The following is a 72,089-nucleotide window of genomic DNA, read 5'->3' on the forward strand; positions in this document are numbered from 1 at the left end:
CTTTGTTTTATAGTCTGATTTAGCCTCATGTTTGTTTGTTTTATAGCTGATTTGTCCTCGTTTGTTTTATAGCTGATTTAACCTCATGATTGTTGGTTTATAATTTGATTCATCCTCATGTTTTGTTTTATAGTCTGATTTATCCTCGTTTGTTTTATAAGTGATTTAACCTCATGTTTGTTGGTTTATAGTATGATTTATCCTCGTTTGTTTGTTTTATAGCTGATTTGTCCTCATGTTTGTTTGTCTTATAGTCTGACTATCTTCATGTTTGTTTGTTTTACATCTGATTTATCCTCATGTTGGTTTTATAGTCTGACTTATCATCATGTTTCTTTGTTTTATAGCTGATTAATCCTCATGTTGTTTTGTTTTATAATCTGATTAATCCTCATTTGTTTTTTATAGATGATTTAATCTCATGTTTGTTTGTTTTATAGCTGATTTATCCTCATGTTTGTTGGTTTTATAGTCTGATTTATCCTCAGGTTTTTTGTTTTATAGTCTGATTTATCCTCGTTTGTTTTATAGGTGATTTAACCTCATGTTTGTTGGTTTATAGTATGATTTATCCTCATGTTTGTTTGTTTTATAGCTGATTTGTCCTCATGTTTGTTTGTCTTATAGCTGATTTATCCTCATGTTTGTTTGTCTTATAGTCTGATTATCTTCATGTATTTTTGGTTTATAGTTGATTTATCCTCATGTTTGTTTTATCGCTGATTTATTGTCATGTTTTTTTGTTTTATAGTCTGATTTACCCTCATGTTTGTTTGTTTAATAGCATGATTTATCCTCATGCTTGTTTGTTTTACATCTGATTTAACCTCATGTTGGTTTTATAGTCTGACTTGTCCTCATGTTTGTTTGTTTTATAGCTGATTTATCCTCATGTTTGTTTGTCTTATAGTCTTATTTATCCTCATGTCTGTTTGTTCTCTAATCTGATTTATCCCCATGTTTGTTTTATAGCTGTTTTATCGTCATGTTTTTTTGTTTTATAGTCTGATTTATCCTCATGTTTGTTTGTTCAATAGCATGATTTATCCTCATGCTTGTTTGTTTTACATCTGATTTATCCTCATGTTGGTTTTATAGTCTGACTTGTCCTCATGTTTGTTTGTTTTATAGCTGATTTATACTCAGGTTTTTTTTTTATAGTCTGATTTATCCTCAGGTTTGTTTTTATAGCTGATTTAATCTCATGTTTGCTTGTTTTATAGCTAATTTATCCTCATGTTTGTTGGTTTTATAGTCTGATTTATCCTCATGTTTGTTTGTTTTATAGTCTGATTTATCCATGTTTGTTGGTTTATAGTTTAATTTATCCTCATTTTTGTTAGTTTTACAGCTGATTTAATCTCATGTTTGTTTGTTTTATAGCCTGATTTAACCTCATGCTTGTTTGTTTTACAGCTGATTTATCCTCGTTTGTTTTATAGCTTATTTCACCTCATGTTTGTTGGTTTATAGTCTGATTCATCCTCATGTTTGTTTGCTTTATAGTCTGGTTTATCATGTTTGTTTTATAGTCTGATTTAATCTTGTTTGTTTTATAGGTGATTTAACCTCATGTTTGTTGGTTTATAGTGTGATTCATCCTCATGTTTGTTTGTTTTATAGTCTGATTTAGCCTCATGTTTGTTTGTCTTATAGTCTTATTTATCCTCATGTCTGTTTGTTTTATAATCTGATTTATACCTAATGTTTGTTTTATCGCTGATTTATCGTCATGTTTTTTTGTTTTATAGTCTGATTTACCCTCATGTTTGTTTGTTTAATAGCATGATTTATCCTCATGCTTGTTTGTTTTACATCGAATTTATCCTCATGTTGTTTTTATAGTCTGACTTGTCCTCATGTTTGTTTGTTTTATAGCTGATTTATCGTCATGTTTTTTTGTCTTATAGTCTTATTTATCCTCATGTTTGTTTGTTTTATAATCTGATTTATCCCCATGTTTGTTTTATAGCTGATTTGTCCTCGTTTGTTTTATAGCTGATTTAACCTCATGATTGTTGGTTTATAGTTTGATTCATCCTCATGTTTTTTGTTTTATAGTCTGATTTATCCTCGTTTGTTTTATAGGTGATTTAACCTCATGTTTGTTGGTTTATAGTATGATTTGTCCTCGTTTGTTTTATAGCTGATTTAACGTCATGTTTGTTTGTCTTATAGTCTGACTATCTTCATGTTTATTTGTTTTATAGTTGATTTGTCCTCATGTTTGTTTGTCTTATAGTCTGATTCATCCTCATGTTTGTTTGTTTTACAGTCTGATTCATCCTCATGTGTGTTTGTTTTATAGCTGATTTATCCTCGTTTGTTTGTTTTATAGCTGATTTATCATCATGTTTATTCGTTTTATAATCTGATTTATCCTCATGATTGTTTTTTTACAGCTGATTTGATGTCATGTTTGTTTGTTTATAGACTAATTTATCCTCATGTTTGTTTGTTTTATAGTCTGATTTATCATTTTGGTTTTAAAGTCTGATTTGTCCTCGTTTGTTTTATAGCTGATTTAACCTCATGTTTGTTGGTTTATAGTTTAATTTATCCTCATTTTTGTTAGTTTTACAGCTGATTAATCCTCATGTTTGTTTGTTTTATAATCTGATTTATCCTCATGTTTTTTTGTTTTACAGCTGATTTAATCTCATGTTTGTTTGTTTTATAGCCTGATTTACCCTCATGTTTGTTTGTTTAATAGCATGATTTATACTCATGCTTGTTTGTTTTACATCTGATTTAACCTCATGTTGGTTTTATAGTCTGACTTGTCCTCATGTTTGTTTGTTTTATAGCTGATTTATCCTCATGTTTGTTTGTCTTATAGTCTTATTTATCCTCATGTCTGTTTGTTTTCTAATCTGATTTATCCCCATGTTTGTTTTATAGCTGTTTTATCGTCATGTTTTTTTGTTTTATAGTCTGATTTATCCTCATGTTTGTTTGTTCAATAGCATGATTTATCCTCATGCTTGTTTGTTTTACATCTGATTTATCCTCATGTTGGTTTTATAGTCTGACTTGTCCTCAGGTTTGTTTGTTTTATAGCTGATTTATACTCAGGTTTTTTTTTATAGTCTGATTTATCCTCAGGTTTGTTTTTTATAGCTGATTTAATCTCATGTTTGCTTGTTTTATAGCTAATTTATCCTCATGTTTGTTGGTTTTATAGTCTGATTTATCCTCATGTTTGTTTGTTTTATAGTCTGATTTATCCATGTTTGTTGGTTTATAGTTTAATTTATCCTCATTTTTGTTAGTTTTACAGCTGATTAATCCTCATGTTTGTTTGTTTTATAATCTGATTTATCCTCATGTTTGTTTGTTTTACAGCTGATTTAATCTCATGTTTGTTTGTTTTATAGCCTGATTTAACCTCATGCTTGTTTGTTTTACAGCTGATTTATCCTCGTTTGTTTTATAGCTTATTTCACCTCATGTTTGTTGGTTTATAGTCTGATTCATCCTCATGTTTGTTTGTTTTATAGTCTGGTTTATCATGTTTGTTTTATAGTCTGATTTAATCTTGTTTGTTTTATAGGTGATTTAACCTCATGTTTGTTGGTTTATAGTGTGATTTATCCTCATGTTTGTTTGTTTTATAGTCTGATTTAGCCTCATGTTTGTTTGTTTTATAGACTTATTTATCCTCATGTTTGTTTGTTTTATAGCTGATTTATCGCCATGTTTGTTGGTTTTATAGTCTGATTTATCTTGTTTGTTTTAAAGTCTCATTTATCCTCGTTTGTTTTATAGCTGATTTAACCTGTTTGTTGGTTTATAGTATGATTTATCCTCATGTTTGTTTATTTATAGCTGATTTATCCTCATGTTTGTTTGTCTTATAGTCTTATTTATCCTCATGTCTGTTTGTTTTATAATCTGATTTATACCTAATGTTTGTTTTATCGCTGATTTATCGTCATATTTTTTTGTTTTATAGTCTGATTTACCCTCATGTTTGTTTGTTTAATAGCATGATTTATCCTCATGCTTGTTTGTTTTACATCTGATTTATCCTCATGTTGGTTTTATAGTCTGACTTGTCCTCATGTTTGTTTGTTTTATAGCTGATTTATCGTCATGTTTTTTTGTCTTATAGTCTTATTTATCCTCATGTTTGTTTGTCCTATAATCTGATTTATCCCCATGTTTGTTTTATAGCTGATTTATCGTCATGTCTTTTTGTTTTATAGTCTGATTTATCCACATGTTTGTTGGTTTATAGTTTGATTTATCCTCATTTTTGTTAGTTTTACAGCTGATTAATCCTCATGTTTGTTTGTTTTATAGCTGATTTGTCCTCATGTTTGTTTGTCTTATAGTCTGACTATCTTCATGTTTGTTTGTTTTATAGTTGATTTATCCTCATGTTTCTTTGTTTTATAGTCTGATTTAGCCTCATGTTTGTTTGTTTTATAGCTGATTTGTCCTCGTTTGTTTTATAGCTGATTTAACCTCATGATTGTTGGTTTATAGTTTGATTCATCCTCATGTTTTTTGTTTTATAGTCTGATTTATCCTCGTTTGTTTTATAGGTGATTTAACCTCATGTTTGTTGGTTTATAGTATGATTTATCCTCGTTTGTTTGTTTTATAGCTGATTTGTCCTCATGTTTGTTTGTCTTATAGTCTGATTCATGCTCATGTGTGTTTGTTTTATAGCTGATTTATCCTCGTTTGTTTGTTTTATAGCTGATTTATCATCATGTTTATTCGTTTTATAATCTGATTTATCCTCATGATTGTTTTTTTACAGCTGATTTGATGTCATGTTTGTTTGTTTATAGACTAATTTATCCTCATGTTTGTTTGTTTTATAGTCTGATTTATCATGTTGGTTTTAAAGTCTGATTTGTCCTCGTTTGTTTTATAGCTGATTTAACCTCATGTTTGTTGGTTTATAGTATGATTTATCCTCATGTTTGTTTATTTATAGCTGATTTATCCCCATGTTTGTTTGTCTTATAGTCTGATTATCTTCATGTTTGTTTGGTTTATAGTTGATTTATCCTCATGTTTGTTTTATCGCTGATTTATCGTCATGTTTTTTGTTTTACAGTCTGATTCATCCTCATGTTTGTTTTTTTAATAGCATGATTTATCCTCATGCTTGTTTGTTTTACATCTGATTTATCCTCATGTTGGTTTTATAGTCTGACTTATCATCATGTTTCTTTGTTTTATAGCTGATTTATCGTCATGTTTTTTTGTCTTATAGTCTTATTTATCCTCATGTTTGTTTGTTTTATAGCTGATTTATCCTCATGTTTGTTGGTTTTATAGTCTGATTTATCCTCAGGTTTTTTTGTTTTATAGGTGATTTATCGTCATGTTTGTTTGTTTTATAGCTGATTTATCCTCATGTTTGTTGGTTTGTAGTCTGATTCATCCTCATGTTTTTTGTTTTATAGTCTGATTTATCCTCGTTTGTTTTATAGGTGATTTAACCTCATGTTTGTTGGTTTATAGTATGATTTATCCTCATGTTTGTTTGTTTTATAGCTGATTTGTCCTCATGTTTGTTTGTCTTATAGTCTGACTATCTTCATGTTTGTTTGTTTTATAGTTGATTTATCCTCATGTTTCTTTGTTTTATAGTCTGATTTAGCCTCATGTGTGTTTGTTTTATAGCTGATTTATCTGCATGTTGGTTTGTTTTATAGTCTGCTTTATCCTCATGTTTGTTTGTCTTATAGTCTGATTGTCCTGATGTTTGTTTTTTTTGTTGTGTGATTATCCCTATGTTTGTTTCTTTTATAGCTGATTTATCCTCATGTTTGTTTGTTTTACAATCTGATTCATCCTCATGTGTGTTTGTTTTATAGCTGATTTATCCTCGTTTGTTTGTTTTATAACTGATTTATCATCGTGTTTGTTCGTTTTATAATCTGATTTATCCTCATGTTTGTTTTTTTTACAGCTGATTTGATGTCATGTTTGTTTGTTTTTAGACTTATTTATCCTCATGTTTGTTTGTTTTATAGTCTGATTTATCATGTTGGTTTTAAAGTCTGATTTATCCTCGTTTGTTTTATAGCTGATTTAACCTCATGTTTGTTGGTTTATAGTATGATTTATCCTCATGTTTGTTTGTTTTATAGCTGATTTGTCCTCATGTTTGTTTGTCTTATAGTCTGATTTATCCACCTTTGTTGGTTTATAGTATGATTTATCCTCATGTTTGTTTATTTATAGCTGATTTATCCCCATGTTTGTTTGTCTTATAGTCTGATTATCTTCATGTTTGTTTGGTTTATAGTTGATTTATCCTCATGTTTGTTTTATCGCTGATTTATCGTCATGTTTTTTGTTTTATAGTCTGATTTACCCTCATGTTTGTTTTTTTAATAGCATGATTTATCCTCATGCTTGTTTGTTTTACATCTGATTTATCCTCATGTTGGTTTTATAGTCTGACTTATCATCATGTTTCTTTGTTTTATAGCTGATTAATCCTCATGTTGTTTTGTTTTATAATCTGATTAATCCTCATTTGTTTTTTATAGATGATTTAATCTCATGTTTGTTTGTTTTATAGCTGATTTATCCTCATGTTTGTTGGTTTTATAGTCTGATTTATCCTCAGGTTTTTTTGTTTTATAGGTGATTTATCGTCATGTTTGTTCGTTTTATAATCTGATTTATCCTCATGTTTGTTTTTTTTACAGCTGATTTGATGTCATGTTTGTTTGTTTTTAGACTTATTTATCCTCATGTTTGTTTGTTTTATAGTCTGATTTATCCTCGTTTGTTTTATAGCTGATTTAACCTCATGTTTGTTGGTTTATAGTATGATTTATCCTCATGTTTGTTTGTTTTATAGCTGATTTGTCCTCATGTTTGTTTGTCTTATAGTCTGATTTATCCACCTTTGTTGGTTTATAGTTTGATTTATCCTCATTTTTGTTAGTTTTACAGCTGATTTATCCTCATGTTTGTTTGTTTTACATCTGATTTAATCTCGTTTGTTTGTTTTATAGACTTATTTATCCTCATGTTTGTTTGTTTTATAGCTGATTTGTCCTCGTTTGTTTTATAGCTGATTTAACGTCATGTTTGTTGGTTTATAGTATGATTTATCCTCATGTTTGTTTGTTTTATAGCTGATTTGTCCTCATGTTTGTTTGTCTTATAGTCTGATTCATCCTCATGTTTGTTTGTTTTACAGTCTGATTCATCCTCATGTGTGTTTGTTTTATAGCTGATTTATCCTCGTTTGTTTGTTTTATAGCTGATTTATCATCATGTTTATTCGTTTTATAATCTGATTTATCCTCATGATTGTTTTTTTACAGCTGATTTGATGTCATGTTTGTTTGTTTATAGACTAATTTATCCTCATGTTTGTTTGTTTTATAGTCTGATTTATCATGTTGGTTTTAAAGTCTGATTTGTCCTCGTTTGTTTTATAGCTGATTTAACCTCATGTTTGTTGGTTTATAGTATGATTTATCCTCATGTTTGTTTATTTATAGCTGATTTATCCCCATGTTTGTTTGTCTTATAGTCTGATTATCTTCATGTTTGTTTGGTTTATAGTTGATTTATCCTCATGTTTGTTTTATCGCTGATTTATCGTCATGTTTTTTGTTTTATAGTCTGATTTACCCTCATGTTTGTTTTTTTAATAGCATGATTTATCCTCATGCTTGTTTGTTTTACATCTGATTTATCCTCATGTTGGTTTTATAGTCTGACTTATCATCATGTTTCTTTGTTTTATAGCTGATTAATCCTCATGTTGTTTTGTTTTATAATCTGATTAATCCTCATTTGTTTTTTATAGATGATTTAATCTCATGTTTGTTTGTTTTATAGCTGATTTATCCTCATATTTGTTGGTTTTATAGTCTGATTTATCCTCAGGTTTTTTTGTTTTATAGGTGATTTATCGTCATGTTTGTTTGTTTTATAGCTGATTTATCCTCATGTTTGTTGGTTTGTAGTCTGATTCATCCTCATGTTTTTTGTTTTATAGTCTGATTTATCCTCGTTTGTTTTATAGGTGATTTAACCTCATGTTTGTTGGTTTATAGTATGATTTATCCTCATGTTTTTTTGTTTTATAGCTGATTTGTCCTCATGTTTGTTTGTCTTATAGTCTGACTATCTTCATGTTTGTTTGTTTTATAGTTGTTTTATCCTCATGTTTCTTTGTTTTATAGTCTGATTTAGCCTCATGTGTGTTTGTTTTATAGCTGATTTATCTGCATGTTGGTTTGTTTTATAGTCTGCTTTATCCTCATGTTTGTTTGACTTATAGTCTGATTGTCCTGATGTTTGTTTTTTTTCTTGTGTGATTATCCTTATGTTTGTTTCTTTTATAGCTGATTTATCCTCATGTTTGTTTGTTTTACAATCTGATTCATCCTCATGTGTGTTTGTTTTATAGCTGATTTATCCTCGTTTGTTTGTTTTATAGCTGATTTATCATCATGTTTGTTCGTTTTACAATCTGATTTATCCTCATGTTTGTTTTTTTTACAGCTGATTTGATGTCATGTTTGTTTGTTTTTAGACTTATTTATCCTCATGTTTGTTTGTTTTATAGTCTGATTTATCATGTTGGTTTTAAAGTCTGATTTATCCTCGTTTGTTTTATAGCTGATTTAACCTCATGTTTGTTGGTTTATAGTATGATTTATCCTCATGTTTGTTTGTTTTATAGCTGATTTGTCCTCATGTTTGTTTGTCTTATAGTCTGATTTATCCACCTTTGTTGGTTTATAGTTTGATTTATCCTCATTTTTGTTAGTTTTACAGCTGATTTATCCTCATGTTTGTTTGTTTTACATCTGATTTAATCTCGTTTGTTTGTTTTATAGACTTATTTATCCTCATGTTTGTTTGTTTTATAGCTGATTTGTCCTCGTTTGTTTTATAGCTGATTTAACGTCATGTTTGTTGGTTTATAGTATGATTTATCCTCATGTTTGTTTGTTTTATAGCTGATTTATCCTCATGTTTGTTTGTCTTATAGTCTGATTATCTTCATGTATGTTTGGTTTATAGTTGATTTATCCTCATGTTTGTTTTATCGCTGATTTATTGTCATGTTTTTTTGTTTTATAGTCTGATTTACCCTCATGTTTGTTTGTTTAATAGCATGATTTATCCTCATGCTTGTTTGTTTTACATCTGATTTAACCTCATGTTGGTTTTATAGTCTGACTTGTCCTCATGTTTGTTTGTTTTATAGCTGATTTATCCTCATGTTTGTTTGTCTTATAGTCTTATTTATCCTCATGTCTGTTTGTTTTCTAATCTGATTTATCCCAATGTTTGTTTTATAGCTGTTTTATCGTCATGTTTTTTTGTTTTATAGTCTGATTTATCCTCATGTTTGTTTGTTCAATAGCATGATTTATCCTCATGCTTGTTTGTTTTACATCTGATTTATCCTCATGTTGGTTTTATAGTCTGACTTGTCCTCATGTTTGTTTGTTTTATAGCTGATTTATACTCAGGTTTTTTTTTTATAGTCTGATTTATCCTCAGGTTTTTTTTTTATAGCTGATTTAATCTCATGTTTGCTTGTTTTATAGCTAATTTATCCTCATGTTTGTTGGTTTTATAGTCTGATTTATCCTCATGTTTGTTTGTTTTATAGCCTGATTTAATCTCATGTTTGTTTGTTTTATAGCCTGATTTAATCTCATGCTTGTTTGTTTTACAGCTGATTTATCCTCGTTTGTTTTATAGCTTATTTCACCTCATGTTTGTTGGTTTATAGTATGATTTATGCTCATGTTTGTTTGTTTTATAGACTTATTTATCCTCATGTTTGTTTTTTTATAGCTGATTTATCGTCATATTTGTTGGTTTTATAGTCTGATTTATCATGTTTGTTTTAAAGTCTCATTTATCCTCGTTTGTTTTATAGCTGATTTAACCTGTTTGTTGGTTTATAGTATGATTTATCCTCATGTTTGTTGGTTTTATAGTCTGATTTATCCTCATGTTTATGTATTTTATAGTTTGATTTATCCATGTTTGTTGGTTTGTAGTTTAATTTATCCTCATTTTTGTTAGTTTTACAGCTGATTAATCCTCATGTTTGTTTGTTTTATAATCTGATTTATCCTCATGTTTGTTTGTTTTGCAGCTGATTTAATCTCATGTTTTTTGTTTTATAGCCTGATTTAACCTCATGCTTGTTTGTTTTACAGCTGATTTATCCTCGTTTGTTTTATAGCTTATTTCACCTCATGTTTGTTGGTTTATAGTCTGATTCATCCTCATGTGTGTTTGTTTTATAGTCTGGTTTATCATGTTTGTTTTATAGTCTGATTTAATCTTGTTTGTTTTATAGGTGATTTAACCTCATGTTTGTTGGTTTATAGTGTGAATTATCCTCATGTTTGTTGGTTTTATAGTCTGATTTAGCCTTGTGTTTGTTTGTTTTATAGACTTATTTATCCTCATGTTTGTTGGTTTTATAGCTGATTTATCGCCATGTTTGTTGGTTTTATAGTCTGATTTATCTTGTTTGTTTTAAAGTCTCATTTATCCTCGTTTGTTTTATAGCTGATTTAACCTGTTTGTTGGTTTATAGTATGATTTATCCTCATGTTTGTTTGTCTTATAGTCTGATTATCTTCATGTTTGTTTGTTTTATATCTGATTTATTCTCATGTTTGTTTATTTATAGCTGATTTATCCTCATGTTTGTTTGTCTTATAGTCTTATTTATCCTCATGTCTGTTTGTTTTATAATCTGATTTATACCTAATGTTTGTTTTATCGCTGATTTATCGTCATGTTTTTTTGTTTTATAGTCTGATTTACCCTCATGTTTGTTTGTTTAATAGCATGATTTATCCTCATGCTTGTTTGTTTTACATCTGATTTATCCTCATGTTGGTTTTATAGTCTGACTTGTCCTCATGTTTGTTTGTTTTATAGCTGATTTATCGTCATGTTTGTTTGTCTTATAGTCTTATTTATCCTCATGTTTGTTTGTTTTATAATCTGATTTATCCCCATGTTTGTTTTATAGCTGATTTATCGTCATGTCTTTTTGTTTTATAGTCTGATTTATCCACATGTTTGTTGGTTTATAGTTTGATTTATCCTCATTTTTGTTAGTTTTACAGCTGATTAATCCTCATGTTTGTTTGTTTTATAGCTGATTTGTCCTCATGTTTGTTTGTCTTATAGTCTGACTATCTTCATGTTTGTTTGTTTTATAGTTGATTTATCCTCATGTTTCTTTGTTTTATAGTCTGATTTAGCCTCATGTTTCTGTGTTTTATAGCTGATTTGTCCTCGTTTGTTTTATAGCTGATTTAACCTCATGATTGTTGGTTTATAGTCTGATTCATCCTCATGTTTTTTGTTTTATAGTCTGATTTATCCTCGTTTGTTTTATAGGTGATTTAACCTCATGTTTGTTGGTTTATAGTATGATTTATCCTCGTTTGTTTGTTTTATAGCTGATTTGTCCTCATGTTTGTATGTCTTATAGTCTGACTATCTTCATGTTTGTTTGTTTTATAGTTGATTTGTCCTCATGTTTGTTTGTCTTATAGTCTGATTGTCCTGATGTTTGTTTTTCTTCTTGTGTGATTATCCTTATGTTTGTTTCTTTTATAGCTGATTTATCCTCATGTTTGTTTGTTTTACAGTCTGAGTCATCCTCATGTGTGTTTGTTTTATAGCTGATTTATCCTCGTTTGTTTGTTTTATAGCTGATTTATCATCATGTTTATTCGTTTTATAATCTGATTTATCCTCATGATTGTTTTTTTACAGCTGATTTGATGTCATGTTTGTTTGTTTATAGACTAATTTATCCTCATGTTTGTTTGTTTTATAGTCTGATTTATCATGTTGTTTTAAAGTCTGATTTGTCCTCGTTTGTTTTATAGCTGATTTAACCTCATGTTTGTTGGTTTATAGTATGATTTATCCTCATGTTTGTTTATTTATAGCTGATTTATCCCCATGTTTGTTTGTCTTATAGTCTGATTATCTTCATGTTTGTTTGGTTTATAGTTGATTTATCCTCATGCTTGTTTTATCGCTGATTTATCGTCATGTTTTTTGTTTTATAGTCTGATTTACCCTCATGTTTGTTTTTTTAATAGCATGATTTATCCTCATGCTTGTTTGTTTTACATCTGATTTATCCTCATGTTGGTTTTATAGTCTGACTTGTCCTCATGTTTGTTTGTTTTATAGCTGATTTATACTCAGGTTTTTTTGTTTTATAGTCTGATTTATCCTCATGTTTGTTTTTTATAGCTGATTTAATCTCATGTTTGCTTGTTTTATAGCTGATTTATCCTCATGTTTGTTGGTTTTATAGTCTGATTTATCCTCATGTTTGTTTGTTTTATAGTCTGATTTATCCATGTTTGTTGGTTTATAGTTTAATTTATCCTCATTTTTGTTAGTTTTACAGCTGATTAATCCTCATGTTTGTTTGTTTTATAATCTGATTTATCCTCATGTTTGTTTGTTTTACAGCTGATTTAATCTCAAGTTTGTTTGTTTTATAGCCTGATTTAACCTCATGCTTGTTTGTTTTACATCTGATTTATCCTCATGTTGGTTTTATAGTCTGACTTGTCCTCATGTTTGTTTGTTTTATAGCTGATTTATACTCAGGTTTTTTTGTTTTATAGTCTGATTTATCCTCATGTTTGTTTTTTATAGCTGATTTAATCTCATGTTTGCTTGTTTTATAGCTGATTTATCCTCATGTTTGTTGGTTTTATAGTCTGATTTATCCTCATGTTTGTTTGTTTTATAGTCTGATTTATCCATGTTTGTTGGTTTATAGTTTAATTTATCCTCATTTTTGTTAGTTTTACAGCTGATTAATCCTCATGTTTGTTTGTTTTATAATCTGATTTATCCTCATGTTTGTTTGTTTTACAGCTGATTTAATCTCAAGTTTGTTTGTTTTATAGCCTGATTTAACCTCATGCTTGTTTGTTTTACAGCTGATTTATCCTCGTTTGTTTTATGCTTATTTCACCTCATGTTTGTTGGTTTATAGTCTGATTCATCCTCATGTTTGTTTGTTTTATAGTCTGATTTATCATGTTTGTTTTATAGTCTGATTTAATCTTGTTTTGTTTTATAGGAGATTTAACCTCATGTTTGTTGGTTTATAGTGTGATTTATCCTCATGTTTGTTTGTTTTATAGTCTGATTTAGCCTCATGTTTTTTTGTTTTATAGACTAATTTATCCTCATGTTTGTTTGTTTTATTGTCTGATTTATCATGCTGGTTTTAAAGTCTGATTTATCCTCATTTGTTTTATAGCTGATTTAACCTCATGTTTGTTGGTTTATAGTATGACTTATCCTCATGTTTGTTTATTTATAGCTGATTTATCCTCATGTTTGTTTATTTATAGCTGATTTATCCTCATGTTTGTTTGTTTTACAGTCTGATTCATCCTCATGTGTGTTTGTTTTATAGGTGATTTATACTCGTTTGTTTGTTTTATAGCTGATTTATCATCATGTTTATTCGTTTTATAATCTGATTTATCCTCATGTTTGTTTTTTTACAGCTGATTTGATCTCATGTTTGTTTGTTTATAGACTAATTTATCCTCATGTTTGTTTGTTTTATAGTCTGATTTATCCTCGTTTGTTTTAAAGTCTGATTTATCCTCGTTTGTTTTATAGCTGATTTAACCTCATGTTTGTTGGTTTATAGTATGATTTATCCTCATGTTTGTGTATTTATAGCTGATTTATCCTCATGTTTGTTTGTCTTATAGTCTGATTATCTTCATGTTTGTTTGGTTTATAGTTGATTTATCCTCATGTTTGTTTTATCGCTGATTTATCGTCATGTTTTTTGTTTTATAGTCTGATTTACCCTCATGTTTGTTTTTTTAATAGCATGATTTATCCTCATGCTTGTTTGTTTTACATCTGATTTATCCTCATGTTGGTTTTATAGTCTGACTTGTCCTCATGTTTGTTTGTTTTATAGCTGATTTATACTCAGGTTTTTTTGTTTTATAGACTTATTTATCCTCATGTTTGTTTGTTTTATAGTCTGATTATCTTCATGTTTGTTTGTTTTATAGTTGATTTATCCTCATGTTTGCTGGTTTTATAGCCTGATTTATCCTCATGCTTGTTTGTTTTATATCTGACTTATCCTCATGTTTGTTTGTTTTATAGCTGATTTATCCTCATGTTTTTTTTCTTATAGTCGGATTTATCCTCATGTTTGTTTGTTTTACAGCTGATTTAATCTCATGTTTGTTTGTTTTATAGCTGATTTATCCTCATGTTTGTTTGTCTTATGGTCTTATTTATCCTCATGATTGTTTGTTTTATAATCTGATTTATCCTCATGTTTGTTTGTTTTACATCTGATTTACTCTCGTTTGTTTGTTTTATAGAATTATTTATCCTCATGTTTGTTTGTTTTATAGCTGATTTATCCTCGTTTGTTTTATAGGTGATTTAACCTCATGTTTGTTGCTTTATAGTATGATTTATCCTCATGTTTGTTTGTTTTATAGCTGATTTGTCCTCATGTTTGTTTGTCTTATAGTCTGATTTAGCCTCATGTTTTTTTTGTTTTATAGTTGATTTATCCTCATGTTTCTTTGTTTTATAGCTGATTTATCTGCATGTTGGTTTGTTTTATAGTCTGCTTTATCCTCATGTTTGTTTGTCTTATAGTCTGATTGTCCTGATGTTTGTTTTTCTTCTTGTGTGATTATACTTATGTTTGTTTCTTTTATAGCTGATTTATCCTCATGTTTGTTTGTTTTACAGTCTGATTCATCCTCATGTGTGTTTGTCTTATAGTTTTATTTATACTCATGTCTGTTTGTTTTATAATCTGATTTATCCCCATGTTTGTTTTATAGCTGATTTATCCTCATGCTTGTTTGTTTTACGTCTGATTTATCCTCATGTTGGTTTTATAGTCTGACTTGTCCTCATGTTTATTTGTTTTATAGCTGATTTATACTCATGTTTGCTTGTTTTATAGCCGATTTATCCTCATGTTTGTTGGTTTTATAGTCTGATTTATCCTCATAATTGTTTGTTTTATAGTCTTATTTATCCATGTTTGTTGGTTTATAGTTTAATTTATCCTCATTTTTGTTAGTTTTACAGCTGATTAATCCTCATGTTTGTTTGTTTTACAGCTGATTTAATCTCTTGTTTGTTTGTTTTATAGCCTGATTTAACCTCAAGCTTGTTTGTTTGACAGCTGATTTATCCTCGTTTGTTTTATAGCTTATTTCACCTCATGTTTGTTAATTTATAGTCTGATTTATCGCCATGTTTGTTGGTTTTATAGTCTGATTTATCATGTTTGTTTTATAGTCTGATTTAGCCTCATGTTTGTTTGTTTTATAGACTTATTTATCCTCATGTTTGTTTGTTTTATAGCTGATTTATCGCCATGTTTGTTGGTTTTATAGTCTGATTTATCATGTTTGTTTTATAGTCTGATTTAATCTTGTTTGTTTTATAGGAGATTTAACCTCATGTTTGTTGGTTTATAGTGTGATTTATCCTCATGTTTGTTTGTTGTATAGTCTGATTTAGCCTCATGTTTTTTTGTTTTATAGACTAATTTATACTCATGTTTGTTTGTTTATAGTATGACTTATCCTCATGTTTGTTTATTTATAGCTGATTTATCCTCATGTTTGTTTGTTTTACAGTCTGATTCATCCTCATGTGTGTTTGTTTTATAGCTGATTTATACTCGTTTGTTTGTTTTATAGCTGATTTATCATCATGTTTATTCATTTTATAATCTGATTTATCCTCATGTTTGTTTTTTTACAGCTGATTTGATCTCATGTTTGTTTGTTTATAGACAAATTTATCCTCATGTTTGTTTGTTTTATAGTCTGATTTATCATGTTGGTTTTAAAGTCTGATTTATCCTCGTTTGTTTTATAGCTGATTTAACCTCATGTTTGTTGGTTTATAGTATGATTTATCCTCATGTTTGTTTATTTATAGCTGATTTATCCTCATGTTTGTTTGTCTTATAGTCTGATTATCTTCATGTTTGTTTGGTTTATAGTTGATTTATCCTCATGTTTGTTTTATCGCTGATTTATCGTCATGTTTTTTGTTTTATAGTCTGATTTACCCTCATGTTTGTTTTTTTAATAGCATGATTTATCCTCATGCTTGTTTGTTTTACATCTGATTTATCCTCATGTTGGTTTTATAGTCTGACTTGTCCTCATGTTTGTTTGTTTTATAGCTGATTTATACTCAGGTTTTTTTGTTTTATAGACTTATTTATCCACATGTTTGTTTGTTTTATAGTCTGATTATCTTCATGTTTGTTTGTTTTATAGTTGATTTATCCTCATGTTTGCTGGTTTTATAGCCTGATTTATCCTCATGCTTGTTTGTTTTATATCTGACTTATCCTCATGTTTGTTTGTTTTATAGCTGATTTATCCTCATGTTTTTTGTCTTATAGTCGGATTTATCCTCATGTTATTTGTTTTACAGCTGATTTAATCTCATGTTTGTTTGTTTTATAGCTGATTTATCCTCATGTTTGTTTGTCGTATGGTCTTATTTATCCTCATGATTGTTTGTTGTATAATCTGATTTATCTCATGTTTGTTTGTTTACATCTGATTTACTCTCGTTTGTTTGTTTTATAGAATTATTTATCCTCATGTTTGTTTGTTTTATAGCTGTTTTATCGTCGTTTGTTTTATAGGTGATTTAACCTCATGTTTGTTGCTTTATAGTATGATTTATCCTCATGTTTGTTTGTTTTATAGCTGATTTGTCCTCATGTATGTTTGTCTTATAGTCTGATTTAGCCTCATGTTTGTTTGTTTTATAGTTGATTTATCCTCATGTTTCTTTGTTTTATAGCTGATTTATCTGCATGTTGGTTTGTTTTATAGTCTGCTTTATCCTCATGTTTGTTTGTCTTATAGTCTGATTGTCCTGATGTTTGTTTTTCTTCTTGTGTGATTATACTTATGTTTGTTTCTTTTATAGCTGATTTATCCTCATGTTTGTTTGTTTTACAGTCTGATTCATCCTCATGTGTGTTTGTCTTATAGTTTTATTTATACTCATGTCTGTTTGTTTTATAATCTGATTTATCCCCATGTTTGTTTTATAGCTGATTTATCGTCATGTTTTTTTGTTTCATAGTCTGATTTACCCTCATGTTTGTTTGTTTAATAGCATGATTTATCCTCATGCTTGTTTGTTTTACATCTGATTTATCCTCATGTTGGTTTTATAGTCTGACTTGTCCTCATGTTTGTTTGTTTTATAGCTGATTTATACTCATGTTTGCTTGTTTTATAGCCGATTTATCCTCATGTTTGTTTGTTTTATAGTCTGATTTATCCATGTTTGTTTGTTTTACAGCTGATTTAATCTCATGTTTGTTTGTTTTATAGCCTGATTTAACCTCAAGCTTGTTTGTTTGACAGCTGATTTATCCCCTTTTGTTTTATAGCTTATTTCACCTCATGTTTGTTAATTTATAGTCTGATTCATCCTCATGTTTGTTTGTTTTATAGTCTGATTTAATCTTGTTTGTTTTATAGGTGATTTAACCTCATGTTTGTTGGTTTATAGTGTGATTTATCCTCATGTTTGTTTGTTTTATAGTCTGATTTAGCCTCATGTTTGTTTGTTTTATAGACTTATTTATCCTCATGTTTGTTTGTTTTATAGCTGATTTATCGCCATGTTTGTTGGTTTTATAGTCTGATTTATCATGTTTGTTTTAAAGTGTCATTTATCCTCGTTTTTTTTATAGCTGATTTAACCTGTTTGTTGGTTTATGGTATGATTTATCCTCATGTTTGTTTATTTATAGCTGATTTATCCTCATGTTTGTTTGTCTTATAGTCTGATTATCTTCATGTTTGCTTGTTTTATAGTTGATTTATCCTCATGTTTGCTGGTTTTATAGTCTGATTTAATCTTGTTTGTTTTATAGGTGATTTAACCTCATGTTTGTTGGTTTATAGTGTGATTTATCCTCATGTTTGTTTGTTTTATAGTCTGATTTAGCCTCATGTTTGTTTGTTTTATAGACTTATTTATCCTCATGTTTGTTTGTTTTATAGCTGATTTATCGCCATGTTTGTTGGTTTTATAGTCTGATTTATCATGTTTGTTTTAAAGTCTCATTTATCCTCGTTTGTTTTATAGCTGATTTAACCTGTTTGTTGGTTTATAGTATGATTTATCCTAATGTATGTTTATTTATAGCTGATTTATCCTCATGTTTGTTTGTCTTATAGTTGATTTATCGCCATGTTTGTTGGTTTTATAGTCTGATTTATCATGTTTGTTTTAAAGTCTCATTTATCCTCGTTTGTTTTATAGCTGATTTAACCTGTTTGTTTGTTTATAGTATGATTTATCCTCATGTTTGTTTATTTATAGCTGATTTATCTTCATTTTTGCTTGTTTTATAGTTGATTTATCCTCATGTTTGCTGGTTTTATAGCCTGATTTATCCTCATGCTTGTTTGTTTTATATCTGACTTATCCTCATGTTTGTTTGTTTTATAGCTTATTTATCCTCATGTTTTTTGTCTTATAGTCGGATTTATCCTCATGTTTGTTTGTTTTACATTCTGATTCATCCTCATGTGTGTATGTCTTATAGTCTTATTTATACTCATGTCTGTTTGTTTTATAATCTGATTTATCCCCATGTTTGTTTTATAGCTGATTTATCGTCATGTTTTTTTGTTTTACATCTGATTTATCCTCATGTTGGTTTTATAGTCTGACTTGTCCTCATGTTTGTTTGTTTTATAGCTGATTTATACTCAGGTTTTTTTGTTTTATAGTCTGATTTATCCTCATGCTTGTTTTTTATAGCTGATTTAATCTCATGTTTGCTTGTTTTATAGCTGATTTATCCTCATGTTTGTTGGTTTTATAGTCTGATTCATCCTCATAATTGTTTGTTTTATAGTCTGATTTATCCATGTTTGTTGGTTTATAGTTTAATTTATCGTCATTTTTGTTAGTTTTACAGCTGATTAATCCTCATGTTTGTTTGTTTTATAATCTGATTTATCCTCATGTTTGTTTGTTTTACAGCTGATTTAATCTCATGTTTGTTTGTTTTATAGCCTGATTTAACCTCATGCTTGTTTGTTTTACAGCTGATTTATCCTCGTTTGTTTTATAGCTTATTTCACCTCATGTGTGTTTGTTTTATAGTCTGGTTAATCTTGTTTGTTTTATAGGTGATTTAACCTCATGTTTGTTGCTTTATAGTATGATTTATCCTCATGTTTGTTTGTTTTATAGCTGATTTGTCCTCATGTTTGTTTGTCTTATAGTCTGATTTAGCCTCATGTTTGTTTGTTTTATAGTTGATTTATCCTCATGTTTCTTTGTTTTATAGCTGATTTATCTGCATGTTGGTTTGTTTTATAGTCTGCTTTATCCTCATGTTTGTTTGTCTTATAGTCTGATTGTCCTGATGTTTGTTTTTCTTCTTGTGTGATTATACTTATGTTTGTTTCTTTTATAGCTGATTTATCCTCATGTTTGTTTGTTTTACAGTCTGATTCATCCTCATGTGTGTTTGTCTTATAGTTTTATTTATACTCATGTCTGTTTGTTTTATAATCTGATTTATCCCCATGTTTGTTTTATAGCTGATTTATCCTCATGCTTGTTTGTTTTACGTCTGATTTATCCTCATGTTGGTTTTATAGTCTGACTTGTCCTCATGTTTATTTGTTTTATAGCTGATTTATACTCATGTTTGCTTGTTTTATAGCCGATTTATCCTCATGTTTGTTGGTTTTATAGTCTGATTTATCCTCATAATTGTTTGTTTTATAGTCTTATTTATCCATGTTTGTTGGTTTATAGTTTAATTTATCCTCATTTTTGTTAGTTTTACAGCTGATTAATCCTCATGTTTGTTTGTTTTACAGCTGATTTAATCTCTTGTTTGTTTGTTTTATAGCCTGATTTAACCTCAAGCTTGTTTGTTTGACAGCTGATTTATCCTCGTTTGTTTTATAGCTTATTTCACCTCATGTTTGTTAATTTATAGTCTGATTCATCCTCATGTTTGTTTGTTTTATAGTCTGATTTAGCCTCATGTTTGTTTGTTTTATAGACTTATTTATCCTCATGTTTGTTTGTTTTATAGCTGATTTATCGCCATGTTTGTTGGTTTTATAGTCTGATTTATCATGTTTGTTTTATAGTCTGATTTAATCTTGTTTGTTTTATAGGAGATTTAACCTCATGTTTGTTGGTTTATAGTGTGATTTATCCTCATGTTTGTTTGTTGTATAGTCTGATTTAGCCTCATGTTTTTTTGTTTTATAGACTAATTTATCCTCATGTTTGTTTGTTTATAGTATGACTTATCCTCATGTTTGTTTATTTATAGCTGATTTATCCTCATGTTTGTTTGTTTTACAGTCTGATTCATCCTCATGTGTGTTTGTTTTATAGCTGATTTATACTCGTTTGTTTGTTTTATAGCTGATTTATCATCATGTTTATTCATTTTATAATCTGATTTATCCTCATGTTTGTTTTTTTACAGCTGATTTGATCTCATGTTTGTTTGTTTATAGACAAATTTATCCTCATGTTTGTTTGTTTTATAGTCTGATTTATCATGTTGGTTTTAAAGTCTGATTTATCCTCGTTTGTTTTATAGCTGATTTAACCTCATGTTTGTTGGTTTATAGTATGATTTATCCTCATGTTTGTTTATTTATAGCTGATTTATCCTCATGTTTGTTTGTCTTATAGTCTGATTATCTTCATGTTTGTTTGGTTTATAGTTGATTTATCCTCATGTTTGTTTTATCGCTGATTTATCGTCATGTTTTTTGTTTTATAGTCTGATTTACCCTCAAGTTTGTTTTTTTAATAGCATGATTTATCCTCATGCTTGTTTGTTTTACATCTGATTTATCCTCATGTTGGTTTTATAGTCTGACTTGTCCTCATGTTTGTTTGTTTTATAGCTGATTTATACTCAGGTTTTTTTGTTTTATAGACTTATTTATCCACATGTTTGTTTGTTTTATAGTCTGATTATCTTCATGTTTGTTTGTTTTATAGTTGATTTATCCTCATGTTTGCTGGTTTTATAGCCTGATTTATCCTCATGCTTGTTTGTTTTATATCTGACTTATCCTCATGTTTGTTTGTTTTATAGCTGATTTATCCTCATGTTTTTTGTCTTATAGTCGGATTTATCCTCATGTTATTTGTTTTACAGCTGATTTAATCTCATGTTTGTTTGTTTTATAGCTGATTTATCCTCATGTTTGTTTGTCGTATGGTCTTATTTATCCTCATGATTGTTTGTTGTATAATCTGATTTATCTCATGTTTGTTTGTTTACATCTGATTTACTCTCGTTTGTTTGTTTTATAGAATTATTTATCCTCATGTTTGTTTGTTTTATAGCTGTTTTATCGTCGTTTGTTTTATAGGTGATTTAACCTCATGTTTGTTGCTTTATAGTATGATTTATCCTCATGTTTGTTTGTTTTATAGCTGATTTGTCCTCATGTTTGTTTGTCTTATAGTCTGATTTAGCCTCATGTTTGTTTGTTTTATAGTTGATTTATCCTCATGTTTCTTTGTTTTATAGCTGATTTATCTGCATGTTGGTTTGTTTTATAGTCTGCTTTATCCTCATGTTTGTTTGTCTTATAGTCTGATTGTCCTGATGTTTGTTTTTCTTCTTGTGTGATTATACTTATGTTTGTTTCTTTTATAGCTGATTTATCCTCATGTTTGTTTGTTTTACAGTCTGATTCATCCTCATGTGTGTTTGTCTTATAGTTTTATTTATACTCATGTCTGTTTGTTTTATAATCTGATTTATCCCCATGTTTGTTTTATAGCTGATTTATCGTCATGTTTTTTTGTTTCATAGTCTGATTTACCCTCATGTTTGTTTGTTTAATAGCATGATTTATCCTCATGCTTGTTTGTTTTACATCTGATTTATCCTCATGTTGGTTTTATAGTCTGACTTGTCCTCATGTTTGTTTGTTTTATAGCTGATTTATACTCATGTTTGCTTGTTTTATAGCCGATTTATCCTCATGTTTGTTTGTTTTATAGTCTGATTTATCCATGTTTGTTTGTTTTACAGCTGATTTAATCTCATGTTTGTTTGTTTTATAGCCTGATTTAACCTCAAGCTTGTTTGTTTGACAGCTGATTTATCCCCGTTTGTTTTATAGCTTATTTCACCTCATGTTTGTTAATTTATAGTCTGATTCATCCTCATGTTTGTTTGTTTTATAGTCTGATTTAATCTTGTTTGTTTTATAGGTGATTTAACCTCATGTTTGTTGGTTTATAGTGTGATTTATCCTCATGTTTGTTTGTTTTATAGTCTGATTTAGCCTCATGTTTGTTTGTTTTATAGACTTATTTATCCTCATGTTTGTTTGTTTTATAGCTGATTTATCGCCATGTTTGTTGGTTTTATAGTCTGATTTATCATGTTTGTTTTAAAGTGTCATTTATCCTCGTTTTTTTTATAGCTGATTTAACCTGTTTGTTGGTTTATAGTATGATTTATCCTCATGTTTGTTTATTTATAGCTGATTTATCCTCATGTTTGTTTGTCTTATAGTCTGATTATCTTCATGTTTGCTTGTTTTATAGTTGATTTATCCTCATGTTTGCTGGTTTTATAGTCTGATTTAATCTTGTTTGTTTTATAGGTGATTTAACCTCATGTTTGTTGGTTTATAGTGTGATTTATCCTCATGTTTGTTTGTTTTATAGTCTGATTTAGCCTCATGTTTGTTTGTTTTATAGACTTATTTATCCTCATGTTTGTTTGTTTTATAGCTGATTTATTGCCATGTTTGTTGGTTTTATAGTCTGATTTATCATGTTTGTTTTAAAGTCTCATTTATCCTCGTTTGTTTTATAGCTGATTTAACCTGTTTGTTGGTTTATAGTATGATTTATCCTAATGTATGTTTATTTATAGCTGATTTATCCTCATGTTTGTTTGTCTTATAGTTGATTTATCGCCATGTTTGTTGGTTTTATAGTCTGATTTATCATGTTTGTTTTAAAGTCTCATTTATCCTCGTTTGTTTTATAGCTGATTTAACCTGTTTGTTTGTTTATAGTATGATTTATCCTCATGTTTGTTTATTTATAGCTGATTTATCTTCATTTTTGCTTGTTTTATAGTTGATTTATCCTCATGTTTGCTGGTTTTATAGCCTGATTTATCCTCATGCTTGTTTGTTTTATATCTGACTTATCCTCATGTTTGTTTGTTTTATAGCTTATTTATCCTCATGTTTTTTGTCTTATAGTCGGATTTATCCTCATGTTTGTTTGTTTTACATTCTGATTCATCCTCATGTGTGTATGTCTTATAGTCTTATTTATACTCATGTCTGTTTGTTTTATAATCTGATTTATCCCCATGTTTGTTTTATAGCTGATTTATCGTCATGTTTTTTTGTTTTATAGTCTGATTAACCCTCATGTTTGTTTGTTTAATAGCATGATTTATCCTCATGCTTGTTTGTTTTACATCTGATTTATCCTCATGTTGGTTTTATAGTCTGACTTGTCCTCATGTTTGTTTGTTTTATAGCTGATTTATACTCAGGTTTTTTTGTTTTATAGTCTGATTTATCCTCATGCTTGTTTTTTATAGCTGATTTAATCTCATGTTTGCTTGTTTTATAGCTGATTTATCCTCATGTTTGTTGGTTTTATAGTCTGATTCATCCTCATAATTGTTTGTTTTATAGTCTGATTTATCCATGTTTGTTGGTTTATAGTTTAATTTATCGTCATTTTTGTTAGTTTTACAGCTGATTAATCCTCATGTTTGTTTGTTTTATAATCTGATTTATCCTCATGTTTGTTTGTTTTACAGCTGATTTAATCTCATGTTTGTTTGTTTTATAGCCTGATTTAACCTCATGCTTGTTTGTTTTACAGCTGATTTATCCTCGTTTGTTTTATAGCTTATTTCACCTCATGTGTGTTTGTTTTATAGTCTGGTTAATCTTGTTTGTTTTATAGGTGATTTAAACTCATGTTTGTTGGTTTATAGTGTGATTTATCCTCATGTTTGTTGGTTTATAGTATGATTTATCCTCATGTTTGTTTATTTATAGCTGATTTATCCTCATGTTTGTTTGTCTTATAGTCTGATTATCTTCATGTTTGTTTGGTTTATAGTTGATTTATCCTCATGTTTGTTTTATCGCTGATTTATCGTCATGTTTTTTGTTTTATAGTCTGATTTACCCTCATGTTTGTTTTTTTAATAGCATGATTTATCCTCATGTTTGTTTGTTTTACAGCTGATTTAATCTCAAGTTTGTTTGTTTTATAGCCTGATTTAACCTCATGCTTGTTTGTTTTACAGCTGATTTATCCTCGTTTGTTTTATGCTTATTTCACCTCATGTTTGTTGGTTTATAGTCTGATTCATCCTCATGTTTGTTTGTTTTATAGTCTGATTTATCATGTTTGTTTTATAGTCTGATTTAATCTTGTTTTGTTTTATAGGAGATTTAACCTCATGTTTGTTGGTTTATAGTGTGATTTATCCTCATGTTTGTTTGTTTTATAGTCTGATTTAGCCTCATGTTTTTTTGTTTTATAGACTAATTTATCCTCATGTTTGTTTGTTTTATTGTCTGATTTATCATGCTGGTTTTAAAGTCTGATTTATCCTCATTTGTTTTATAGATGATTTAACCTCATGTTTGTTGGTTTATAGTATGACTTATCCTCATGTTTGTTTATTTATAGCTGATTTATCCTCATGTTTGTTTATTTATAGCTGATTTATCCTCATGTTTGTTTGTTTTACAGTCTGATTCATCCTCATGTGTGTTTGTTTTATAGGTGATTTATACTCGTTTGTTTGTTTTATAGCTGATTTATCATCATGTTTATTCGTTTTATAATCTGATTTATCCTCATGTTTGTTTTTTTACAGCTGATTTGATCTCATGTTTGTTTGTTTATAGACTAATTTATCCTCATGTTTGTTTGTTTTATAGTCTGATTTATCCTCGTTTGTTTTAAAGTCTGATTTATCCTCGTTTGTTTTATAGCTGATTTAACCTCATGTTTGTTGGTTTATAGTATGATTTATCCTCATGTTTGTGTATTTATAGCTGATTTATCCTCATGTTTGTTTGTCTTATAGTCTGATTATCTTCATGTTTGTTTGGTTTATAGTTGATTTATCCTCATGTTTGTTTTATCGCTGATTTATCGTCATGTTTTTTGTTTTATAGTCTGATTTACCCTCATGTTTGTTTTTTTAATAGCATGATTTATCCTCATGCTTGTTTGTTTTACATCTGATTTATCCTCATGTTGGTTTTATAGTCTGACTTGTCCTCATGTTTGTTTGTTTTATAGCTGATTTATACTCAGGTTTTTTTGTTTTATAGACTTATTTATCCTCATGTTTGTTTGTTTTATAGTCTGATTATCTTCATGTTTGTTTGTTTTATAGTTGATTTATCCTCATGTTTGCTGGTTTTATAGCCTGATTTATCCTCATGCTTGTTTGTTTTATATCTGACTTATCCTCATGTTTGTTTGTTTTATAGCTGATTTATCCTCATGTTTTTTTTCTTATAGTCGGATTTATCCTCATGTTTGTTTGTTTTACAGCTGATTTAATCTCATGTTTGTTTGTTTTATAGCTGATTTATCCTCATGTTTGTTTGTCTTATGGTCTTATTTATCCTCATGATTGTTTGTTTTATAATCTGATTTATCCTCATGTTTGTTTGTTTTACATCTGATTTACTCTCGTTTGTTTGTTTTATAGAATTATTTATCCTCATGTTTGTTTGTTTTATAGCTGATTTATCCTCGTTTGTTTTATAGGTGATTTAACCTCATGTTTGTTGCTTTATAGTATGATTTATCCTCATGTTTGTTTGTTTTATAGCTGATTTGTCCTCATGTTTGTTTGTCTTATAGTCTGATTTAGCCTCATGTTTGTTTGTTTTATAGTTGATTTATCCTCATGTTTCTTTGTTTTATAGCTGATTTATCTGCATGTTGGTTTGTTTTATAGTCTGCTTTATCCTCATGTTTGTTTGTCTTATAGTCTGATTGTCCTGATGTTTGTTTTTCTTCTTGTGTGATTATACTTATGTTTGTTTCTTTTATAGCTGATTTATCCTCATGTTTGTTTGTTTTACAGTCTGATTCATCCTCATGTGTGTTTGTCTTATAGTTTTATTTATACTCATGTCTGTTTGTTTTATAATCTGATTTATCCCCATGTTTGTTTTATAGCTGATTTATCCTCATGCTTGTTTGTTTTACGTCTGATTTATCCTCATGTTGGTTTTATAGTCTGACTTGTCCTCATGTTTATTTGTTTTATAGCTGATTTATACTCATGTTTGCTTGTTTTATAGCCGATTTATCCTCATGTTTGTTGGTTTTATAGTCTGATTTATCCTCATAATTGTTTGTTTTATAGTCTTATTTATCCATGTTTGTTGGTTTATAGTTTAATTTATCCTCATTTTTGTTAGTTTTACAGCTGATTAATCCTCATGTTTGTTTGTTTTACAGCTGATTTAATCTCTTGTTTGTTTGTTTTATAGCCTGATTTAACCTCAAGCTTGTTTGTTTGACAGCTGATTTATCCTCGTTTGTTTTATAGCTTATTTCACCTCATGTTTGTTAATTTATAGTCTGATTCATCCTCATGTTTGTTTGTTTTATAGTCTGATTTAGCCTCATGTTTGTTTGTTTTATAGACTTATTTATCCTCATGTTTGTTTGTTTTATAGCTGATTTATCGCCATGTTTGTTGGTTTTATAGTCTGATTTATCATGTTTGTTTTATAGTCTGATTTAATCTTGTTTGTTTTATAGGAGATTTAACCTCATGTTTGTTGGTTTATAGTGTGATTTATCCTCATGTTTGTTTGTTGTATAGTCTGATTTAGCCTCATGTTTTTTTGTTTTATAGACTAATTTATCCTCATGTTTGTTTGTTTATAGTATGACTTATCCTCATGTTTGTTTATTTATAGCTGATTTATCCTCATGTTTGTTTGTTTTACAGTCTGATTCATCCTCATGTGTGTTTGTTTTATAGCTGATTTATACTCGTTTGTTTGTTTTATAGCTGATTTATCATCATGTTTATTCATTTTATAATCTGATTTATCCTCATGTTTGTTTTTTTACAGCTGATTTGATCTCATGTTTGTTTGTTTATAGACAAATTTATCCTCATGTTTGTTTGTTTTATAGTCTGATTTATCATGTTGGTTTTAAAGTCTGATTTATCCTCGTTTGTTTTATAGCTGATTTAACCTCATGTTTGTTGGTTTATAGTATGATTTATCCTCATGTTTGTTTATTTATAGCTGATTTATCCTCATGTTTGTTTGTCTTATAGTCTGATTATCTTCATGTTTGTTTGGTTTATAGTTGATTTATACTCATGTTTGTTTTATCGCTGATTTATCGTCATGTTTTTTGTTTTATAGTCTGATTTACCCTCATGTTTGTTTTTTTAATAGCATGATTTATCCTCATGCTTGTTTGTTTTACATCTGATTTATCCTCATGTTGGTTTTATAGTCTGACTTGTCCTCATGTTTGTTTGTTTTATAGCTGATTTATACTCAGGTTTTTTTGTTTTATAGACTTATTTATCCACATGTTTGTTTGTTTTATAGTCTGATTATCTTCATGTTTGTTTGTTTTATAGTTGATTTATCCTCATGTTTGCTGGTTTTATAGCCTGATTTATCCTCATGCTTGTTTGTTTTATATCTGACTTATCCTCATGTTTGTTTGTTTTATAGCTGATTTATCCTCATGTTTTTTGTCTTATAGTCGGATTTATCCTCATGTTATTTGTTTTACAGCTGATTTAATCTCATGTTTGTTTGTTTTATAGCTGATTTATCCTCATGTTTGTTTGTCGTATGGTCTTATTTATCCTCATGATTGTTTGTTGTATAATCTGATTTATCTCATGTTTGTTTGTTTACATCTGATTTACTCTCGTTTGTTTGTTTTATAGAATTATTTATCCTCATGTTTGTTTGTTTTATAGCTGTTTTATCGTCGTTTGTTTTATAGGTGATTTAACCTCATGTTTGTTGCTTTATAGTATGATTTATCCTCATGTTTGTTTGTTTTATAGCTGATTTGTCCTCATGTTTGTTTGTCTTATAGTCTGATTTAGCCTCATGTTTGTTTGTTTTATAGTTGATTTATCCTCATGTTTCTTTGTTTTATAGCTGATTTATCTGCATGTTGGTTTGTTTTATAGTCTGCTTTATCCTCATGTTTGTTTGTCTTATAGTCTGATTGTCCTGATGTTTGTTTTTCTTCTTGTGTGATTATACTTATGTTTGTTTCTTTTATAGCTGATTTATCCTCATGTTTGTTTGTTTTACAGTCTGATTCATCCTCATGTGTGTTTGTCTTATAGTTTTATTTATACTCATGTCTGTTTGTTTTATAATCTGATTTATCCCCATGTTTGTTTTATAGCTGATTTATCGTCATGTTTTTTTGTTTCATAGTCTGATTTACCCTCATGTTTGTTTGTTTAATAGCATGATTTATCCTCATGCTTGTTTGTTTTACATCTGATTTATCCTCATGTTGGTTTTATAGTCTGACTTGTCCTCATGTTTGTTTGTTTTATAGCTGATTTATACTCATGTTTGCTTGTTTTATAGCCGATTTATCCTCATGTTTGTTTGTTTTATAGTCTGATTTATCCATGTTTGTTTGTTTTACAGCTGATTTAATCTCATGTTTGTTTGTTTTATAGCCTGATTTAACCTCAAGCTTGTTTGTTTGACAGCTGATTTATCCCCTTTTGTTTTATAGCTTATTTCACCTCATGTTTGTTAATTTATAGTCTGATTCATCCTCATGTTTGTTTGTTTTATAGTCTGATTTAATCTTGTTTGTTTTATAGGTGATTTAACCTCATGTTTGTTGGTTTATAGTGTGATTTATCCTCATGTTTGTTTGTTTTATAGTCTGATTTAGCCTCATGTTTGTTTGTTTTATAGACTTATTTATCCTCATGTTTGTTTGTTTTATAGCTGATTTATCGCCATGTTTGTTGGTTTTATAGTCTGATTTATCATGTTTGTTTTAAAGTGTCATTTATCCTCGTTTTTTTTATAGCTGATTTATACTCATGTTTGCTTGTTTTATAGCCGATTTATCCTCATGTTTGTTGGTTTTATAGTCTGATTTATCCTCATAATTGTTTGTTTTATAGTCTTATTTTTCCATGTTTGTTGGTTTATAGTTTAATTTATCCTCATTTTTGTTAGTTTTACAGCTGATTAATCCTCATGTTTGTTTGTTTGTTTTATAATCTGATTTATCCTCATGCTTGTTTTTTATAGCTGATTTAATCTCATGTTTGCTTGTTTTATAGCTGATTTATCCTCATGTTTGTTGGTTATATAGTCTGATTCATCCTCATAATTGTTTGTTTTATAGTCTGATTTATCCATGTTTGTTTGTTTTACAGCTGATTTAATCTCATGTTTGTTTGTTTTATAGCCTGATTTAACCTCAAGCTTGTTTGTTTGACAGCTGATTTATCCCCGTTTGTTTTATAGCTTATTTCACCTCATGTTTGTTAATTTATAGTCTGATTCATCCTCATGTTTGTTTGTTTTATAGTCTGATTTAATCTTGTTTGTTTTATAGGTGATTTAACCTCATGTTTGTTGGTTTATAGTGTGATTTATCCTCATGTTTGTTTGTTTTATAGTCTGATTTAGCCTCATGTTTGTTTGTTTTATAGACTTATTTATCCTCATGTTTGTTTGTTTTATAGCTGATTTATCGCCATGTTTGTTGGTTTTATAGTCTGATTTATCATGTTTGTTTTAAAGTCTCATTTATCCTCGTTTGTTTTATAGCTGATTTAACCTGTTTGTTGGTTTATAGTATGATTTATCCTCATGTTTGTTTATTTATAGCTGATTTATCCTCATGTTTGTTTGTCTTATAGTCTGATTATCTTCATGTTTGCTTGTTTTATAGTTGATTTATCCTCATGTTTGCTGGTTTTATAGTCTGATTTAATCTTGTTTGTTTTATAGGTGATTTAACCTCATGTTTGTTGGTTTATAGTGTGATTTATCCTCATGTTTGTTTGTTTTATAGTCTGATTTAGCCTCATGTTTGTTTGTTTTATAGACTTATTTATCCTCATGTTTGTTTGTTTTATAGCTGATTTATCGCCATGTTTGTTGGTTTTATAGTCTGATTTATCATGTTTGTTTTAAAGTCTCATTTATCCTGGTTTGTTTTATAGCTGATTTAACCTGTTTGTTGGTTTATAGTATGATTTATCCTAATGTATGTGTATTTATAGCTGATTTATCCTCATGTTTGTTTGTCTTATAGTTGATTTATCGCCATGTTTGTTGGTTTTATAGTCTGATTTATCATGTTTGTTTTAAAGTCTCATTTATCCTCGTTTGTTTTATAGCTGATTTAACCTGTTTGTTGGTTTATAGTATGATTTATCCTCATGTTTGTTTATTTATAGCTGATTTATCTTCATTTTTGCTTGTTTTATAGTTGATTTATCCTCCTGTTTGCTGGTTTTATAGCCTGATTTATCCTCATGCTTGTTTGTTTTATATCTGACTTATCCTCATGTTTGTTTGTTTTATAGCTTATTTATCCTCATGTTTTTTGTCTTATAGTCGGATTTATCCTCATGTTTGTTTGTTTTACATTCTGATTCATCCTCATGTGTGTTTGTCTTATAGTCTTATTTATACTCATGTCTGTTTGTTTTATAATCTGATTTATCCCCATGTTTGTTTTATAGCTGATTTATCGTCATGTTTTTTTGTTTTATAGTCTGATTAACCCTCATGTTTGTTTGTTTAATAGCATGATTTATCCTCATGCTTGTTTGTTTTACATCTGATTTATCCTCATGTTGGTTTTATAGTCTGACTTGTCCTCATGTTTGTTTGTCTTATAGCTGATTTATACTCAGGTTTTATTGTTTTATAGTCTGATTTATCCTCATGCTTGTTTTTTATAGCTGATTTAATCTCATGTTTGCTTGTTTTATAGCTGATTTATCCTCATGTTTGTTGGTTTTATAGTCTGATTCATCCTCATAATTGTTTGTTTTATAGTCTGATTTATCCATGTTTGTTGGTTTATAGTTTAATTTATCGTCATTTTTGTTAGTTTTACAGCTGATTAATTTTCATGTTTGTTTGTTTTATAATCTGATTTATCCTCATGTTTGTTTGTTTTACAGCTGATTTAATCTCATGCTTGTTTGTTTTATAGCCTGATTTAACCTCATGCTTGTTTGTTTTACAGCTGATTTATCCTCGTTTGTTTTATAGCTTATTTCACCTCATGTGTGTTTGTTTTATAGTCTGATTTAATCTTGTTTGTTTTATAGGTGATTTAAACTCATGTTTGTTGGTTTATAGTGTGATTTATCCTCATGTTTGTTTGTTTTATAGTCTGATTTAGCCTCATGTTTGTTTGTTTTATAGACTTATTTATCCTCATGTTTGTTTGTTTTATAGCTGATTTATCGCCATGTTTGTTGGTTTAATAATCTGATTTATCCTCATGTTTGTTTGTTTTACAGCTGATTTAATCTCATGTTTGTTTGTTTTATAGCCTGATTTAACCTCATGCTTGTTTGTTTTACAGCTGATTTATCCTCGTTTGTTTTATAGCTTATTTCACCTCATGTTTGTTAATTTATAGTCTGATTCATCCTCATGTTTGTTTGTTTTATAGTCTGATTTAATCTTGTTTGTTTTATAGGTGATTTAACCTCATGTTTGTTGGTTTATAGTCTGATTTAGCCTCATGTTTGTTGGTTTATAGTGTGATTTATCCTCATGTTTGTTTGTTTTATAGTCTGATTTAGCCTCATGTTTTTTTGTTTTATAGACTTATTTATCCTCATGTTTGTTTGTTTTATAGCTGATTTATCGCCATGTTTGTTGGTTTTATAGTCTGATTTATCATGTTTGTTGGTTTATAGTATGATTTATCCTCATGTTTGTTTATTTATAGCTGATTTATCCTCATGTTTGTTGGTTTATAGTCATATTTAGCCTCATGTTTGTTTGTTTTATAGACTTATTTATCCTCATGTTTGTTTGTTTTATAGCTGATTTATCGCCATGTTTGTTGGTTTTATAGTCTGATTTATCATGTTTGTTTTAAAGTCTCATTTATCATCTTTTGTTTTATAGCTGATTTAACCTGTTTGTTGGTTTATAGTATGATTTATCCTCATGTTTGTTTATTTATAAGTGATTTATCCTCATGTTTGTATGTCTTATAGTCTGATTATCTTCATGTTTGCTTGTTTTATAGTTGATTTATCCTCATGTTTGCTGGTTTTATAGCCTGATTTATCCTCATGCTTGTTTGTTTTATATCTGACTTATCCTCATGTTTGTTTGTTTTATAGCTCATATATCCTCATGTTTTTTGTCTTATAGTCGGATTTATCCTCATGTTTGTTTGTTTTACATTCTGATTCATCCTCATGTGTGTTTGTCTTATAGTCTTATTTATACTCATGTGTGTTTGTTTTATAATCTGATTCATCGTCATGTTTTTTGTTTTATAGTCTGATTTATCCTCGTTTGTTTTATAGGTGATTTAACCTCATGTTTGTTGGTTTATAGTATGATTTATCCTCATGTTTGTTTGTTTTATAGCCGATTTGTCCTCATGTTTGTTTGTCTTATAGTCTGACTATCTTCATGTTTGTTTGTTTTATAGTTGATTTATCCTCATGTTTCTTTGTTTTATAGTCTGATTTAGCCTCATGTGTGTTTGTTTTATAGCTGATTTATCTGCATGTTGGTTTGTTTTATAGTCTGCTTTATCCTCATGTTTGTTTGTCTTATAGTCTGATTGTCCTGATGTTTGTTTTTTTTCTTGTGTGATTATCCTTATGTTTGTTTCTTTTATAGCTGATTTATCCTCATGTTTGTTTGTTTTACAATCTGATTCATCCTCATGTGTGTTTGTTTTATAGCTGATTTATCGCCATGTTTGTTGGTTTTATAGTCTGATTTATCATGTTTGTTTTATAGTCTGATTTAATCTTGTTTGTTTTATAGGAGATTTAACCTCATGTTTGTTGGTTTATAGTGTGATTTATCCTCATGTTTGTTTGTTTTATAGTCTGATTTAGCCTCATGTTTTTTTGTTTTATTGTCTGATTTATCATGCTGGTTTTAAAGTCTGATTTATCCTCATTTGTTTTATAGCTGATTTAACCTCATGTTTGTTGGTTTATAGTATGACTTATCCTCATGTTTGTTTATTTATAGCTGATTTATCCTCATGTTTGTTTGTTTTACAGTCTGATTCATCCTCATGTGTGTTTGTTTTATAGCTGATTTATACTCGTTTGTTTGTCTTATAGTTGATTTATCCTCATGTTTGTTTGTCTTATAGTTGATTTATCCTCATGTTTGCTGGTTTTATAGCCTGATTTATCCTCATGCTTGTTTGTTTTATATCTGACTTATCCTCATGTTTGTTTGTTTTATAGCTCATTTATCCTCATGTTTTTTGTCTTATAGTCGGATTTATCCTCATGTTTGTTTGTTTTACATTCTGATTCATCCTCATGTGTGTTTGTCTTATAGTCTTATTTATACTCATGTCTGTTTGTTTTATAATCTGATTTATCCTAGTTTGTTTTATAGCTTATTTCACCTCATGTTTGTTAATTTATAGTCTGATTCATCCTCATGTTTGTTTGTTTTATAGTCTGATTTAATCTTGTTTGTTTTATAGGTGATTTAACCTCATGTTTGTTGGTTTATAGTCATATTTAGCCTCATGTTTGTTTGTTTTATAGACTTATTTATCCTCATGTTTGTTTGTTTTATAGCTGATTTATCGCCATGTTTGTTGGTTTTATAGTCTGATTTATCATGTTTGTTTTAAAGTCTCATTTATCATCGTTTGTTTTATAGCTGATTTAACCTGTTTGTTGGTTTATAGTCATATTTATCCTCATGTTTGTATGTCTTATAGTCTGATTATCTTCATGTTTGCTTGTTTTATAGTTGATTTATCCTCATGTTTGCTGGTTTTATAGCCTGATTTATCCTCATGCTTGTTTGTTTTATATCTGACTTATCCTCATGTTTGTTTGTTTTATAGCTCATTTATCCTCATGTTTTTTGTCTTATAGTCGGATTTATCCTCATGTTTGTTTGTTTTACATTCTGATTCATCCTCATGTGTGTTTGTCTTATAGTCTTATTTATACTCATGTCTGTTTGTTTTATAATCTGATTAATCCTCATTTGTTTTTTATAGATGATTTAATCTCATGTTTGTTTGTTTTATAGCTGATTTATCCTCATGTTTGTTGGTTTTATAGTCTGATTTATCCTCAGGTTTTTTTGTTTTATAGGTGATTTATCGTCATGTTTGTTTGTTTTATAGCTGATTTATCCTCATGTTTGTTGGTTTGTAGTCTGATTCATCGTCATGTTTTTTGTTTTATAGTCTGATTTATCCTCGTTTGTTTTATAGGTGATTTAACCTCATGTTTGTTGGTTTATAGTATGATTTAACCTCATGTTTGTTTGTCTTATAGTCTGATTTAGCCTCATGTTTGTTTGTTTTATAGTTGATTTATCCTCATGTTTCTTTGTTTTATAGCTGATTTATCTGCATGTTGGTTTGTTTTATAGTCTGCTTTATCCTCATGTTTGTTTGTCTTATAGTCTGATTGTCCTGATGTTTGTTTTTCTTCTTGTGTGATTATACTTATGTTTGTTTCTTTTATAGCTGATTTATCCTCATGTTTGTTTGTTTTACAGTCTGATTCATCCTCATGTGTGTTTGTCTTATAGTTTTATTTATACTCATGTCTGTTTGTTTTATAATCTGATTTATCCCCATGTTTGTTTTATAGCTGATTTATCCTCATGCTTGTTTGTTTTACAGCTGATTTATCCTCATGTTGGTTTTATAGTCTGACTTGTCCTCATGTTTGTTTGTTTTATAGCTGATTTATACTCATGTTTGCTTGTTTTATAGCCGATTTATCCTCATGTTTGTTGGTTTTATAGTCTGATTTATCCTCATAATTGTTTGTTTTATAGTCTTATTTATCCATGTTTGTTGGTTTATAGTTTAATTTATCCTCATTTTTGTTAGTTTTACAGCTGATTAATCCTCATGTTTGTTTGTTTGTTTTCTAATCTGATTTATCCTCATGTTTGTTTGTTTTACAGCTGATTTAATCTCATGTTTGTTTGTTTTATAGCCTGATTTAACCTCAAGCTTGTTTGTTTGACAGCTGATTTATCCTCGTTTGTTTTATAGCTTATTTCACCTCATGTTTGTTAATTTATAGTCTGATTCATCCTCATGTTTGTTTGTTTTATAGTCTGATTTAATCTTGTTTGTTTTATAGGTGATTTAACCTCATGTTTGTTGGTTTATAGTGTGATTTATCCTCATGTTTGTTTGTTTTATAGTCTGATTTAGCCTCATGTTTGTTTGTTTTATAGACTTATTTATCCTCATGTTTGTTTGTTTTATAGCTGATTTATCGCCATGTTTGTTGGTTTTATAGTCTGATTTATCATGTTTGTTTTATAGTCTGATTTAATCTTGTTTGTTTTATAGGAGATTTAACCTCATGTTTGTTGGTTTATAGTGTCATTTATCCTCATGTTTGTTTGTTTTATAGTCTGATTTAGCCTCATGTTTTTTTATTTTATAGACTAATTTATCCTCATGTTTGTTTGTTTTATTGTCTGATTTATCATGCTGGTTTTAAAGTCTGATTTATCCTCATTTGTTTTATAGCTGATTTAACCTCATGTTTGTTGGTTTATAGTATGACTTATCCTCATGTTTGTTTATTTATAGCTGATTTATCCTCATGTTTGTTTGTTTTACAGTCTGATTCATCCTCATGTGTGTTTGTTTTATAGCTGATTTACACTCGTTTGTTTGTTTTATAGCTGATTTATCATCATGTTTATTCATTTTATAATCTGATTTATCCTCATGTTTGTTTTTTTACAGCTGATTTGATCTCATGTTTGTTTGTTTATAGACTAATTTATCCTCATGTTTGTTTGTTTTATAGTCTGATTTATCATGTTGGTTTTAAAGTCTGATTTATCCTCGTTTGTTTTATAGCTGATTTAACCTCATGTTTGTTGGTTTATAGTATGATTTATCCTCATGTTTGTTTATTTATAGCTGATTTATCCTCATGTTTGTTTGTCTTATAGTCTGATTATCTTCATGTTTGTTTGGTTTATAGTTGATTTATCCTCATGTTTGTTTTATCGCTGATTTATCGTCATGTTTTTTTTTTTATAGTCTGATTTACCCTCATGTTTGTTTTTTTAATAGCATGATTTATCCTCATGCTTGTTTGTTTTACATCTGATTTATCCTCATGTTGGTTTTATAGTCTGACTTGTCCTCATGTTTGTTTGTTTTATAGCTGATTTATACTCAGGTTTTTTTGTTTTATAGACTTATTTATCCACATGTTTGTTTGTTTTATAGTCTGATTATCTTCATGTTTGTTTGTTTTATCGTTGATTTATCCTCATGTTTGCTGGTTTTATAGCCTGTTTTATCCTCATGCTTGTTTGTTTTATATCTGACTTATCCTCATGTTTGTTTGTTTTATAGCTGATTTATCCTCATGTTTTTTGTCTTATAGTCGGATTTATCCTCATGTTATTTGTTTACAGCTGATTTAATCTCATGTTTGTTTGTTTTATAGCTGATTTATCCTCGTGTTTGTTTGTCGTATGGTCTTATTTATCCTCATGATTGTTTGTTGTATAATCTGATTTATCTCATGTTTGTTTGTTTTACATCTGATTTACTCTCGTTTGTTTGTTTTATAGAATTATTTATCCTCATGTTTGTTTGTTTTATAGCTGTTTTATCCTCGTTTGTTTTATAGGTGATTTAACCTCATGTTTGTTGCTTTATAGTATGATTTATCCTCATGTTTGTTTGTTTTATAGCTGATTTGTCCTCATGTTTGTTTGTCTTATAGTCTGATTTAGCCTCATGTTTGTTTGTTTTATAGTTGATTTATCCTCATGTTTCTTTGTTTTATAGCTGATTTATCTGCATGTTGGTTTGTTTTATAGTCTGCTTTATCCTCATGTTTGTTTGTCTTATAGTCTGATTGTCCTGATGTTTGTTTTTCTTCTTGTGTGATTATACTTATGTTTGTTTCTTTTATAGCTGATTTATCCTCATGTTTGTTTGTTTTACAGTCTGATTCATCCTCATGTGTGTTTGTCTTATAGTTTTATTTATACTCATGTCTGTTTGTTTTATAATCTGATTTATCCCCATGTTTGTTTTATAGCTGATTTATCGTCATGTTTTTTTGTTTCATAGTCTGATTTACCCTCATGTTTGTTTGTTTAATAGCATGATTTATCCTCATACTTGTTTGTTTTACATCTGATTTATCCTCATGTTGGTTTTATAGTCTGACTTGTCCTCATGTTTGTTTGTTTTATAGCTGATTTATACTCATGTTTGCTTGTTTTATAGCCGATTTATCCTCATGTTTGTTGGTTTTATAGTCTGATTTATCCTCATAATTGTTTGTTTTATAGTCTTATTTATCCATGTTTGTTGGTTTATAGTTTAATTTATCCTCATTTTTGTTAGTTTTACAGCTGATTAATCCTCATGTTTGTTTGTTTGTTTTATAATCTGATTTATCCTCATGCTTGTTTTTTATAGCTGATTTAATCTCATGTTTGCTTGTTTTATAGCTGATTTATCCTCATGTTTGTTGGTTATATAGTCTGATTCATCCTCATAATTGTTTGTTTTATAGTCTGATTTATCCATGTTTGTTTGTTTTACAGCTGATTTAATCTCATGTTTGTTTGTTTTATAGCCTGATTTAACCTCAAGCTTGTTTGTTTGACAGCTGATTTATCCCCGTTTGTTTTATAGCTTATTTCACCTCATGTTTGTTAAATTATAGTCTGATTCATCCTCATGTTTGTTTGTTTTATAGTCTGATTTAATCTTGTTTGTTTTATAGGTGATTTAACCTCATGTTTGTTGGTTTATAGTGTGATTTATCCTCATGTTTGCTGGTTTTATAGCCTGATTTATCCTCATGTTTGTTTGTTTTATATCTGACTTATCATCATGTTTGTTTGTTTTATAGCTCATTTATCCTCATGTTTTTTGTCTTATAGTCGGATTTATCCTCATGTTTGTTTGTTTTACATTCTGATTCATCCTCATGTGTGTTTGTCTTATAGTCTTATTTATACTCATGTCTGTTTGTTTTATAATCTGATTAATCCTCATTTGTTTTTTATAGATGATTTAATCTCATGTTTGTTTGTTTTATAGCTGATTTATCCTCATGTTTGTTGGTTTTATAGTCTGATTTATCCTCAGGTTTTTTTGTTTTATAGGTGATTTATCGTCATGTTTGTTTGTTTTATAGCTGATTTATCCTCATGTTTGTTGGTTTGTAGTCTGATTCATCGTCATGTTTTTTGTTTTATAGTCTGATTTATCCTCGTTTGTTTTATAGGTGATTTAACCTCATGTTTGTTGGTTTATAGTATGATTTAACCTCATGTTTGTTTGTCTTATAGTCTGATTTAGCCTCATGTTTGTTTGTTTTATAGTTGATTTATCCTCATGTTTCTTTGTTTTATAGCTGATTTATCTGCATGTTGGTTTGTTTTATAGTCTGCTTTATCCTCATGTTTGTTTGTCTTATAGTCTGATTGTCCTGATGTTTGTTTTTCTTCTTGTGTGATTATACTTATGTTTGTTTCTTTTATAGCTGATTTATCCTCATGTTTGTTTGTTTTACAGTCTGATTCATCCTCAAGTGTGTTTGTCTTATAGTTTTATTTATACTCATGTCTGTTTGTTTTATAATCTGATTTATCCCCATGTTTGTTTTATAGCTGATTTATCCTCATGCTTGTTTGTTTTACATCTGATTTATCCTCATGTTGGTTTTATAGTCTGACTTGTCCTCATGTTTGTTTGTTTTATAGCTGATTTATACTCATGTTTGCTTGTTTTATAGCCGATTTATCCTCATGTTTGTTGGTTTTATAGTCTGATTTATCCTCATAATTGTTTGTTTTATAGTCTTATTTATCCATGTTTGTTGGTTTATAGTTTAATTTATCCTCATTTTTGTTAGTTTTACAGCTGATTAATCCTCATGTTTGTTTGTTTGTTTTCTAATCTGATTTATCCTCATGTTTGTTTGTTTTACAGCTGATTTAATCTCATGTTTGTTTGTTTTATAGCCTGATTTAACCTCAAGCTTGTTTGTTTGACAGCTGATTTATCCTCGTTTGTTTTATAGCTTATTTCACCTCATGTTTGTTAATTTATAGTCTGATTCATCCTCATGTTTGTTTGTTTTATAGTCTGATTTAATCTTGTTTGTTTTATAGGTGATTTAACCTCATGTTTGTTGGTTTATAGTGTGATTTATCCTCATGTTTGTTTGTTTTATAGTCTGATTTAGCCTCATGTTTGTTTGTTTTATAGACTTATTTATCCTCATGTTTGTTTGTTTTATAGCTGATTTATCGCCATGTTTGTTGGTTTTATAGTCTGATTTATCATGTTTGTTTTATAGTCTGATTTAATCTTGTTTGTTTTATAGGAGATTTAACCTCATGTTTGTTGGTTTATAGTGTGATTTATCCTCATGTTTGTTTGTTTTATAGTCTGATTTAGCCTCATGTTTTTTTATTTTATAGACTAATTTATCCTCATGTTTGTTTGTTTTATTGTCTGATTTATCATGCTGGTTTTAAAGTCTGATTTATCCTCATTTGTTTTATAGCTGATTTAACCTCATGTTTGTTGGTTTATAGTATGACTTATCCTCATGTTTGTTTATTTATAGCTGATTTATCCTCATGTTTGTTTGTTTTACAGTCTGATTCATCCTCATGTGTGTTTGTTTTATAGCTGATTTACACTCGTTTGTTTGTTTTATAGCTGATTTATCATCATGTTTATTCATTTTATAATCTGATTTATCCTCATGTTTGTTTTTTTACAGCTGATTTGATCTCATGTTTGTTTGTTTATAGACTAATTTATCCTCATGTTTGTTTGTTTTATAGTCTGATTTATCATGTTGGTTTTAAAGTCTGATTTATCCTCGTTTGTTTTATAGCTGATTTAACCTCATGTTTGTTGGTTTATAGTATGATTTATCCTCATGTTTGTTTATTTATAGCTGATTTATCCTCATGTTTGTTTGTCTTATAGTCTGATTATCTTCATGTTTGTTTGGTTTATAGTTGATTTATCCTCATGTTTGTTTTATCGCTGATTTATCGTCATGTTTTTTTTTTTATAGTCTGATTTACCCTCATGTTTGTTTTTTTAATAGCATGATTTATCCTCATGCTTGTTTGTTTTACATCTGATTTATCCTCATGTTGGTTTTATAGTCTGACTTGTCCTCATGTTTGTTTGTTTTATAGCTGATTTATACTCAGGTTTTTTTGTTTTATAGACTTATTTATCCACATGTTTGTTTGTTTTATAGTCTGATTATCTTCATGTTTGTTTGTTTTATCGTTGATTTATCCTCATGTTTGCTGGTTTTATAGCCTGTTTTATCCTCATGCTTGTTTGTTTTATATCTGACTTATCCTCATGTTTGTTTGTTTTATAGCTGATTTATCCTCATGTTTTTTGTCTTATAGTCGGATTTATCCTCATGTTATTTGTTTACAGCTGATTTAATCTCATGTTTGTTTGTTTTATAGCTGATTTATCCTCGTGTTTGTTTGTCGTATGGTCTTATTTATCCTCATGATTGTTTGTTGTATAATCTGATTTATCTCATGTTTGTTTGTTTTACATCTGATTTACTCTCGTTTGTTTGTTTTATAGAATTATTTATCCTCATGTTTGTTTGTTTTATAGCTGTTTTATCCTCGTTTGTTTTATAGGTGATTTAACCTCATGTTTGTTGCTTTATAGTATGATTTATCCTCATGTTTGTTTGTTTTATAGCTGATTTGTCCTCATGTTTGTTTGTCTTATAGTCTGATTTAGCCTCATGTTTGTTTGTTTTATAGTTGATTTATCCTCATGTTTCTTTGTTTTATAGCTGATTTATCTGCATGTTGGTTTGTTTTATAGTCTGCTTTATCCTCATGTTTGTTTGTCTTATAGTCTGATTGTCCTGATGTTTGTTTTTCTTCTTGTGTGATTATACTTATGTTTGTTTCTTTTATAGCTGATTTATCCTCATGTTTGTTTGTTTTACAGTCTGATTCATCCTCATGTGTGTTTGTCTTATAGTTTTATTTATACTCATGTCTGTTTGTTTTATAATCTGATTTATCCCCATGTTTGTTTTATAGCTGATTTATCGTCATGTTTTTTTGTTTCATAGTCTGATTTACCCTCATGTTTGTTTGTTTAATAGCATGATTTATCCTCATACTTGTTTGTTTTACATCTGATTTATCCTCATGTTGGTTTTATAGTCTGACTTGTCCTCATGTTTGTTTGTTTTATAGCTGATTTATACTCATGTTTGCTTGTTTTATAGCCGATTTATCCTCATGTTTGTTGGTTTTATAGTCTGATTTATCCTCATAATTGTTTGTTTTATAGTCTTATTTATCCATGTTTGTTGGTTTATAGTTTAATTTATCCTCATTTTTGTTAGTTTTACAGCTGATTAATCCTCATGTTTGTTTGTTTGTTTTATAATCTGATTTATCCTCATGCTTGTTTTTTATAGCTGATTTAATCTCATGTTTGCTTGTTTTATAGCTGATTTATCCTCATGTTTGTTGGTTATATAGTCTGATTCATCCTCATAATTGTTTGTTTTATAGTCTGATTTATCCATGTTTGTTTGTTTTACAGCTGATTTAATCTCATGTTTGTTTGTTTTATAGCCTGATTTAACCTCAAGCTTGTTTGTTTGACAGCTGATTTATCCCCGTTTGTTTTATAGCTTATTTCACCTCATGTTTGTTAAATTATAGTCTGATTCATCCTCATGTTTGTTTGTTTTATAGTCTGATTTAATCTTGTTTGTTTTATAGGTGATTTAACCTCATGTTTGTTGGTTTATAGTGTGATTTATCCTCATGTTTGTTTGTTTTATAGTCTGATTTAGCCTCATGTTTGTTTGTTTTATAGACTTATTTATCCTCATGTTTGTTTGTTTTATAGCTGATTTATCGCCATGTTTGTTGGTTTTATAGTCTGATTTATCATGTTTGTTTTAAAGTCTCATTTATCCTCGTTTGTTTTATAGCTGATTTAACCTGTTTGTTGGTTTATAGTATGATTTATCCTCATGTTTGTTTATTTATAGCTGATTTATCCTCATGTTTGTTTGTCTTATAGTCTGATTGTCCTGATGTTTGTTTTTCTTCTTGTGTGATTATACTTATGTTTGTTTCTTTTATAGCTGATTTATCCTCATGTTTGTTTGTTTTACAGTCTGATTCATCCTCATGTGTGTTTGTCTTATAGTTTTATTTATACTCATGTCTGTTTGTTTTATAATCTGATTTATCCCCATGTTTGTTTTATAGCTGATTTATCGTCATGTTTTTTTGTTTCATAGTCTGATTTACCCTCATGTTTGTTTGTTTAATAGCATGATTTATCCTCATACTTGTTTGTTTTACATCTGATTTATCCTCATGTTGGTTTTATAGTCTGACTTGTCCTCATGTTTGTTTGTTTTATAGCTGATTTATACTCATGTTTGCTTGTTTTATAGCCGATTTATCCTCATGTTTGTTGGTTTTATAGTCTGATTTATCCTCATAATTGTTTGTTTTATAGTCTTATTTATCCATGTTTGTTGGTTTATAGTTTAATTTATCCTCATTTTTGTTAGTTTTACAGCTGATTAATCCTCATGTTTGTTTGTTTGTTTTATAATCTGATTTATCCTCATGCTTGTTTTTTATAGCTGATTTAATCTCATGTTTGCTTGTTTTATAGCTGATTTATCCTCATGTTTGTTGGTTATATAGTCTGATTCATCCTCATAATTGTTTGTTTTATAGTCTGATTTATCCATGTTTGTTTGTTTTACAGCTGATTTAATCTCATGTTTGTTTGTTTTATAGCCTGATTTAACCTCAAGCTTGTTTGTTTGACAGCTGATTTATCCCCGTTTGTTTTATAGCTTATTTCACCTCATGTTTGTTAAATTATAGTCTGATTCATCCTCATGTTTGTTTGTTTTATAGTCTGATTTAATCTTGTTTGTTTTATAGGTGATTTAACCTCATGTTTGTTGGTTTATAGTGTGATTTATCCTCATGTTTGCTGGTTTTATAGCCTGATTTATCCTCATGTTTGTTTGTTTTATATCTGACTTATCATCATGTTTGTTTGTTTTATAGCTCATTTATCCTCATGTTTTTTGTCTTATAGTCGGATTTATCCTCATGTTTGTTTGTTTTACATTCTGATTCATCCTCATGTGTGTTTGTCTTATAGTCTTATTTATACTCATGTCTGTTTGTTTTATAATCTGATTAATCCTCATTTGTTTTTTATAGATGATTTAATCTCATGTTTGTTTGTTTTATAGCTGATTTATCCTCATGTTTGTTGGTTTTATAGTCTGATTTATCCTCAGGTTTTTTTGTTTTATAGGTGATTTATCGTCATGTTTGTTTGTTTTATAGCTGATTTATCCTCATGTTTGTTGGTTTGTAGTCTGATTCATCGTCATGTTTTTTGTTTTATAGTCTGATTTATCCTCGTTTGTTTTATAGGTGATTTAACCTCATGTTTGTTGGTTTATAGTATGATTTAACCTCATGTTTGTTTGTCTTATAGTCTGATTTAGCCTCATGTTTGTTTGTTTTATAGTTGATTTATCCTCATGTTTCTTTGTTTTATAGCTGATTTATCTGCATGTTGGTTTGTTTTATAGTCTGCTTTATCCTCATGTTTGTTTGTCTTATAGTCTGATTGTCCTGATGTTTGTTTTTCTTCTTGTGTGATTATACTTATGTTTGTTTCTTTTATAGCTGATTTATCCTCATGTTTGTTTGTTTTACAGTCTGATTCATCCTCAAGTGTGTTTGTCTTATAGTTTTATTTATACTCATGTCTGTTTGTTTTATAATCTGATTTATCCCCATGTTTGTTTTATAGCTGATTTATCCTCATGCTTGTTTGTTTTACATCTGATTTATCCTCATGTTGGTTTTATAGTCTGACTTGTCCTCATGTTTGTTTGTTTTATAGCTGATTTATACTCATGTTTGCTTGTTTTATAGCCGATTTATCCTCATGTTTGTTGGTTTTATAGTCTGATTTATCCTCATAATTGTTTGTTTTATAGTCTTATTTATCCATGTTTGTTGGTTTATAGTTTAATTTATCCTCATTTTTGTTAGTTTTACAGCTGATTAATCCTCATGTTTGTTTGTTTGTTTTCTAATCTGATTTATCCTCATGTTTGTTTGTTTTACAGCTGATTTAATCTCATGTTTGTTTGTTTTATAGCCTGATTTAACCTCAAGCTTGTTTGTTTGACAGCTGATTTATCCTCGTTTGTTTTATAGCTTATTTCACCTCATGTTTGTTAATTTATAGTCTGATTCATCCTCATGTTTGTTTGTTTTATAGTCTGATTTAATCTTGTTTGTTTTATAGGTGATTTAACCTCATGTTTGTTGGTTTATAGTGTGATTTATCCTCATGTTTGTTTGTTTTATAGTCTGATTTAGCCTCATGTTTGTTTGTTTTATAGACTTATTTATCCTCATGTTTGTTTGTTTTATAGCTGATTTATCGCCATGTTTGTTGGTTTTATAGTCTGATTTATCATGTTTGTTTTATAGTCTGATTTAATCTTGTTTGTTTTATAGGAGATTTAACCTCATGTTTGTTGGTTTATAGTGTGATTTATCCTCATGTTTGTTTGTTTTATAGTCTGATTTAGCCTCATGTTTTTTTATTTTATAGACTAATTTATCCTCATGTTTGTTTGTTTTATTGTCTGATTTATCATGCTGGTTTTAAAGTCTGATTTATCCTCATTTGTTTTATAGCTGATTTAACCTCATGTTTGTTGGTTTATAGTATGACTTATCCTCATGTTTGTTTATTTATAGCTGATTTATCCTCATGTTTGTTTGTTTTACAGTCTGATTCATCCTCATGTGTGTTTGTTTTATAGCTGATTTACACTTGTTTGTTTGTTTTATAGCTGATTTATCATCATGTTTATTCATTTTATAATCTGATTTATCCTCATGTTTGTTTTTTTACAGCTGATTTGATCTCATGTTTGTTTGTTTATAGACTAATTTATCCTCATGTTTGTTTGTTTTATAGTCTGATTTATCATGTTGGTTTTAAAGTCTGATTTATCCTCGTTTGTTTTATAGCTGATTTAACCTCATGTTTGTTGGTTTATAGTATGATTTATCCTCATGTTTGTTTATTTATAGCTGATTTATCCTCATGTTTGTTTGTCTTATAGTCTGATTATCTTCATGTTTGTTTGGTTTATAGTTGATTTATCCTCATGTTTGTTTTATCGCTGATTTATCGTCATGTTTTTTTTTTATAGTCTGATTTACCCTCATGTTTGTTTTTTTAATAGCATGATTTATCCTCATGCTTGTTTGTTTTACATCTGATTTATCCTCATGTTGGTTTTATAGTCTGACTTGTCCTCATGTTTGTTTGTTTTATAGCTGATTTATACTCAGGTTTTTTTGTTTTATAGACTTATTTATCCACATGTTTGTTTGTTTTATAGTCTGATTATCTTCATGTTTGTTTGTTTTATCGTTGATTTATCCTCATGTTTGCTGGTTTTATAGCCTGTTTTATCCTCATGCTTGTTTGTTTTATATCTGACTTATCCTCATGTTTGTTTGTTTTATAGCTGATTTATCCTCATGTTTTTTGTCTTATAGTCGGATTTATCCTCATGTTATTTGTTTACAGCTGATTTAATCTCATGTTTGTTTGTTTTATAGCTGATTTATCCTCGTGTTTGTTTGTCGTATGGTCTTATTTATCCTCATGATTGTTTGTTGTATAATCTGATTTATCTCATGTTTGTTTGTTTTACATCTGATTTACTCTCGTTTGTTTGTTTTATAGAATTATTTATCCTCATGTTTGTTTGTTTTATAGCTGTTTTATCCTCGTTTGTTTTATAGGTGATTTAACCTCATGTTTGTTGCTTTATAGTATGATTTATCCTCATGTTTGTTTGTTTTATAGCTGATTTGTCCTCATGTTTGTTTGTCTTATAGTCTGATTTAGCCTCATGTTTGTTTGTTTTATAGTTGATTTATCCTCATGTTTCTTTGTTTTATAGCTGATTTATCTGCATGTTGGTTTGTTTTATAGTCTGCTTTATCCTCATGTTTGTTTGTCTTATAGTCTGATTGTCCTGATGTTTGTTTTTCTTCTTGTGTGATTATACTTATGTTTGTTTCTTTTATAGCTGATTTATCCTCATGTTTGTTTGTTTTACAGTCTGATTCATCCTCATGTGTGTTTGTCTTATAGTTTTATTTATACTCATGTCTGTTTGTTTTATAATCTGATTTATCCCCATGTTTGTTTTATAGCTGATTTATCGTCATGTTTTTTTGTTTCATAGTCTGATTTACCCTCATGTTTGTTTGTTTAATAGCATGATTTATCCTCATACTTGTTTGTTTTACATCTGATTTATCCTCATGTTGGTTTTATAGTCTGACTTGTCCTCATGTTTGTTTGTTTTATAGCTGATTTATACTCATGTTTGCTTGTTTTATAGCCGATTTATCCTCATGTTTGTTGGTTTTATAGTCTGATTTATCCTCATAATTGTTTGTTTTATAGTCTTATTTATCCATGTTTGTTGGTTTATAGTTTAATTTATCCTCATTTTTGTTAGTTTTACAGCTGATTAATCCTCATGTTTGTTTGTTTGTTTTATAATCTGATTTATCCTCATGCTTGTTTTTTATAGCTGATTTAATCTCATGTTTGCTTGTTTTATAGCTGATTTATCCTCATGTTTGTTGGTTATATAGTCTGATTCATCCTCATAATTGTTTGTTTTATAGTCTGATTTATCCATGTTTGTTTGTTTTACAGCTGATTTAATCTCATGTTTGTTTGTTTTATAGCCTGATTTAACCTCAAGCTTGTTTGTTTGACAGCTGATTTATCCCCGTTTGTTTTATAGCTTATTTCACCTCATGTTTGTTAAATTATAGTCTGATTCATCCTCATGTTTGTTTGTTTTATAGTCTGATTTAATCTTGTTTGTTTTATAGGTGATTTAACCTCATGTTTGTTGGTTTATAGTGTGATTTATCCTCATGTTTGTTTGTTTTATAGTCTGATTTAGCCTCATGTTTGTTTGTTTTATAGACTTATTTATCCTCATGTTTGTTTGTTTTATAGCTGATTTATCGCCATGTTTGTTGGTTTTATAGTCTGATTTATCATGTTTGTTTTAAAGTCTCATTTATCCTCGTTTGTTTTATAGCTGATTTAACCTGTTTGTTGGTTTATAGTATGATTTATCCTCATGTTTGTTTATTTATAGCTGATTTATCCTCATGTTTGTTTGTCTTATAGTCTGATTATCTTCATGTTTGCTTGTTTTATAGTTGATTTATCCTCATGTTTGCTGGTTTTATAGTCTGATTTAATCTTGTTTGTTTTATAGGTGATTTAACCTCATGTTTGTTGGTTTATAGTGTGATTTATCCTCATGTTTGTTTGTTTTTTAGTCTGATTTATCCTCATGTTTGTTTGTTTTATAGCTGATTTATCGCCATGTTTGTTGGTTTTATAGTCTGACTTATCATGTTTGTTTTAAAGTCTCATTTATCCTCGTTTGTTTTATAGCTGATTTAACCTGTTTGTTGGTTTATAGTATGATTTATCCTAATGTATGTGTATTTATAGCTGATTTATCCTCATGTTTGTTTGTCTTATAGTTGATTTATCGCCATGTTTGTTGGTTTTATAGTCTGATTTATCATGTTTGTTTTAAAGTCTCATTTATCCTCGTTTGTTTTATAGCTGATTTAACCTGTTTGTTGGTTTATAGTATGATTTATCCTTATGTTTGTTTATTTATAGCTGATTTATCTTCATTTTTGCTTGTTTTATAGTTGATTTATCCTCCTGTTTGCTGGTTTTATAGCCTGATTTATCCTCATGCTTGTTTGTTTTATATCTGACTTATCCTCATGTTTGTTTGTTTTATAGCTTATTTATCCTCATGTTTTTTGTCTTATAGTCGGATTTATCCTCATGTTTGTTTGTTTTACATTCTGATTCATCCTCATGTGTGTTTGTCTTATAGTCTTATTTATACTCATGTCTGTTTGTTTTATAATCTGATTTATCCCCATGTTTGTTTTACAGCTGATTTATCGTCATGTTTTTTTGTTTTATAGTCTGATTAACCCTCATGTTTGTTTGTTTAATAGCATGATTTATCCTCATGCTTGTTTGTTTTACATCTGATTTATCCTCATGTTGGTTTTATAGTCTGACTTGTCCTCATGTTTGTTTGTCTTATAGTTGATTTATACTCAGGTTTTTTTGTTTTATAGTCTGATTTATCCTCATGCTTGTTTTTTATAGCTGATTTAATCTCATGTTTGCTTGTTTTATAGCTGATTTATCCTCATGTTTGTTGGTTTTATAGTCTGATTCATCCTCATAATTGTTTGTTTTATAGTCTGATTTATCCATGTTTGTTGGTTTATAGTTTAATTTATCGTCATTTTTGTTAGTTTTACAGCTGATTAATTTTCATGTTTGTTTGTTTTATAATCTGATTTATCCTCATGTTTGTTTGTTTTACAGCTGATTTAATCTCATGTTTGTTTGTTTTATAGCCTGATTTAACCTCATGCTTGTTTGTTTTACAGCTGATTTATCCTCGTTTGTTTTATAGCTTATTTCACCTCATGTGTGTTTGTTTTATAGTCTGATTTAATCTTGTTTGTTTTATAGGTGATTTAAACTCATGTTTGTTGGTTTATAGTGTGATTTATCCTCATGTTTGTTTGTTTTATAGTCTGATTTAGCCTCATGTTTGTTTGTTTTATAGACTTATTTATCCTCATGTTTGTTTGTTTTATAGCTGATTTATCGCCATGTTTGTTGGTTTAATAATCTGATTTATCCTCATGTTTGTTTGTTTTACAGCTGATTTAATCTCATGTTTGTTTGTTTTATAGCCTGATTTAACCTCATGCTTGTTTGTTTTACAGCTGATTTATCCTCGTTTGTTTTATAGCTTATTTCACCTCATGTTTGTTAATTTATAGTCTGATTCATCCTCATGTTTGTTTGTTTTATAGTCTGATTTAATCTTGTTTGTTTTATAGGTGATTTAACCTCATGTTTGTTGGTTTATAGTCTGATTTAGCCTCATGTTTGTTGGTTTATAGTGTGATTTATCCTCATGTTTGTTTGTTTTATAGTCTGATTTAGCCTCATGTTTGTTTGTTTTATAGACTTATTTATCCTCATGTTTGTTTGTTTTATAGCTGATTTATCGCCATGTTTGTTGGTTTTATAGTCTGATTTATCATGTTTGTGTTTTAAAGTCTCATTTATCCTCGTTTGTTTTATAGCTGATTTAACCTGTTTGTTGGTTTATAGTATGATTTATCCTCATGTATGTTTATTTATAGCTGATTTATCCTCATGTTTGTTTGTCTTATAGTTGATTTATCCTCATGTTTGCTGGTTTTATAGCCTGATTTATCCTCATGCTTGTTTGTTTTATATCTGACTTATCCTCATGTTTGTTTGTTTTATAGCTCATTTATCCTCATGTTTTTTGTCTTATAGTCGGATTTATCCTCATGTTTGTTTGTTTTACATTCTGATTCATCCTCATGTGTGTTTGTCTTATAGTCTTATTTATACTCATGTCTGTTTGTTTTATAATCTGATTTATCCTAGTTTGTTTTATAGCTTATTTCACCTCATGTTTGTTAATTTATAGTCTGATTCATCCTCATGTTTGTTTGTTTTATAGTCTGATTTAATCTTGTTTGTTTTATAGGTGATTTAACCTCATGTTTGTTGGTTTATAGTCATATTTAGCCTCATGTTTGTTTGTTTTATAGACTTATTTATCCTCATGTTTGTTTGTTTTATAGCTGATTTATCGCCATGTTTGTTGGTTTATAGTCTGATTTATCATGTTTGTTTTAAAGTCTCATTTATCATCGTTTCTTTTATAGCTGATTTAACCTGTTTGTTGGTTTATAGTATGATTTATCCTCATGTTTGTTTATTTATAAGTGATTTATCCTCATGTTTGTATGTCTTATAGTCTGATTATCTTCATGTTTGCTTGTTTTATAGTTGATTTATCCTCATGTTTGCTGGTTTTATAGCCTGATTTATCCTCATGCTTGTTTGTTTTATATCTGACTTATCCTCATGTTTGTTTGTTTTATAGCTCATATATCCTCATGTTTTTTGTCTTATAGTCGGATTTATCCTCATGTTTGTTTGTTTTACATTCTGATTCATCCTCATGTGTGTTTGTCTTATAGTCTTATTTATACTCATGTGTGTTTGTTTTATAATCTGATTCATCGTCATGTTTTTTGTTTTATAGTCTGATTTATCCTCGTTTGTTTTATAGGTGATTTAACCTCATGTTTGTTGGTTTATAGTATGATTTATCCTCATGTTTGTTTGTTTTATAGCCGATTTGTCCTCATGTTTGTTTGTCTTATAGTCTGACTATCTTCATGTTTGTTTGTTTTATAGTTGATTTATCCTCATGTTTCTTTGTTTTATAGTCTGATTTAGCCTCATGTGTGTTTGTTTTATAGCTGATTTATCTGCATGTTGGTTTGTTTTATAGTCTGCTTTATCCTCATGTTTGTTTGTCTTATAGTCTGATTGTCCTGATGTTTGTTTTTTTTCTTGTGTGATTATCCTTATGTTTGTTTCTTTTATAGCTGATTTATCGCCATGTTTGTTGGTTTTATAGTCTGATTTATCATGTTTGTGTTTTAAAGTCTCATTTATCCTCGTTTGTTTTATAGCTGATTTAACCTGTTTGTTGGTTTATAGTATGATTTATCCTCATGTATGTTTATTTATAGCTGATTTATCCTCATGTTTGTTTTTCTTATAGTTGATTTATCCTCATGTTTGCTGGTTTTATAGCCTGATTTATCCTCATGCTTGTTTGTTTTATATCTGACTTATCCTCATGTTTGTTTGTTTTATAGCTCATTTATCCTCATGTTTTTTGTCTTATAGTCGGATTTATCCTCATGTTTGTTTGTTTTACATTCTGATTCATCCTCATGTGTGTTTGTCTTATAGTCTTATTTATACTCATGTCTGTTTGTTTTATAATCTGATTTATCCTAGTTTGTTTTATAGCTTATTTCACCTCATGTTTGTTAATTTATAGTCTGATTCATCCTCATGTTTGTTTGTTTTATAGTCTGATTTAATCTTGTTTGTTTTATAGGTGATTTAACCTCATGTTTGTTGGTTTATAGTCATATTTAGCCTCATGTTTGTTTGTTTTATAGACTTATTTATCCTCATGTTTGTTTGTTTTATAGCTGATTTATCGCCATGTTTGTTGGTTTTATAGTCTGATTTATCATGTTTGTTTTAAAGTCTCATTTATCATCGTTTGTTTTATAGCTGATTTAACCTGTTTGTTGGTTTATAGTATGATTTATCCTCATGTTTGTTTATTTATAAGTGATTTATCCTCATGTTTGTATGTCTTATAGTCTGATTATCTTCATGTTTGCTTGTTTTATAGTTGATTTATCCTCATGTTTGCTGGTTTTATAGCCTGATTTATCCTCATGCTTGTTTGTTTTATATCTGACTTATCCTCATGTTTGTTTGTTTTATAGCTCATATATCCTCATGTTTTTTGTCTTATAGTCGGATTTATCCTCATGTTTGTTTGTTTTACATTCTGATTCATCCTCATGTGTGTTTGTCTTATAGTCTTATTTATACTCATGTGTGTTTGTTTTATAATCTGATTCATCGTCATGTTTTTTGTTTTATAGTCTGATTTATCCTCGTTTGTTTTATAGGTGATTTAACCTCATGTTTGTTGGTTTATAGTATGATTTATCCTCATGTTTGTTTGTTTTATAGCCGATTTGTCCTCATGTTTGTTTGTCTTATAGTCTGACTATCTTCATGTTTGTTTGTTTTATAGTTGATTTATCCTCATGTTTCTTTGTTTTATAGTCTGAGTTAGCCTCATGTGTGTTTGTTTTATAGCTGATTTATCTGCATGTTGGTTTGTTTTATAGTCTGCTTTATCCTCATGTTTGTTTGTCTTATAGTCTGATTGTCCTGATGTTTGTTTTTTTTCTTGTGTGATTATCCTTATGTTTGTTTCTTTTATAGCTGATTTATCCTCATGTTTGTTTGTTTTACAATCTGATTCATCCTCATGTGTGTTTGTTTTATAGCTGATTTATCGCCATGTTTGTTGGTTTTATAGTCTGATTTAATCTTGTTTGTTTTATAGGAGATTTAACCTCATGATTGTTGGTTTATAGTGTGATTTATCCTCATGTTTGTTTGTTTTATAGTCTGATTTAGCCTCATGTTTTTTTGTTTTATTGTCTGATTTATCATGCTGGTTTTAAAGTCTGATTTATCCTCATTTGTTTTATAGCTGATTTAACCTCATGTTTGTTGGTCTATAGTATGACTTATCCTCATGTTTGTTTATTTATAGCTGATTTATCCTCATGTTTGTTTGTTTTACAGTCTGATTCATCCTCATGTGTGTTTGTTTTATAGCTGATTTATACTCGTTTGTTTGTCTTATAGTTGATTTATCCTCATGTTTGTTTGTCTTATAGTTGATTTATCCTCATGTTTGCTGGTTTTATAGCCTGATTTATCCTCATGCTTGTTTGTTTTATATCTGACTTATCCTCATGTTTGTTTGTTTTATAGCTCATTTATCCTCATGTTTTTTGTCTTATAGTCGGATTTATCCTCATGTTTGTTTGTTTTACATTCTGATTCATCCTCATGTGTGTTTGTCTTATAGTCTTATTTATACTCATGTCTGTTTGTTTTATAATCTGATTTATCCTAGTTTGTTTTATAGCTTATTTCACCTCATGTTTGTTAATTTATAGTCTGATTCATCCTCATGTTTGTTTGTTTTATAGTCTGATTTAATCTTGTTTGTTTTATAGGTGATTTAACCTCATGTTTGTTGGTTTATAGTCATATTTAGCCTCATGTTTGTTTGTTTTATAGACTTATTTATCCTCATGTTTGTTTGCTTTATAGCTGATTTATCGCCATGTTTGTTGGTTTTATAGTCTGATTTATCATGTCTGTTTTAAAGTCTCATTTATCATCGTTTGTTTTATAGCTGATTTAACCTGTTTGTTGGTTTATAGTCATATTTATCCTCATGTTTGTATGTCTTATAGTCTGATTATCTTCATGTTTGCTTGTTTTATAGTTGATTTATCCTCATGTTTGCTGGTTTTATAGCCTGATTTATCCTCATGCTTGTTTGTTTTATATCTGACTTATCCTCATGTTTGTTTGTTTTATAGCTCATTTATCCTCATGTTTTTTGTCTTATAGTCGGATTTATCCTCATGTTTGTTTGTTTTACATTCTGATTCATCCTCATGTGTGTTTGTCTTATAGTCTTATTTATACTCATGTCTGTTTGTTTTATAATCTGATTAATCCTCATTTGTTTTTTATAGATGATTTAATCTCATGTTTGTTTGTTTTATAGCTGATTTATCCTCATGTTTGTTGGTTTTATAGTCTGATTTATCCTCAGGTTTTTTTGTTTTATAGGTGATTTATCGTCATGTTTGTTTGTTTTATAGCTGATTTATCCTCATGTTTGTTGGTTTGTAGTCTGATTCATCGTCATGTTTTTTGTTTTATAGTCTGATTTATCCTCGTTTGTTTTATAGGTGATTTAACCTCATGTTTGTTGGTTTATAGTATGATTTAACCTCATGTTTGTTTGTCTTATAGTCTGATTTAGCCTCATGTTTGTTTGTTTTATAGTTGATTTATCCTCATGTTTCTTTGTTTTATAGCTGATTTATCTGCATGTTGGTTTGTTTTATAGTCTGCTTTATCCTCATGTTTGTTTGTCTTATAGTCTGATTGTCCTGATGTTTGTTTTTCTTCTTGTGTGATTATACTTATGTTTGTTTCTTTTATAGCTGATTTATCCTCATGTTTGTTTGTTTTACAGTCTGATTCATCCTCATGTGTGTTTGTCTTATAGTTTTATTTATACTCATGTCTGTTTGTTTTATAATCTGATTTATCCCCATGTTTGTTTTATAGCTGATTTATCCTCATGCTTGTTTGTTTTACATCTGATTTATCCTCATGTTGGTTTTATAGTCTGACTTGTCCTCATGTTTGTTTGTTTTATAGCTGATTTATACTCATGTTTGCTTGTTTTATAGCCGATTTATCCTCATGTTTGTTGGTTTTATAGTCTGATTTATCCTCATAATTGTTTTATAGTCTTATTTATCCATGTTTGTTGGTTTATAGTTTAATTTATCCTCATTTTTGTTAGTTTTACAGCTGATTAATCCTCATGTTTGTTTGTTTGTTTTATAATCTGATTTATCCTCATGTTTGTTTGTTTTACAGCTGATTTAATCTCATGTTTGTTTGTTTTATAGCCTGATTTAACCTCAAGCTTGTTTGTTTGACAGCTGATTTATCCTCGTTTGTTTTATAGCTTATTTCACCTCATGTTTGTTAATTTATAGTCTGATTCATCCTCATGTTTGTTTGTTTTATAGTCTGATTTAATCTTGTTTGTTTTATAGGTGATTTAACCTCATGTTTGTTGGTTTATAGTGTGATTTATCCTCATGTTTGTTTGTTTTATAGTCTGATTTAGCCTCATGTTTGTTTGTTTTATAGACTTATTTATCCTCATGTTTGTTTGTTTTATAGCTGATTTATCGCCATGTTTGTTGGTTTTATAGTCTGATTTATCATGTTTGTTTTATAGTTTGATTTAATCTTGTTTGTTTTATAGGAGATTTAACCTCATGTTTGTTGGTTTATAGTGTGATTTATCCTCATGTTTGTTTGTTTTATAGTCTGATTTAGCCTCATGTTTTTTTGTTTTATAGACTAATTTATCCTCATGTTTGTTTGTTTTATTGTCTGATTTATCATGCTGGTTTTAAAGTCTGATTTATCCTCATTTGTTTTATAGCTAATTTAACCTCATGTTTGTTGGTTTATAGTATGACTTATCCTCATGTTTGTTTATTTATAGCTGATTTATCCTCATGTTTGTTTGTTTTACAGTCTGATTCATCCTCATGTGTGTTTGTTTTATAGCTGATTTATACTCGTTTGTTTGTTTTATAGCTGATTTATCATCATGTTTATTCATTTTATAATCTGATTTATCCTCATGTTTGTTTTTTTACAGCTGATTTGATCTCATGTTTGTTTGTTTATAGACTAATTTATCCTCATGTTTGTTTGTTTTATAGTCTGATTTATCATGTTGGTTTTAAAGTCTGATTCATCCTCGTTTGTTTTATAGCTGATTTAACCTCATGTTTGTTGGTTTATAGTATGATTTATCCTCATGTTTGTTTATTTATAGCTGATTTATCCTCATGTTTGTTTGTCTTATAGTCTGATTATCTTCATGTTTGTTTGGTTTATAGTTGATTTATCCTCATGTTTGTTTTATCGCTGATTTATCGTCATGTTTTTTGTTTTATAGTCTGATTTACCCTCATGTTTGTTTTTTTAATAGCATGATTTATCCTCATGCTTGTTTGTTTTACATCTGATTTATCCTCATGTTGGTTTTATAGTCTGACTTGTCCTCATGTTTGTTTGTTTTATAGCTGATTTATACTCAGGTTTTTTTGTTTTATAGACTTATTTATCCACATGTTTGTTTGTTTTATAGTCTGATTATCTTCATGTTTGTTTGTTTTATAGTGGATTTATCCTCATGTTTGCTGGTTTTATAGCCTGTTTTATCCTCATGCTTGTTTGTTTTATATCTGACTTATCCTCATCTTTGTTTGTTTTATAGCTGATTTATCCTCGTGTTTTTTGTCTTATAGTCGGATTTATCCTCATGTTATTTGTTTTACAGCTGATTTAATCTCATGTTTGTTTGTTTTATAGCTGATTTATCCTCATGTTTGTTTGTCGTATGGTCTTATTTATCCTCATGATTGTTTGTTGTATAATCTGATTTATCTCATGTTTGTTTGTTTTACATCTGATTTACTCTCGTTTGTTTGTTTTATAGAATTATTTATCCTCATGTTTGTTTGTTTTATAGCTGTTTTATCCTCGTTTGTTTTATAGGTGATTTAACCTCATGTTTGTTGCTTTATAGTATGATTTATCCTCATGTTTGTTTGTTTTATAGCTGATTTGTCCTCATGTTTGTTTGTCTTATAGTCTGATTTAGCCTCATGTTTGTTTGTTTTATAGTTGATTTATCCTCATGTTTCTTTGTTTTATAGCTGATTTATCTGCATGTTGGTTTGTTTTATAGTCTGCTTTATCCTCATGTTTGTTTGTCTTATAGTCTGATTGTCCTGATGTTTGTTTTTCTTCTTGTGTGATTATACTTATGTTTGTTTCTTTTATAGCTGATTTATCCTCATGTTTGTTTGTTTTACAGTCTGATTCATCCTCATGTGTGTTTGTCTTATAGTTTTATTTATACTCATGTCTGTTTGTTTTATAATCTGATTTATCCCCATGTTTGTTTTATAGCTGATTTATCGTCATGTTTTTTTGTTTCATAGTCTGATTTACCCTCATGTTTGTTTGTTTAATAGCATGATTTATCCTCATACTTGTTTGTTTTACATCTGATTTATCCTCATGTTGGTTTTATAGTCTGACTTGTCCTCATGTTTGTTTGTTTTATAGCTGATTTATACTCATGTTTGCTTGTTTTATAGCCGATTTATCCTCATGTTTGTTGGTTTTATAGTCTGATTTATCCTCATAATTGTTTGTTTTATAGTCTTATTTATCCATGTTTGTTGGTTTATAGTTTAATTTATCCTCATTTTTGTTAGTTTTACAGCTGATTAATCCTCATGTTTGTTTGTTTGTTTTATAATCTGATTTATCCTCATGCTTGTTTTTTATAGCTGATTTAATCTCATGTTTGCTTGTTTTATAGCTGATTTATCCTCATGTTTGTTGGTTATATAGTCTGATTCATCCTCATAATTGTTTGTTTTATAGTCTGATTTATCCATGTTTGTTTGTTTTACAGCTGATTTAATCTCATGTTTGTTTGTTTTATAGCCTGATTTAACCTCAAGCTTGTTTGTTTGACAGCTGATTTATCCCCGTTTGTTTTATAGCTTATTTCACCTCATGTTTGTTAATTTATAGTCTGATTCATCCTCATGTTTGTTTGTTTTATAGTCTGATTTAATCTTGTTTGTTTTATAGGTGATTTAACCTCATGTTTGTTGGTTTATAGTGTGATTTATCCTCATGTTTGTTTGTTTTATAGTCTGATTTAGCCTCATGTTTGTTTGTTTTATAGACTTAATATCCTCATGTTTGTTTGTTTTATAGCTGATTTATCGCCATGTTTGTTGGTTTTATAGTCTGATTTATCATGTTTGTTTTAAAGTCTCATTTATCCTCGTTTGTTTTATAGCTGATTTAACCTGTTTGTTGGTTTATAGTATGATTTATCCTCATGTTTGTTTATTTATAGCTGATTTATCCTCATGTTTGTTTGTCTTATAGTCTGATTATCTTCATGTTTGCTTGTTTTATAGTTGATTTATCCTCATGTTTGCTGGTTTTATAGTCTGATTTAATCTTGTTTGTTTTATAGGTGATTTAACCTCATGTTTGTTGGTTTATAGTGTGATTTATCCTCATGTTTGTTTGTTTTATAGTCTGATTTAGCCTCATGTTTGTTTGTTTTATAGACTTATTTATCCTCATGTTTGTTTGTTTTATAGCTGATTTATCGCCATGTTTGTTGGTTTTATAGTCTGATTTATCATGTTTGTTTTAAAGTCTCATTTATCCTGGTTTGTTTTATAGCTGATTTAACCTGTTTGTTGGTTTATAGTATGATTTATCCTAATGTATGTGTATTTATAGCTGATTTATCCTCATGTTTGTTTGTCTTATAGTTGATTTATCGCCATGTTTGTTGGTTTTATAGTCTGATTTATCATGTTTGTTTTAAAGTCTCATTTATCCTCGTTTGTTTTATAGCTGATTTAACCTGTTTGTTGGTTTATAGTATGATTTATCCTCATGTTTGTTTATTTATAGCTGATTTATCTTCATTTTTGCTTGTTTTATAGTTGATTTATCCTCCTGTTTGCTGGTTTTATAGCCTGATTTATCCTCATGCTTGTTTGTTTTATATCTGACTTATCCTCATGTTTGTTTGTTTTATAGCTTATTTATCCTCATGTTTTTTGTCTTATAGTCGGATTTATCCTCATGTTTGTTTGTTTTACATTCTGATTCATCCTCATGTGTGTTTGTCTTATTGTCTTATTTATACTCATGTCTGTTTGTTTTATAATCTGATTTATCCCCATGTTTGTTTTATAGCTGATTTATCGTCATGTTTTTTGTTTTATAGTCTGATTAACCCTCATGTTTGTTTGTTTAATAGCATGATTTATCCTCATGCTTGTTTGTTTTACATCCGATTTATCCTCATGTTGGTTTTATAGTCTGACTTGTCCTCATGTTTGTTTGTCTTATAATTTATTTATACTCAGGTTTTTTTGTTTTATAGTCTGATTTATCCTCATGCTTGTTTTTTATAGCTGATTTAATCTCATGTTTGCTTGTTTTATAGCTGATTTATCCTCATGTTTGTTGGTTTTATAGTCTGATTCATCCTCATAATTGTTTGTTTTATAGTCTGATTTATCCATGTTTGTTGGTTTATAGTTTAATTTATCGTCATTTTTGTTAGTTTTACAGCTGATTAATTTTCATGTTTGTTTGTTTTATAATCTGATTTATCCTCATGTTTGTTTGTTTTACAGCTGATTTAATCTCATGTTTGTTTGTTTTATAGCCTGATTTAACCTCATGCTTGTTTGTTTTACAGCTGATTTATCCTCGTTTGTTTTATAGCTTATTTCACCTCATGTGTGTTTGTTTTATAGTCTGATTTAATCTTGTTTGTTTTATAGGTGATTTAAACTCATGTTTGTTGGTTTATAGTGTGATTTATCCTCATGTTTGTTTGTTTTATAGTCTGATTTAGCCTCATGTTTGTTTGTTTTATAGACTTATTTATCCTCATGTTTGTTTGTTTTATAGCTGATTTATCGCCATGTTTGTTGGTTTAATAATCTGATTTATCCTCGTTTGTTTGTTTTACAGCTGATTTAATCTCATGTTTGTTTGTTTTATAGCCTGATTTAACCTCATGCTTGTTTGTTTTACAGCTGATTTATCCTCGTTTGTTTTATAGCTTATTTCACCTCATGTGTGTTTGTTTTATAGTCTGATTTAATCTTGTTTGTTTTATAGGTGATTTAAACTCATGTTTGTTGGTTTATAGTGTGATTTATCCTCATGTTTGTTTGTTTTATAGTCTGATTTAGCCTCATGTTTGTTTGTTTTATAGCCTGATTTAACCTCATGCTTGTTTGTTTTACAGCTGATTTATCCTCGTTTGTTTTATAGCTTATTTCACCTCATGTTTGTTAATTTATAGTCTGATTCATCCTCATGTTTGTTTGTTTTATAGTCTGATTTAATCTTGTTTGTTTTATAGGTGATTTAACCTCATGTTTGTTGGTTTATAGTCTGATTTAGCCTCATGTTTGTTGGTTTATAGTGTGATTTATCCTCATGTTTGTTTGTTTTATAGTCTGATTTAGCCTCATGTTTGTTTGTTTTATAGACTTATTTATCCTCATGTTTGTTTGTTTTATAGCTGATTTATCGCCATGTTTGTTGGTTTTATAGTCTGATTTATCATGTTTGTGTTTTAAAGTCTCATTTATCCTCGTTTGTTTTATAGCTGATTTAACCTGTTTGTTGGTTTATAGTATGATTTATCCTCATGTATGTTTATTTATAGCTGATTTATCCTCATGTTTGTTTGTCTTATAGTTGATTTATCCTCATGTTTGCTGGTTTTATAGCCTGATTTATCCTCATGCTTGTTTGTTTTATATCTGACTTATCCTCATGTTTGTTTGTTTTATAGCTCATTTATCCTCATGTTTTTTGTCTTATAGTCGGATTTATCCTCATGTTTGTTTGTTTTACATTCTGATTCATCCTCATGTGTGTTTGTCTTATAGTCTTATTTGTACTCATGTCTGTTTGTTTTATAATCTGATTTATCCTAGTTTGTTTTATAGCTTATTTCACCTCATGTTTGTTAATTTATAGTCTGATTCATCCTCATGTTTGTTTGTTTTATAGTCTGATTTAATCTTGTTTGTTTTATAGGTGATTTAACCTCATGTTTGTTGGTTTATAGTCATATTTAGCCTCATGTTTGTTTGTTTTATAGACTTATTTATCCTCATGTTTGTTTGTTTTATAGCTGATTTATCGCCATGTTTGTTGGTTTTATAGTCTGATTTATCATGTTTGTTTTAAAGTCTCATTTATCCTCGTTTGTTTTATAGCTGATTTAACCTGTTTGTTGGTTTATAGTATGATTTATCCTCATGTTTGTTTATTTATAGCTGATTTATCCTCATGTTTGTTTGTCTTATAGTCTGATTATCTTCATGTTTGCTTGTTTTATAGTTGATTTATCCTCATGTTTGCTGGTTTTATAGTCTGATTTAATCTTGTTTGTTTTATAGGTGATTTAACCTCATGTTTGTTGGTTTATAGTGTGATTTATCCTCATGTTTGTTTGTTTTATAGTCTGATTTAGCCTCATGTTTGTTTGTTTTATAGACTTATTTATCCTCATGTTTGTTTGTTTTATAGCTGATTTATCGCCATGTTTGTTGGTTTTATAGTCTGATTTATCATGTTTGTTTTAAAGTCTCATTTATCCTCATGTTTGTTTTATAGCTGATTTAACCTGTTTGTTGGTTTATAGTATGATTTATCCTAATGTATGTGTATTTATAGCTGATTTATCCTCATGTTTGTTTGTCTTATAGTTGATTTATCGCCATGTTTGTTGGTTTTATAGTCTGATTTATCATGTTTGTTTTAAAGTCTCATTTATCCTCGTTTGTTTTATAGCTGATTTAACCTGTTTGTTGGTTTATAGTATGATTTATCCTCATGTTTGTTTATTTATAGCTGATTTATCTTCATTTTTGCTTGTTTTATAGTTGATTTATCCTCCTGTTTGCTGGTTTTATAGCCTGATTTATCCTCATGCTTGTTTGTTTTATATCTGACTTATCCTCATGTTTGTTTGTTTTATAGCTTATTTATCCTCATGTTTTTTGTCTTATAGTCGGATTTATCCTCATGTTTGTTTGTTTTACATTCTGATTCATCCTCATGTGTGTTTGTCTTATAGTCTTATTTATACTCATGTCTGTTTGTTTTATAATCTGATTTATCCCCATGTTTGTTTTATAGCTGATTTATCGTCATGTTTTTTTGTTTTATAGTCTGATTAACCCTCATGTTTGTTTGTTTAATAGCATGATTTATCCTCATGCTTGTTTGTTTTACATCTGATTTATCCTCATGTTGGTTTTATAGTCTGACTTGTCCTCATGTTTGTTTGTCTTATAGCTGATTTATACTCAGGTTTTTTTGTTTTATAGTCTGATTTATCCTCATGCTTGTTTTTTATAGCTGATTTAATCTCATGTTTGCTTGTTTTATAGCTGATTTATCCTCATGTTTGTTGGTTTTATAGTCTGATTCATCCTCATAATTGTTTGTTTTATAGTCTGATTTATCCATGTTTGTTGGTTTATAGTTTAATTTATCGTCATTTTTGTTAGTTTTACAGCTGATTAATTTTCATGTTTGTTTGTTTTATAATCTGATTTATCCTCATGTTTGTTTGTTTTACAGCTGATTTAATCTCATGTTTGTTTGTTTTATAGCCTGATTTAACCTCATGCTTGTTTGTTTTACAGCTGATTTATCCTCGTTTGTTTTATAGCTTATTTCACCTCATGTGTGTTTGTTTTATAGTCTGATTTAATCTTGTTTGTTTTATAGGTGATTTAAACTCATGTTTGTTGGTTTATAGTGTGATTTATCCTCATGTTTGTTTGTTTTATAGTCTGATTTAGCCTCATGTTTGTTTGTTTTATAGACTTATTTATCCTCATGTTTGTTTGTTTTATAGCTGATTTATCGCCATGTTTGTTGGTTTAATAATCTGATTTATCCTCATGTTTGTTTGTTTTACAGCTGATTTAATCTCATGTTTGTTTGTTTTATAGCCTGATTTAACCTCATGCTTGTTTGTTTTACAGCTGATTTATCCTCGTTTGTTTTATAGCTTATTTCACCTCATGTTTGTTAATTTATAGTCTGATTCATCCTCATGTTTGTTTGTTTTATAGTCTGATTTAATCTTGTTTGTTTTATAGGTGATTTAACCTCATGTTTGTTGGTTTATAGTCTGATTTAGCCTCATGTTTGTTGGTTTATAGTGTGATTTATCCTCATGTTTGTTTGTTTTATAGTCTGATTTAGCCTCATGTTTGTTTGTTTTATAGACTTATTTATCCTCATGTTTGTTTGTTTTATAGCTGATTTATCGCCATGTTTGTTGGTTTTATAGTCTGATTTATCATGTTTGTGTTTTAAAGTCTCATTTATCCTCGTTTGTTTTATAGCTGATTTAACCTGTTTGTTGGTTTATAGTATGATTTATCCTCATGTATGTTTATTTATAGCTTATTTAGCCTCATGTTTTTTGTCTTATAGTCGGATTTATCCTCATGTTTGTTTGTTTTACATTCTGATTCATCCTCATGTGTGTTTGTCTTATAGTCTTATTTATACTCATGTCTGTTTGTTTTATAATCTGATTTATCCTAGTTTGTTTTATAGCTTATTTCACCTCATGTTTGTTAATTTATAGTCTGATTCATCCTCATGTTTGTTTGTTTTATAGTCTGATTTAATCTTGTTTGTTTTATAGGTGATTTAACCTCATGTTTGTTGGTTTATAGTCATATTTAGCCTCATGTTTGTTTGTTTTATAGACTTATTTATCCTCATGTTTGTTTGTTTTATAGCTGATTTATCGCCATGTTTGTTGGTTTTATAGTCTGATTTATCATGTTTGTTTTAAAATCTCATTTATCATCGTTTGTTTTATAGCTGATTTAACCTTTTTGTTGGTTTATAGTATGATTTATCCTCATGTTTGTTTATTTATAAGTGATTTATCCTCATGTTTGTATGTCTTATAGTCTGATTATCTTCATGTTTGCTTGTTTTATAGTTGATTTATCCTCATGTTTGCTGGTTTTATAGCCTGATTTATCCTCATGCTTGTTTGTTTTATATCTGACTTATCCTCATGTTTGTTTGTTTTATAGCTCATATATCCTCATGTTTTTTGTCTTATAGTCGGATTTATCCTCATGTTTGTTTGTTTTACATTCTGATTCATCCTCATGTGTGTTTGTCTTATAGTCTTATTTATACTCATGTGTGTTTGTTTTATAATCTGATTCATCGTCATGTTTTTTGTTTTATAGTCTGATTTATCCTCGTTTGTTTTATAGGTGATTTAACCTCATGTTTGTTGGTTTATAGTATGATTTATCCTCATGTTTGTTTGTTTTATAGCCGATTTGTCCTCATGTTTGTTTGTCTTATAGTCTGACTATCTTCATGTTTGTTTGTTTTATAGTTGATTTATCCTCATGTTTCTTTGTTTTATAGTCTGATTTAGCCTCATGTGTGTTTGTTTTATAGCTGATTTATCTGCATGTTGGTTTGTTTTATAGTCTGCTTTATCCTCATGTTTGTTTGTCTTATAGTCTGATTGTCCTGATGTTTGTTTTTTTTCTTGTGTGATTATCCTTATGTTTGTTTCTTTTATAGCTGATTTATCCTCATGTTTGTTTGTTTTACAATCCGATTCATCCTCATGTGTGTTTGTTTTATAGCTGATTTATCGCCATGTTTGTTGGTTTTATAGTCTGATTTATCATGTTTGTTTTATAGTCTGATTTAATCTTGTTTGTTTTATAGGAGATTTAACCTCATGTTTGTTGGTTTATAGTGTGATTTATCCTCATGTTTGTTTGTTTTATAGTCTGATTTAGCCTCATGTTTTTTTTGTTTTATTGTCTGATTTATCATGCTGGTTTTAAAGTCTGATTTATCCTCATTTGTTTTATAGCTGATTTAACCTCATGTTTGTTGGTCTATAGTATGACTTATCCTCATGTTTGTTTATTTATAGCTGATTTATCCTCATGTTTGTTTGTTTTACAGTCTGATTCATCCTCATGTGTGTTTGTTTTATAGCTGATTTATACTCGTTTGTTTGTCTTATAGTTGATTTATCCTCATGTTTGTTTGTCTTATAGTTGATTTATCCTCATGTTTGCTGGTTTTATAGCCTGATTTATCCTCATGCTTGTTTGTTTTATATCTGACTTATCCTCATGTTTGTTTGTTTTATAGCTCATTTATCCTCATGTTTTTTGTCTTATAGTCGGATTTATCCTCATGTTTGTTTGTTTTACATTCTGATTCATCCTCATGTGTGTTTGTCTTATAGTCTTATTTATACTCATGTCTGTTTGTTTTATAATCTGATTTATCCTAGTTTGTTTTATAGCTTATTTCACCTCATGTTTGTTAATTTATAGTCTGATTCATCCTCATGTTTGTTTGTTTTATAGTCTGATTTAATCTTGTTTGTTTTATAGGTGATTTAACCTCATGTTTGTTGGTTTATAGTCATATTTAGCCTCATGTTTGTTTGTTTTATAGACTTATTTATCCTCATGTTTGTTTGTTTTATAGCTGATTTATCGCCATGTTTGTTGGTTTTATAGTCTGATTTATCATGTTTGTTTTAAAGTCTCATTTATCATCGTTTGTTTTATAGCTGATTTAACCTGTTTGTTGGTTTATAGTCATATTTATCCTCATGTTTGTATGTCTTATAGTCTGATTATCTTCATGTTTGCTTGTTTTATAGTTGATTTATCCTCATGTTTGCTGGTTTTATAGCCTGATTTATCCTCATGCTTGTTTGTTTTATATCTGACTTATCCTCATGTTTGTTTGTTTTATAGCTCATTTATCCTCATGTTTTTTGTCTTATAGTCGGATTTATCCTCATGTTTGTTTGTTTTACATTCTGATTCATCCTCATGTGTGTTTGTCTTATAGTCTTATTTATACTCATGTCTGTTTGTTTTATAATCTGATTAATCCTCATTTGTTTTTTATAGATGATTTAATCTCATGTTTGTTTGTTTTATAGCTGATTTATCCTCATGTTTGTTGGTTTTATAGTCTGATTTATCCTCAGGTTTTTTTGTTTTATAGGTGATTTATCGTCATGTTTGTTTGTTTTATAGCTGATTTATCCTCATGTTTGTTGGTTTGTAGTCTGATTCATCGTCATGTTTTTTGTTTTATAGTCTGATTTATCCTCGTTTGTTTTATAGGTGATTTAACCTCATGTTTGTTGGTTTATAGTATGATTTAACCTCATGTTTGTTTGTCTTATAGTCTGATTTAGCCTCATGTTTGTTTGTTTTATAGTTGATTTATCCTCATGTTTCTTTGTTTTATAGCTGATTTATCTGCATGTTGGTTTGTTTTATAGTCTGCTTTATCCTCATGTTTGTTTGTCTTATAGTCTGATTGTCCTGATGTTTGTTTTTCTTCTTGTGTGATTATACTTATGTTTGTTTCTTTTATAGCTGATTTATCCTCATGTTTGTTTGTTTTACAGTCTGATTCATCCTCATGTGTGTTTGTCTTATAGTTTTATTTATACTCATGTCTGTTTGTTTTATAATCTGATTTATCCCCATGTTTGTTTTATAGCTGATTTATCCTCATGCTTGTTTGTTTTACATCTGATTTATCCTCATGTTGGTTTTATAGTCTGACTTGTCCTCATGTTTGTTTGTTTTATAGCTGATTTATACTCATGTTTGCTTGTTTTATAGCCGATTTATCCTCATGTTTGTTGGTTTTATAGTCTGATTTATCCTCATAATTGTTTGTTTTATAGTCTTATTTATCCATGTTTGTTGGTTTATAGTTTAATTTATCCTCATGTTTGTTTGTTTTATAGTCTGATTTAGCCTCATGTTTGTTTGTTTTATAGACTTATTTATCCTCATGTTTGTTTGTTTTATAGCTGATTTATCGCCATGTTTGTTGGTTTTATAGTCTGATTTATCATGTTTGTTTTATAGTCTGATTTAATCTTGTTTGTTTTATAGGAGATTTAACCTCATGTTTGTTGGTTTATAGTGTGATTTATCCTCATGTTTGTTTGTTTTATAGTCTGATTTAGCCTCATGTTTTTTTGTTTTATAGACTAATTTATCCTCATGTTTGTTTGTTTTATTGTCTGATTTATCATGCTGGTTTTAAAGTCTGATTTATCCTCATTTGTTTTATAGCTAATTTAACCTCATGTTTGTTGGTTTATAGTATGACTTATCCTCATGTTTGTTTATTTATAGCTGATTTATCCTCATGTTTGTTTGTTTTACAGTCTGATTCATCCTCATGTGTGTTTGTTTTATAGCTGATTTATACTCGTTTGTTTGTTTTATAGCTGATTTATCATCATGTTTATTCATTTTATAATCTGATTTATCCTCATGTTTGTTTTTTTACAGCTGATTTGATCTCATGTTTGTTTGTTTATAGACTAATTTATCCTCATGTTTGTTTGTTTTATAGTCTGATTTATCATGTTGGTTTTAAAGTCTGATTCATCCTCGTTTGTTTTATAGCTGATTTAACCTCATGTTTGTTGGTTTATAGTATGATTTATCCTCATGTTTGTTTATTTATAGCTGATTTATCCTCATGTTTGTTTGTCTTATAGTCTGATTATCTTCATGTTTGTTTGGTTTATAGTTGATTTATCCTCATGTTTGTTTTATCGCTGATTTATCGTCATGTTTTTTGTTTTATAGTCTGATTTACCCTCATGTTTGTTTTTTTAATAGCATGATTTATCCTCATGCTTGTTTGTTTTACATCTGATTTATCCTCATGTTGGTTTTATAGTCTGACTTGTCCTCATGTTTGTTTGTTTTATAGCTGATTTATACTCAGGTTTTTTTGTTTTATAGACTTATTTATCCACATGTTTGTTTGTTTTATAGTCTGATTATCTTCATGTTTGTTTGTTTTATAGTTGATTTATCCTCATGTTTGCTGGTTTTATAGCCTGTTTTATCCTCATGCTTGTTTGTTTTATATCTGACTTATCCTCATGTTTGTTTGTTTTATAGCTGATTTATCCTCATGTTTTTTGTCTTATAGTCGGATTTATCCTCATGTTATTTGTTTTACAGCTGATTTAATCTCATGTTTGTTTGTTTTATAGCTGATTTATCCTCATGTTTGTTTGTCGTATGGTCTTATTTATCCTCATGATTCTTTGTTGTATAATCTGATTTATCTCATGTTTGTTTGTTTTACATCTGATTTACTCTCGTTTGTTTGTTTTATAGAATTATTTATCCTCATGTTTGTTTGTTTTATAGCTGTTTTATCCTCGTTTGTTTTATAGGTGATTTAACCTCATGTTTGTTGGTTTATAGTATGATTTAACCTCATGTTTGTTTGTCTTATAGTCTGATTTAGCCTCATGTTTGTTTGTTTTATAGTTGATTTATCCTCATGTTTCTTTGTTTTATAGCTGATTTATCTGCATGTTGGTTTGTTTTATAGTCTGCTTTATCCTCATGTTTGTTTGTCTTATAGTCTGATTGTCCTGATGTTTGTTTTTCTTCTTGTGTGATTATACTTATGTTTGTTTCTTTTATAGCTGATTTATCCTCATGTTTGTTTGTTTTACAGTCTGATTCATCCTCATGTGTGTTTGTCTTATAGTTTTATTTATACTCATGTCTGTTTGTTTTATAATCTGATTTATCCCCATGTTTGTTTTATAGCTGATTTATCGTCATGTTTTTTTGTTTCATAGTCTGATTTACCCTCATGTTTGTTTGTTTAATAGCATGATTTATCCTCATACTTGTTTGTTTTACATCTGATTTATCCTCATGTTGGTTTTATAGTCTGACTTGTCCTCATGTTTGTTTGTTTTATAGCTGATTTATACTCATGTTTGCTTGTTTTATAGCCGATTTATCCTCATGTTTGTTGGTTTTATAGTCTGATTTATCCTCATAATTGTTTGTTTTATAGTCTTATTTATCCATGTTTGTTGGTTTATAGTTTAATTTATCCTCATTTTTGTTAGTTTTACAGCTGATTAATCCTCATGTTTGTTTGTTTGTTTTATAATCTGATTTATCCTCATGCTTGTTTTTTATAGCTGATTTAATCTCATGTTTGCTTGTTTTATAGCTGATTTATCCTCATGTTTGTTGGTTATATAGTCTGATTCATCCTCATAATTGTTTGTTTTATAGTCTGATTTATCCATGTTTGTTTGTTTTACAGCTGATTTAATCTCATGTTTGTTTGTTTTATAGCCTGATTTAACCTCAAGCTTGTTTGTTTGACAGCTGATTTATCCCCGTTTGTTTTATAGCTTATTTCACCTCATGTTTGTTAATTTATAGTCTGATTCATCCTCATGTTTGTTTGTTTTATAGTCTGATTTAATCTTGTTTGTTTTATAGGTGATTTAACCTCATGTTTGTTGGTTTATAGTGTGATTTATCCTCATGTTTGTTTGTTTTATAGTCTGATTTAGCCTCATGTTTGTTTGTTTTATAGACTTATTTATCCTCATGTTTGTTTGTTTTATAGCTGATTTATCGCCATGTTTGTTGGTTTTATAGTCTGATTTATCATGTTTGTTTTAAAGTCTCATTTATCCTCGTTTGTTTTATAGCTGATTTAACCTGTTTGTTGGTTTATAGTATGATTTATCCTCATGTTTGTTTATTTATAGCTGATTTATCCTCATGTTTGTTTGTCTTATAGTCTGATTATCTTCATGTTTGCTTGTTTTATAGTTGATTTAACCTCATGTTTGCTGGTTTTATAGTCTGATTTAATCTTGTTTGTTTTATAGGTGATTTAACCTCATGTTTGTTGGTTTATAGTGTGATTTATCCTCATGTTTGTTTGTTTTATAGTCTGATTTAGCCTCATGTTTGTTTGTTTTATAGACTTATTTATCCTCATGTTTGTTTGTTTTATAGCTGATTTATCGCCATGTTTGTTGGTTTTATAGTCTGTTTTTTCATGTTTGTTTTAAAGTCTCATTTATCCTCGTTTGTTTTATAGCTGATTTAACCTGTTTGTTGGTTTATAGTATGATTTATCCTAATGTATGTGTATTTATAGCTGATTTATCCTCATGTTTGTTTGTCTTATAGTTGATTTATCGCCATGTTTGTTGGTTTTATAGTCTGATTTATCATGTTTGTTTTAAAGTCTCATTTATCCTCGTTTGTTTTATAGCTGATTTAACCTGTTTGTTGGTTTATAGTATGATTTATCCTCATGTTTGTTTATTTATAGCTGATTTATCTTCATTTTTGCTTGTTTTATAGTTGATTTATCCCCCTGTTTGCTGGTTTTATAGCCTGATTTATCCTCATGCTTGTTTGTTTTATATCTGACTTATCCTCATGTTTGTTTGTTTTATAGCTTATTTATCCTCATGTTTTTTGTCTTATAGTCGGATTTATCCTCATGTTTGTTTGTTTTACATTCTGATTCATCCTCACGTGTGTTTGTCTTATAGTCTTATTTATACTCATGTCTGTTTGTTTTATAATCTGATTTATCCCCATGTTTGTTTTATAGCTGATTTATCGTCATGTTTTTTTGTTTTATAGTCTGATTAACCCTCATGTTTGTTTGTTTAATAGCATGATTTATCCTCATGCTTTTTTGTTTTACATCTGATTTATCCTCATGTTGGTTTTATAGTCTGACTTGTCCTCATGTTTGTTTGTCTTATAGCTGATTTATACTCAGGTTTTTTTGTTTTATAGTCTGATTTATCCTCATGCTTGTTTTTTATAGCTGATTTAATCTCATGTTTGCTTGTTTTATAGCTGATTTATCCTCATGTTTGTTGGTTTTATAGTCTGATTCATCCTCATAATTGTTTGTTTTATAGTCTGATTTATCCATGTTTGTTGGTTTATAGTTTAATTTATCGTCATTTTTGTTAGTTTTACAGCTGATTAATTTTCATGTTTGTTTGTTTTATAATCTGATTTATCCTCATGTTTGTTTGTTTTACAGCTGATTTAATCTCATGTTTGTTTGTTTTATAGCCTGATTTAACCTCATGCTTGTTTGTTTTACAGCTGATTTATCCTCGTTTGTTTTATAGCTTATTTCACCTCATGTGTGTTTGTTTTATAGTCTGATTTAATCTTGTTTGTTTTATAGGTGATTTAAACTCATGTTTGTTGGTTTATAGTGTGATTTATCATCATATTTGTTTGTTTTATAGTCTGATTTAGCCTCATGTTTGTTTGTTTTATAGACTTATTTATCCTCATGTTTGTTTGTTTTATAGCTGATTTATCGCCATGTTTGTTGGTTTAATAATCTGATTTATCCTCATGTTTGTTTGTTTTACAGCTGATTTAATCTCATGTTTGTTTGTTTTATAGCCTGATTTAACCTCATGCTTGTTTGTTTTACAGCTGATTTATCCTCGTTTGTTTTATAGCTTATTTCACCTCATGTTTGTTAATTTATAGTCTGATTCATCCTCATGTTTGTTTGTTTTATAGTCTGATTTAATCTTGTTTGTTTTATAGGTGATTTAACCTCATGTTTGTTGGTTTATAGCCTGATTTATCCTCATGCTTGTTTGTTTTATATCTGACTTATCCTCATGTTTGTTTGTTTTATAGCTTATTTAGCCTCATGTTTTTTGTCTTATAGTCGGATTTATCCTCATGTTTGTTTGTTTTACATTCTGATTCATCCTCATGTGTGTTTGTCTTATAGTCTTATTTATACTCATGTCTGTTTGTTTTATAATCTGATTTATCCTAGTTTGTTTTATAGCTTATTTCACCTCATGTTTGTTAATTTATAGTCTGATTCATCCTCATGTTTGTTTGTTTTATAGTCTGATTTAATCTTGTTTGTTTTATAGGTGATTTAACCTCATGTTTGTTGGTTTATAGTCATATTTAGCCTCATGTTTGTTTGTTTTATAGACTTATTTATCCTCATGTTTGTTTGTTTTATAGCTGATTTATCGCCATGTTTGTTGGTTTTATAGTCTGATTTATCATGTTTGTTTTAAAATCTCATTTATCATCGTTTGTTTTATAGCTGATTTAACCTTTTTGTTGGTTTATAGTATGATTTATCCTCATGTTTGTTTATTTATAAGTGATTTATCCTCATGTTTGTATGTCTTATATTCTGATTATCTTCATGTTTGCTTGTTTTATAGTTGATTTATCCTCATGTTTGCTGGTTTTATAGCCTGATTTATCCTCATGCTTGTTTGTTTTATATCTGACTTATCCTCATGTTTGTTTGTTTTATAGCTCATATATCCTCATGTTTTTTGTCTTATAGTCGGATTTATCCTCATGTTTGTTTGTTTTACATTCTGATTCATCCTCATGTGTGTTTGTCTTATAGTCTTATTTATACTCATGTGTGTTTGTTTTATAATCTGATTCATCGTCATGTTTTTTGTTTTATAGTCTGATTTATCCTCGTTTGTTTTATAGGTGATTTAACCTCATGTTTGTTGGTTTATAGTATGATTTATCCTCATGTTTGTTTGTTTTATAGCCGATTTGTCCTCATGTTTGTTTGTCTTATAGTCTGACTATCTTCATGTTTGTTTGTTTTATAGTTGATTTATCCTC

This window comes from Lampris incognitus, chromosome 14 (genome assembly GCF_029633865.1).
Source record: "Lampris incognitus isolate fLamInc1 chromosome 14, fLamInc1.hap2, whole genome shotgun sequence".
Taxonomy (NCBI): Eukaryota; Metazoa; Chordata; class Actinopteri; order Lampriformes; family Lampridae; genus Lampris; species Lampris incognitus.